Source organism: Lotus japonicus, chromosome 3, assembly GCF_012489685.1.
Source record: "Lotus japonicus ecotype B-129 chromosome 3, LjGifu_v1.2".
Taxonomy (NCBI): domain Eukaryota; kingdom Viridiplantae; phylum Streptophyta; class Magnoliopsida; order Fabales; family Fabaceae; genus Lotus; species Lotus japonicus.
The window spans coordinates 24,584,158-24,640,069 of record NC_080043.1 but is presented as its reverse complement, the minus strand read 5'-3'; the positions used below and the strand labels follow the sequence as shown (position 1 = coordinate 24,640,069).

The 55,912-nt window shown below is 36.0% G+C and overlaps 3 protein-coding genes across 4 annotated transcripts; all 3 read right to left on the bottom strand.

The window, feature by feature from the left end:
* Window positions 1-16,333: 16,333 nt before the first annotated feature.
* LOC130748997 (60S ribosomal protein L10a) lies at window positions 16,334-18,857 on the bottom strand. 2 transcript variants are annotated; one of them, XM_057602248.1, is made up of 6 exons: window positions 18,753-18,857; window positions 18,611-18,653; window positions 18,187-18,406; window positions 17,405-17,570; window positions 16,951-17,156; window positions 16,334-16,589 (listed from the first exon to the last, which is right to left on the bottom strand). In XM_057602248.1, the coding sequence occupies exons 2-6, from the start codon at window positions 18,613-18,615 to the stop codon at window positions 16,536-16,538; spliced, it is 651 nt and encodes a 216-aa protein (XP_057458231.1). In that variant the 5' UTR covers window positions 18,616-18,653; window positions 18,753-18,857; the 3' UTR covers window positions 16,334-16,535. The 2 variants fall into 2 exon arrangements, with proteins under 2 accessions (XP_057458231.1, XP_057458230.1); XM_057602247.1 differs by having other exon boundaries at window positions 18,611-18,768.
* Window positions 18,858-38,423: 19,566 nt separating this feature from the next.
* LOC130748509 (protein BIC2-like) lies at window positions 38,424-39,145 on the bottom strand. Its single transcript, XM_057601739.1, has one exon. It carries the CDS (start codon window positions 39,069-39,071, stop codon window positions 38,646-38,648), a length of 426 nt encoding a protein of 141 aa, XP_057457722.1. The 5' UTR covers window positions 39,072-39,145; the 3' UTR covers window positions 38,424-38,645.
* A 5,318-nt stretch (window positions 39,146-44,463) lies between these two features.
* LOC130748754 (myb-related protein 2) lies at window positions 44,464-47,545 on the bottom strand. Its single transcript, XM_057601997.1, has 7 exons — window positions 47,363-47,545; window positions 47,057-47,272; window positions 46,887-46,963; window positions 46,230-46,287; window positions 46,057-46,135; window positions 45,879-45,948; window positions 44,464-45,424 (listed from the first exon to the last, which is right to left on the bottom strand). Exons 2-7 carry the CDS (start codon window positions 47,265-47,267, stop codon window positions 44,672-44,674), a joined length of 1,248 nt encoding a protein of 415 aa, XP_057457980.1. The 5' UTR covers window positions 47,268-47,272; window positions 47,363-47,545; the 3' UTR covers window positions 44,464-44,671.
* Window positions 47,546-55,912: the final 8,367 nt, after the last annotated feature.

The window sequence follows — 55,912 nt, the reverse complement described above, 5'->3', positions numbered from 1 at the left end:
AATGCCCTCAATTAGATGCATCCTATCAAAGCTTTAAAAAAGATGGTATGCCTACGCACTACAATAATATTATTGGACATTATTGATGATTAATTACCGATGGTCACAAAGCTGTCAATAGTTACCCAAATTATCGCCAATTCGTCGGTAATATGATCTCCCCATAAACAAAATTAACAACTGCTTTGGCTGCTTGTAGTTGGCGGGGAGGGATTTGGGGCATGAAACATTCCGACTGACTATTCCTATGGTTTTGGTTATCAGTATATTCACATGCCAGTTTTGATGGTTATAGTCGTTGGTAATTCTATGGACAATTTTCACGGCCATATTAAAGGTCTCATTTGAAAATTTACAGCACTGTCCATTTAGCGACAATTTTATCAATCATTTAAACAATCAGTAAGTTAGCCTTTTTACAGCTTACTAACGGCTTTAGGCTTTAGCGACAACATAAACTATCAGCAACATTACTCATCACTTTTATTAACACCTTATCTCATCTCTTCTCTCTTTTTTATTTTATTTTATTGTTTATAGTTGTATTTAATATTTAGTTATTTTTTATTGTACCAATAGCACAAAATAATACCACATAATAGCATGAAATGACAAATAACTAAATATCATAAAAATAAATCCAATTACTAAATGGCATGATGCTATCTAAAAAGTTAATTAGTACCAAACTACTATTAGATGAAATTACATCCATAACTTGAACAATGATTCAACCCATCCACCCCGTAATATCGTTTGCCAAACTAGTCAAAATGGGATGGAGTCTCCCCAAAAGCCAAATATAGCTCAAACCAGGAACATATGTGTTAGAGAGGGGAAAGTCCAGAGATCAATCCATGTATGATGTAATTTATCTTTCCAATGTAAACAAAACGTGAGATGAAGTATTTTTTTCTTTTCATCGAGGGAATTGGCTTGATATTTTAAACTAAGGTCTTGATTTTTATTTGAGACATTCTTTACAAAAACATACTATTGAACGTATCACATAAATAATATACATTTTTTACTTAGTAAGTTTTTTTTACCTAAAACTTTGGTTGGGCCGGCGTTGATCGCAATTAGTTACCTCAGTCCCTCCTCCTATATACAAATTAATATTAGTATTAGGGATGAGTAGCTCACCAAAATGAAGGATATTGAAGAATGAAGAATCAGAGTTCAAACCCCGTGAAAAAATTAATTTACTAACAACTAACATTTACCTATAAAAAAACTAATAAATTTATTGTGAATAACATATACTTAGTGATAGAGGTAAAAGTACGTGCAGAGTAAATTTTAACATAGTGCACCTCAAAATTAATAAAAACGCGTACGTGAATCTCAGTATCTAACACGTGTTAAGCACCGCCTATTTGAAAGCCCGATGACACTTCAGCATTGGCGCGTGTTTCCGTCTTCATCTCGTTGGGTTTAGCATAGTTGCATTGCATACTACGCAATATAATTGTCTGAAATTTCGAGCCTCTTTCTAAATTTCTTAGGAGATTTTTTATTTTTTTTTAAATTAAGATGTACTACAAAACAATTAATGGATCAACATACATGATGCGCACACATGATGCAGAATTAGTAGCTCTTTTACAAAGGATAAGTTACTAAGGAGTAGTTCCATATGCTTGAATCAAAACAAAACATATAGTTACAAACAATTAATGGATATGTACACACGCAGTAAGTGTAAAAATTGTATAATCTTCTCTAACAAACAATTACGATATGTAATTGCATCTAATATCAATTTAAAATTTGTAAAATCTTCTCAGTCTGCTGCTGGTAATCATGGGATATTATGATTCTAATGCCTAAAAGTTGCTTTTGATATGATTTAGATAACAAGCATTTGCCTTCGTATATATTTCATGGGATGTTGGTCGGTGGTTCGGTTAGGGAGAGGGGCTGGCAGCTGGGACAAGTCACGGTTCCCTAAGAATTTTAATTTTTCACCAATTGTAGGTATTTTTATGCCAATTTTTTGTGTGGTCCTAATCTGCCCTCCTAAAGTTTTGTTGTTGTTTATTTGAAGTTTGATCCTTCAATTATCATAAAGCTTCATTGTTTAAAAACATTAATGGAAAATCTCAAGTACTTAAAATTGATTAATCTTCTCATAATATAAAAAGTTAATCAGATTTTTTTTATAAAACAAATATTTTTGAAATTTATCTTTAATTTATAATATGAAAAATAGATAAGATAAATTAAATGAGATTAAAATTTGAGATATGGAACAACATTATAGAATAGATGTATTTTATTATGCAATTGATTTGCAGCTATATAACTGAATTAAATAAAAAATTAAGCGTAGAGGTAGTGAAACTTTTTATACTTAGTTCAACTTTTTATAATAATGGGGCAAAAATCCAAAGAATACTTAGTCCAACTTTAAATCTTAAGAAAATTTTTAAACCATTTGATAATGAGAAAATCTATAAACTTGTTAAGAAATCTTATGTAGATTATTTTTCCAAGCTGAAAAAATGGAATTTGTCATTTCAGCTAAGACATTATTATTCAAATGTTTCCCGAGATCTTGATTTAGGAAATTAATTTATTCATGTTTTACAAAAAATTAGCTGAAACTGGAAAAGCAGCAATATTTTCACTTGTTGATAAATCAATACGTCTTGTTTTGACACTTCCTATATCAACAACGTCTATAGAGCAATCTTTTTCTGTAATGAAATTCGGTAAGACTTGACTTCACAACAAGATTGAAGATGATCTTCTTATAAATTTATTAGTCGTATATATTGAGTTACAAATTGTTGAAAAAACATATTGTTGATACAATAATATCTATAACTACTACAAAGGGATAACATTTTTGCCACTATTCACATTAGAGTTTTTCATAAATGTTGCTGAGGTGCACCATAAGGAACTTTTTTTGTTACTTTTTGGGTTTTTATTTGGTTTAAATTGAAGTTTTAAAATTATTAGGTTATGCTTCAAAAGTTATTAGGGTTTTTACTTTGGTTGAGTTTGATGGAAATAATTTCATATTGTTTATTTTTAGCTCTATGTAATAATTCTTTTAATAGATGATATTTGTTAATATTTATTATGTGGATATTAATATTGATAGTATAGAGTATTAAAAAAAATATTGATAGTATAGATTATTGTAGGCCTAAATAATAGAAATAAAAAATTATGAAATTAAGTATTGAGATTATTATTAATTTGATATATGATACGAAATTAATAATTGTGTGTCTAAATAATAGAAATAAAAACTTATGAAATTAAGTATTGAGATTAATAATCATTTGATCTAGGATACATATTTTTTAGTTAGAGAAAATATGTATTTCCCCTTTGTGTGTCTAAACTACTACAAAGGGGAAGCATTTTGGCTACTATTCACATAAGGGTTTTTTGCCCATGTGATGAAGGTGCACCATAAGGGAGTGATTAATTTGTTTTTATTCAGTTTTTTAATAAACTTTTTCATGAATTTTTGGGTTGCATTCCTTTTTCATGTACTTTTTCAGGTTTGAACTTTATAGTTGCAGGAAAAGCAGAATTTACTTTTGATGTAACTTTTCCTATGAAGGTGCACCATAAGGGAGTAATTAATTAGATTTTAATCAGCTTTTTGATCAACTTTTTCATGAATGTTTGAGTTTTATTCCTTTTTCATGTACTTTTTTAGGTTTTTATTTTTTCATCTTCAATTTGCAGTGTAAAGTAAATGGATCACTTTATGACAAAGTTTGCTTTTCCGAAAACTTTTAATGGGATAAAGTGACATAAAATGTGTTGTGTTTGAATTTGGCTTGAAAATTTTGCTATATAAGGGTGTGATATTGGGTTGTTGTTGGACAAAGCTCATTCACATTATCATGTTGTCTATTGTTTGCTATCTGTTATTTGCATTCTTTTTGTATTCTTTGATGAAGAATAATCTTACATTTAATTTTATGTTACTTCACAGGAAGCTGTGCAGCAAAGAGAAGTGGCTCAAAAGAATGGCTATTGCCATAGTGGTAACTGTTGCTGAAATTTTGAAGAATAACGGGCTTGCTGTTGAAAAGAAAGACATCAACAGTTGACATCAAGGATGATTCTAGAGGTAGACCTGTCTAAAAGGCCAAGATTGAAATAGTACTTGGGAAAACAGCAAACTTCGATGAGCTCATGGCTGCTGCAGCTGCTGAAGATGCTGAAAATGGTGATCTTCAAGAGCAGGGCTTATGAAGTTGGTCAAAATTAAACCTGAATCGGTTGAAGATATGTACTCTTATGTGATTTGCAATTTTGTTGTCATTAGAGGACATTTCATTATTTGTAGTGTGACCCTGCTATATTGAACACCAAAATTTGTTTGTTTCTTTTCCCCATATAAAATAGACAGTTATTGTTTTGATCATTAGTGGATTTACTTTATTTTATTAGAGGAGGGTCATGGAATTTCTTAAGTTCTGAAAATTTATGACGAATCTGTGTTTCTTCAAAAAGATTGCCCTTCAAGCATTAAGAGATGCTTCAGCTACTGAGGCAGTAGTCCGTTCCCTCAACTAAGTATTGATATACCTATCTGTTCTATTTTGTTTAAGCTTAGGTACTTTTTATACAAATATTTGTCAGCTTAGAGTAAACTATTTGCACCATTCAAAGCCTAACAAAGTTATATGGATCCCTGATATTAAAGATGGATCATTGATACATGTTATCTGGATCACTAGGTGGTTATATCTAGACTATTCGTTCTTTGAGCATCAGGTGAAAATTAATGCTGCCAGCTTCATATCTTAGATTGAAGTGGTGTTTATCATTGATTACCTGCTATGTATTTAATTTTGTGGCCTTGTCAGTGAAAAAACTTTGCTATTTTGGCTTCTGTAGATTCACTGGTTCTCCATTTTTAACTCTTTCATGATGGTCATCTTTCTAACTGGATTGGTGTCAATGATATTAATGGAACTTTGAGAAATGACTATGAAAAGTATGCTCGGGAAGATGATGATTTGGAAACTTTGGTGAGGCTTTTTGACTTTGTTTGTAAATTTTTATTTATTTGTGGAATATCCATTCCTTTTTCACGGAAAAATGATTTGGTCAATTCTCAAAAAATTTCAGGAAAAAGATATTAGTGAAGAATCTGGCTGGAAATCTGTGCATGTAATGTTTTTTGGCCTCCTCGCTATTTGATTCTTCTTACAGCTGTTGTTGGCATAGGTGCTCAGCTTGCAACGTTGGTGCTTGTTGTCATGTTGTTAGCTATTGTTGGGATGTTGTATGTTGGGTAAGTGCATTACTTATTACTATGTTACTCTGAATAATGGTTTTATTGAGATAGTGTGATTGTGCACAAAAGAGACTTAATGCAATACACATTTGTTATTTTCTTCTCATATATCACAAGTCACAACTATTGTTGTCTAGCTTTCCTATTGACCATATTTTGTTTCCCTTCATTATTATGTGAATTTCCTTAAATGTGCAGACGAGGAACCATTGTCACAACCTTCATTGTATGTTATGCTCTGACATCATTCATTGCTGGTTATGTGAGTTTGGGATCACAGAAACCAGGTGGTGTTCAATGGAAGGAATAGAGAGGACGCATTGGCTCTACTTGAAACTGCACAATTCAGGGCTTGGCAATGGCTTAGTGGAAGGGTGAAAGGGTTTCATTTTTTCAACCTATGAATGGACATCACAACCATTTATCTGCATCAGATCCACTGGTTAATTTCTATGGAATCCAGAGGTGGTTATTGAGGAGATGCCACTGGCTTCTAACACTTCGCTTGAAGGTCCTTTGGTGCATTTCCTGCTGCTGTGACTGTCATTTTAATCACCTCCCTGAGCATCTCTGCGTTGGCTTCCAATTATCACCGATTTTCGAGTTGCTCATGTGCTCATTCACTTAATGTCTGTGCAATTTACTTATTGTATTCTACCTCATCAATTTTGAGATTACGAGGAGGGATATTTAGTCATGTGGATAATATGAAATTCAGTCTGTAATTCACTTGTGTATGGCTTGAGCTCACTTCTGCTCCTTAAAAACCTTGCACTGCTAATCATCAGATTCTATAGCTGTAAGCTGTAAGCTGTAGTGGATAGTTAGCGATCTATGTATTAGTGTTTTATGTTTGTTGTCTTTTATTATATTTTATTGCAGGATATTAGTTTGGGAAAGAAAATTGTATTGGCTTTTCAGACTCTTGGTGTTGTCTTTGGTGATGTTGGAACAAGTCTGTTGAGATATGTAAATAAAATAAATAGGGATAAATATATTTAGTATATTTTATCTTTTATTAGGATACATCGTTTCCTTATTTAGCTATCCCTAAACTCTTGTATATATATATGTACTCAGCTTCATGGAATAATCAATCAGAATATTTCATTCAAGTTGGTACCAGAGCTTTCTGATTCAAGTTGAAATTAATTGTAAAAAATTTAATAATTTATTTGATATGATTGTTATTTATTATATTCTGATAGGATGAGTATTCTATTTATATTTATGAAAAACCAAAGTCAAAATATGGACACTTACTTTTATTGTTAACTTAATATCTCATTGTAATATATTTGGAAAAAAATTAAGATAACATGGTATTTTATAGATATTGTTTTGATACTTTGTTATTTGTTTTTCTTTATATTTTCGTATGAAATTATAATTAAATTAAATTAGAAAAAAATAGGAAAAAATAAGATGTGAGGTACAATTTAATTCATTATATTTTGATTGGATTAAGACATTTGAATCACATCATATTATGTTATAATAACATATTTTGGAAAAAAAATGGCACCGTGCATAGCACGGGTTACTACCTAGTTTAGTACAATGAAAGAATTGACGAAGAAGTGTATTTAAATAATTTTTTATTATTTTAAGTTTATAATATTCAGAGACAATTTTTTTAAATTTTTATTTCAACCCGCAATAAAAAAATCCTAGATGCGCTCCTGATTGAGGATTTTAGTCCTACATATATCAGAGTTTTTAACCTATTTTCCATTGGCAGTTAATTAAATGTTGAATAATGTTTTTTTAGTAAAAATTAGTCGTCAAAAGAAAGGAATATGAATCTGATAGCTATTAGGATTTGATTCCTTTAGATAATTATAATGTTTCCTTCATATATATCGAGCTTAAAATAATAATAAGCAAACAATTGAAACCTGCCTTCTGTGAAAAGCAACACCCTCCTTTCCAGATCAAGTGGCGTCATTTTCAAACTTTGCATGATCACTAAGAACATATATACCATATAAAAATCAATCATCCAATTATGTGCATGATTGACAATTAAAAAAGTTTCTATGATAAATTATTTTAAGGAAAACTATTCAAACTTTCTTTAAACTCATTCTCTTGTTTTATTTCATTATATCAATGCAACTACAAATGATTTTGTCAAGTAACTATAAGGCGTATATTACTGATTTTCCAATTTATTTAATATTTTATTTCAACTGAACTACTTGAGCTTTGAAGTAGGTCAAGAACATTATATTTGGATAAGGTTAAAACAGAATAAAAAGGTTATATTATAGTATTTGTTTTGGGAATGGCAAATCTGTTTTTGCAATTTCCCACCAGATGTTTAGGAAGAGAGAAATGTATTGAGATAATTTTATTTGATTTCAGTGTAGATGAAATGTCATTTTTAGAGTGTGATTTCAAAAGAATGAATTCTCGATCTTAGGATCTAAACAACCACTTTTAATTACTATGAAGTCTGACGCCTATTTGGTTGAAGAAAAAAATGCATTTGATCAACATGTAATAATTAAACATTATATAAAATAAATGCACAAACAAGTGTGAGATCATTAGCATTTGCTAAAAGTCAATGCTAATAAGATAAAAACTGATGCTACAACCGATTTAGCGTCGGTATTGAAACTGACTTTAAAAGACTCGAAACTAATGTGTAATGTTAGCCATGAGGCTGATGCTAACTCTTGTCAGTACATCCGACGATGCACACTTGACACAAAGGCCGGTGTTATCGTCTTTTCCTTAGCGTCGATCGTATAGGTCTACTCTAAGGTTAACGGCATTGCATCGGCCTAAGCTAGCACTAATGAGGGAAAAAAAAATAAAGAATCATACCACATAATGGCATATGTGAAACTTATAAATTGAAAAATATTACTGAAATGGTCTAGATGTATGACAATAAGGAAAAAAACTCTCAAAATGTTTCATGATGGTTATCAAGGTTAGTGTTCTCCACAATTGCATATGAAACCATTTTGATGAGAACTTTCTTGATTCCTATGCATCTTAGACTATTTTAGTAAGTTTTTCATTCTACCGGTACGGTGTTACATTATGTGGTATAGGTATTTGATTTTTGTACAAGTCATAGACTTATAGTCATCTTACAAACAACATGCTTACAACATTTTGACAGCATAAATATCACACTTTAGCATACAATCCATATGTATTCAAAATCAAAACATGAGAATGTTCCTATAATTCCTACATAGTGCTTCCTACTTTTGCATACATTTCATAGGTATTCAACATTAAGACATGAGAATATTGTTATAATCCATATATAGTGCTTCTCACTTTTACATACAAATGATAAAACTTCGGCCTAGAAGAAAGTAAATGAGCAACACATCATTAACCGGTTTCATTATTCTTTACATTTATGCTTGAGATATGCACTTTTCCATGTGTTGTGTTCATCTCTTTCCATATAGTGCGGATACTTCTCTACTGCCAGATCATTTAGAACTCATTGTTGTTGTCTTCATTCCACTTTGGCAAACAAATCTCTAAGTCTATCATAGATAGCCACAACCTTAGCAAAGTTAAACTCACAAAAATCAACATTCATAATCTGTTAAGAAAAATAAATCTAACAAATCAAAGAAACATACCAGAAATACTTGTTCTTGGAGCTCACAGACGAATCCAGTGGAAGGTAGTGGATGTGGTGGCAGCACAACAATGGAGTACGACACACGCCAATGGGGTGGCGACCCAATAGTGGGGTAGGGTGGTAAAGGGAGGAGACCGGTAATCGAGGCTGGGGGAGAGGCCAATGAAGAAGGAGATAGTGAGTGAGGGTGGCAGAGGTGAATGGAGGGGGAAGATCAGTCGGTGGCATCACCGGAAGGAGGGTGATGGCTAACCGTGGAGAGTGAGTGCGTGTAAGGATTTGACCGAATGAGAGGTAAAATGGGCTAATAAGAAAGCTGGGGAGGAGAAATTAATGAAGATTAGCGTCGGCCTACATGGAGAAACCAATGAAGATTAGCGTCGGCTAGGCTAAGCTATATTGGGATTCACGAAATGGGTCGTGCCTAGTTGACAGCAAATTTCGTCACAACCGAAGCTAAGTTTACTGGTGAATGTATTGTCGACTCCATGCTGGCAGAGATACTAAGTTGATCGGTGACTTTAGCGTCGACCGTACCGATATTAATTGTTAGTAAGTTGACTTGAGTCAAATCGGCCCTTCAATTAAGCGAGTTTATTTAACGCTTTGTATCAGCTTTACGTCAGCCTAAAGAGCCAAAATTACCATTAGTGTCGGGGTTGGCGCTAAATATGAACCCTAAAACAATCTTTTCTTTTATTGGTTAATTAAGGAGAATAATCAATATCAAAAAATATATTTAATGTAATCAATACACTAAATAATGTAAGAGTTTAATAGTTGTGCACTGTCAGTGTAAAATATTTTTACACGGACATCTAATAGTTTAATGACACGTATTCAAATGCATTTATAATCATTTTTATTTTAGTTAAATTAAAAGCTTATTTTCTGATTTAGCAACATATCATTGGATGTCCGTGTAAAAAATGTTTACACTTGACAGTGCATCGTCATTAAATTTAATGTAATAACAAAAGTCTTATTTTCCATTTCGTAAGTGTATAATATTATGCATTATACATACATATTTTATAGCATCAGCTTCGCGTGAATGCTTATGTAAGGTTTGGACATTGACACGCAAGAATGGACATAAGGACACACTTCTGATTTGCCTAAAGAAAATGATGACAAGCTAAAATGATAGATAAGACACTGTTTGGCACACAGCTTTGTAGAGAAAGAAGTGGAAGGGCCAATGCTTCAGTTATAGACATGAATAGACCCTCTGTTATCCTTTGACCAAACAGGTAACTAACTTCGCTTCCAAAATTTGATAGCAACAGTCATGGCTGCTAGCAATAACAATTAGCAAATGTGTGTAAAACTGCCGACTCATATTATATACGCCACCGCCTGCTAAATACTAATTGCCAAAGTGTCAATGTCTCTGTTCTGTAACGTCATAAATAAATGAAGAAAATCTCAATTTGTGTCCTATCTCATAGTATCTATTGTCCCACCATGATTTAATTTTTCTATTTTGACCATGATATAAAAGGATAGGATTGGGCTATGTGAACCAATTTTTTGGGATCATTTATTTAAGTGCGCAGACATTGAATTTAGCATGTCAATTCTATACCAAGTATGGTTAGAATTGTTCATCTCTGCGTTACGTTTTGCTTGTTTGGTTAGACAACATTCTCTATTTGAGTTGACGAAAATCATGTTGGGTCTCCACTGAATGAGGTTGAGAAATTGGTACGTGTTTGCTTCAGACAGTTTTATACTCTCTTCATCCCTGATTATAAAATCCTCTTTTAGACAATTAGGCTTATTAAAAAAATGTGTAATAAGGTTAGCTTTTTTTGGTACATGTAATAAGGTTAGCTAATAATTAGTATTTGTGCCCGAATAATTTCTCAAGTGGTAAGAGTGTGAACATATAGGTGGGAATTGAGGTCTATAGATCAAACCTAAATGGTTATAGTTTATCTTTCCGATGAAAAAAAAAGAAAAATATATATTATTTTCTACACTTATCCTGAATTAACGTATTGAGCAGTGTGAAAAATTATTAATTATTAGCTTAATCCAAATTTTAGAATTACAAAAGTATAATAAATACAATCATATACATAGAAAAATATGATAAATATATAAGGAGTATATGTATAAAAGCTTTGTTGAATCTCGGCGACGCGCATGAAAAACCATTTATTGGGAGAGGCCTACCCACTTAATGTGATCTCAGTGCCTCGGAAGATTAGTCTCTTGGCTGCCGATTGTGGGGATACCTTGAAACACACAAAAAATGAATTTCATACTTTTACACGTATGTTATGTTTCGTACAACAAAAATGAGAAGAAATAAGAAAGGTGGAGCAAAGTTTTTGCACATTTACCATATGATAAATGTCCTAGTGAGTTTCGACAGATCTCTTTGATTGGGTGTATCTATAAAGTGGTATCTAAGCTACTGGCTGCACAGCTCAAGCTCATTCTCGGGAAGACTTTTGACGATCGACAATTCGCCTTTTTTTAGGGTGTGGAAAATGAGATTGTGCACGAAGCTCAAATCCGCAAGAAGCCAACTCTTATTCTCAAAGTGGATTACAAGAAGACCTATGACTCTCTTTAGTGAAAATTTCTATTTTACATGATGAGGAGAATGAACTTTGATATGAGATGGGTTGGGTGGATTAAAAGTTGTCTTGAATCTGCGTTTGTCTTAGTACTGGTAAATGACAGCCCCTGCAGTAAGTTCAAAATGGAGAAAGGCCTCACACAAGGGGACCCCCTTGCTCCCTTTCTTTTCCTTATTGTAACTGAAGGACTAAATGGGTTATTCATGAACACGGTAAAGCTGGGAAAAATTCAGTGGAAGTTTCTTTACTCCAATTTGCAGATGATACTATATTTCTAGGGAGGCCAATTTGCAAAATACGGTTGTCACCAAATGCGTCTGGCATTTTTTTTTAGCTAATCTTTGGATTGAAATATAACTTTAATAAGAGAAAATTAGAGGCTATATCAACTGAAGCGGTTGATTATCAACGTTTTGCATCAATTCTGCATTGTAAATTGATGAAAATCCCTTTCATTTATCTAGGACTTCCCGTGGGTGGTCGCTCGCGACTTCAGAAGACTTGGAATCCGGTTATCCTGAAGTTTAAGGCCAAATTGTCTGCATGGAAGCTGAAGTCAATCTCATTCGGTGGAAGAATTTGCTTGATTCATAGCGTGCTTTCAGCATTAGCCCTCTTTTATCTCTCGTTCTTCAAAATGTCTGCTTGTGTGGTAAGAACTTGTACCTGCATCATGAGAGATGTTTTGTGGGGTGGTGGTGGAGATACAAGGAAAATTGCTTTGCTGAGTTGGTCTTCTGTTTGCAAGCCAACGGATATTGGAGGTCTTGGAATCAAGGATTTATCTCTCTTTAACAAATCCTTGCTTGGCAAGTGGAGATGGAGATTTTAATCTAAACCTCATCACTTGTGGTGTCGAGTTATCAAGGCCAAATATTTAGGAAACTCAAACATGCAGGAATCCATGTGGTGGAGGGATGTGAAGGTTTCTTGTTGCGATGTAAATGGGGATTGGTTCGAGCTTGGTATCCAAAAATTTGTGCGCGGAGGGAACGATACAAAATTCTGGCTTGAGAATTGGGTTGGCAATGAGAATCTTTGTGATAAATACGATAGATTATATAATCTGTCCAAATCCAAATATGCTTGCATCCAGAAGTGTGGAGAGTGGATCCAAGGAGCATGGAGGTGGAATTTGAGGTGGAGAAGGCCTCTTGTGGGTAACAACAATGGCTTGATTCTTTGCTAGGTGAAGTAAAGAGAACCCCCCACATTGAAGGAGTGTCTAACAAATGGTGCTGACTCCCAAGCATCGATGGTGTTTTTACTATTAACTCTCTCTACTCTTTTTTGTAGACACCTAAATTGTTAGCCTCGGATCCTATCTTTAATCGTGTGTGGCGGTCTACTGCTCCTTCTAATGTTAAGGCGTTTTCATGGAGGCTCCTCTTGGATAGAATTCCATGGTTGGAGAACTTGTGGAATTGCAAGGTGCTACATTCACGAGATGAAGCCACTTGCAAGTTTTGTCGTTTTGACATTGAGACCAATGTCAATCTCTTGCTCGTTGGTGATGGATGTATGGTGTGGGTGTTATCAATGGATTGGTGTTCTCACAGCGTTGTCAATGAATCTCCGCGACGGCCTTCTTCAATTTAATTTTGGCTAGAATAAGAATCAATAGAGGGGCAGGTTCTCAATCTAGTTATCTCTTCTGAGGTCAATTTGTTAATGCGAAATGAAGTTATTTTCATAAATGGGGTGGCGGATATTCCTTCGGTTTTGGAGCTGATTAAATGGAGATCGTGGCAATGGATCAATGCTAAGTTGGGGGGATTTAGTTGCTCATTATTCGAATGGTCCTCTCAACCATATTAGAATTAGGGAGGCTTAACTCAACTCAAAAGCTAGATCAAGAGTTGAAGGTTGCTCTGCCTTTATAAGCACTTGTTTGGCAACATCTCTAGTCAATGTGAGACTTCTAACACACCCATTCACGTCCAGAGCTTGGCATCTGGAGCGTAGAATTAACATCAATAGGCCATGTGGAGGCCTTTTTGCTGGCTTCGGCTGGAATTAGGGACATTACTAGCGAGAGATGAATTCCTGGGTCATGTGGTGGAAGTTAAAGAAGCTAATACAACCTTAAAACTAGGCCATGTTGTTGCTCTGAAAAGGAGAGAGAAAGTAAAGATGTGATATGATTTTATTGATAAAAAAAGAAAAATAGATAAAAAATGAAAGTAAAAAATGAATAGAGGTGTGTATGAATTATAGTTCTTTTTGTCAATACCTTTGCTGTTCGGCTCGTTCGGTGCGTGTAGGATGCAATTGGGCTTATCCCACTTATTTTTTCTTCCATAGTCCTTGGTTACATTTTTTTCTTTCCTTTTCCTTATTTTTATATTCAAGATTGGAGTACCCTTGTACTTTTAATGCATTCATTTAGCTTATAAAAAAAACTATATGATAAATGATAGCAACATATTTTTCTAAACATTTTTCAACCTTCTTCATCTAATTAGTTTATTTTTAAACAAATCAACATTATTATCAAACTGACTCTTATGATTCGCTCATTATCGAAGTTCTCAAACAACAATATGAAGCATGTTGTTGTTTTCTCATGTACGATTGATGTTAGGAATTAGGAATTTGACCCTGCCAATTAATTCTCAAGCTAGGATTAGGAATCTCACCTTGAACTACGACCCTACGGCGGCTCTTCCATATAGAACAAAAGGTATGGGCTAAGATACCAAAACTATTCTGGTAAGGTACTGATTTATTTGAGAGACCTCTCTTTACCAACCAACCAAACATGCATCCCTGCAACCCTTTCAACATTGGGCAACCACTGCGATTGAGACCCAAACCACAAAGCAATGGTGCATTCACATGCTAATAAGGCATGTTCCATAATTTTGCTTCTTTCTTAGAAATTGGATGTCCAAACTTATGGCTCATAATTCTCCCCACTAAGTTTGCCTTAACTACTAGAGCATGTTTCCACAATTTTTTTGAATATGTGTTGAAGAGGAGGGGGGGTAATTTTGGGAATCAACGGTTCTCTTTGCTAAATAGTACCCTGCGTTAATGATGTATTGTCCCTCCCTAGTATGGGGCAAGCTAGAATTCATCATGTTCCATAATGGAATTCACTCTGTCCCTCCTAGTGTTGGGCAAGTTGGAATTCATCATGTTCACTTAGCCATGAGAGGAGAGTTTTAAGGACATATAGCACTTTATGAGGAGGTATAATTTCTCTCCTTGCTTAGATATTCCAACTTCTTCTATTTGTTCCATAATGGAATTCAATTTGCACCCCCTCCCTCTTTCTCCCTTTTATTTTTGATCTAAGATAACATACTTAGATAGTTAGATTAGACCGTTGTCAAACAACACTTACATCACATATAACCATCACATATAACCGGGAAAAATACTCCCCCAATGAGTGATATGGAAAAGCTAAGAAGATAAATAAATACATGACTGCTCACTAAAACTGATATAATAATAGACCAAACAAACAAAAAAAGCAATGAATGTATAAACATAGCCTAAACTGACAGAAGAATGACAGTACCCCCAGAATTTGTGGGAAACGAGTATTTCTCCGAGAACAACAATAGACCTCGACCATAACTCCTCCGTCTACACTCTACACTGAGGTTTGAGAAAAAATACTTCACTGTATTTAGCTCATTCCAATTTGTGAAAAAAAAAAAGTGCTTTAACATTCATTTTCCAACACCTCTATTATCGGTTGATATTTATCAATGTGTGACGTTGATTATTGCATAACAAGTTACAAATCATTCCTGAAGGGTAGCAGCAAGAGTTCCCAATAGGATTCTTAAGTGAGTGATGTTCTTTGAAGATAAAGTACAGAATCAGAACTACTAATTCATCACATGCATATTTTAGCAAAAATCATCCAACTAAACTATGTAAATCTCACATAATAAGTAAGGTCTGACACCAACTATAAGGAATTCAGACTAAGATAAATTTCTCCTTAAAAAGGATTATTTCTCATTTAAAAGGTTTATATGTAATGGGGTTGTCTAAATGACCTATGATAAAGTTTAGGTTAAATAACTCATCATCCAATCACATTGGAGATAAATGAGTTAGAAATAAATTAATAAATAAAATATAGATATTCCAACTCACTTATCTCCGATATGATTAGATGATGAGTTATTTAACTCAAACTTTATCATGGGTCATTTAGACAAGCCCGACATGTCAACATTCATTTAAGTCCTCAACACATTTATCCATCCAATCCTTTAAAAATAAATTTTATGGTGTTTGTTTTATGACATCAAATCCCCTATACAAATTCTAATTCAAAATCAGACATTCCTATGTGAACTTGAAACTTATTTACCTTCGTGAAATTTAATATACCCAACTTTTTAATACCACTACTAATTTAATATTACTAACTTAAACGAAGATGATTAACTAAAAATTGAGCATACCAATCTTTAAGAAGTTCATAGATAAAAAAATGTTTCCAAAAGACTAGGACAAAATTGACTTATGTTATGATTAGTTAGGGGCTAAAATTAAAGTTTTTAAACTAGTTACAAGACCATTCATTACATTTAAAAAGGCATTCAATAACCAATTCACACTATGCCAGTACTAACAAGTGAAATATTGTTAATAGCTCTAAACGACCAACAGTATTAATTAACAAGATATATCAACCGTGCTGATTCAGTGAGTTTAGGATCACTTCAGCATGCACATCAAGGCACAGTCAAGAACCCACAATAGGGTGCAACGTAATTGCGCAGCACAGATCCAAACACACTATCGATTCCCAAATAAGACACCCTTACGGAATACATATGGTAAGGTAGAGCAGAAGGCAAGTGGTTGGATATGAAAAACATGGGATTATAAAAAGCACCCCTAACATGATCCAATTGTTGCAAAGCACTTAAACAAAACAAGCAGGAATATGAAATTCTAATGTTAAAAAAAACATCCAACAAAACTGTAGAGAGATTGAAACTCCTATCCAAGTAATAAGAGGAAACAAATGAGATCGGAAATTCACTGCAATTACAACAGCTCCTTAGAAGACACGGTATGATTTCCCCATAGTGCTCTTCAGGTACAAGCACCTAACCTGGAAACAAACAAGAGTTCACATAAGATAATGGCAGGACAGGCCAGATCAAAAACAGTCAAATTCAACAGGCGGAAGCCCATAAAAATAAAAATCATTCCAGATCAGGAACTGCCACATCTGAGGCAAATGGTACACCAAATAGCATTTAAGGTTAAACTAGGTCACATCTATGCAGTGATATTACAACTAAACTAGGGATGGGATTTGAGGGCATAATGGACATCATTTAATTTAACAAAAGAATACGCCTACGCTAGATGAGTTTTTTTATTACACAATAAATATGACTCTAAGAAAACAACAGTAAACAGAAAGTAAGAAACCAGTGATTTTACTGAATAGAGAGTGAGCTACTCACATTTTGCCAGTTTTTCTTCAAGAGGGAGACGAGGAAGTTGACACTCAATTGTACGTTTTGGAAGATTTGCTTTTCCTCCATACTAACGTTGCCAACAGCTACACCCATGCAGAGCACCTTCTTCAGCTGGAACTTCACCATAGCCTTGGTCTCATTGACCTTTGACTCTAGAGATTCCTGGTGAGTAACAAGTGTAGGGAACTTCCCTGCAAAGTATCAAAACAAGTAAAGCATAATCAAAATGCGGCAGAAGCACAATGTAACAACTATTTCAAAAAAAATCAGCAGTAGTCATTCAGATGATTTTAAGCAAATGGCACTGAAAAATGAGATGAATAGTGCAAATGTGAAGAGTGCCAAATTTAAAATGATCAAAACAAAAGTAAATCAAAACATGCTCTCAGAATTTCCAAAAACAGTTTAAAATACTAAACCAATAGAATAATGAACTTGCCTGCCTTGTTAAGACCAGGACCCAGAAGACGAGGGATCTGCTTGATCACAGCTTCAGAAGCCAAAAAGGCATGGTACTTCTTAGCCAGCTTCTTCACCAGCTTCTTATTCTTGTTGAGCTTCTTCAAAGCTTCAACATCCATGGACTCAAGACCTATCTTCTCAGCCTGCAGAGTGCAGATTAAAGTGATAGACGTTAACACAAGGGCAACACTCAAATGGTGGATATTCAAAAATTATCCAAATCACGCAGACAAAATCAACGCCATAAACCGAAATGAAAGACATACAAGGGCGTTTGTTTCAGCGTATTGTTAGAAAACGTCACTTTTTTTAATTCAAAACTCATTTTTATTGATTTTAAGATGTTTTATCAGCTATTTCAATAATCATTGTTTCAGTAAAAAATGAAATCAGATTATTTGGAAAAGCTACAAAAGACAATAAGAAAATGATTTTAGATAGTGTAACCGAACATAAATCAGCTAATGTTACATTTGACAGCTAAAATCATTATGCTTTATCTGAAACAAACGCATTACTAATCTCTTAAACTAGGATAATCAATAACCACAGCAGCATGTCATTTCAAGCTTATTCAAGAGATGCAACACAACTACATAGCAAGAACACAAGGAAAAAAATACTTCAAAGCAACATATCATGTTATAATACTTTAAAAAAAAGAGCAGAATAATGAATCCAATCCAGTATTCAAAGCCAACAGTATATCACATATTGCACCTATTTGAAAATCCCACAGAGCAGATTGATGATTATTACCTCCTCCACATGCTGGGCATCTCCAAGCATGCAGATTTTCATCTTGGGCCTAGGAATGTGAGGCAACTTGACAGAGCCACTGAAACGTTTGTCCTTCTGTGGGTCGTAGTTCTTCAACCCAATTTGGAGCTCAATGGTCTCCACAAATTTCCGGTTCTTCTCCTTGGAATCAGTCATGATTCCAGAGATAGCTTCCCTAACAGCATCATTCTGCAGCTTGCTGCACAATCACCACCCAAAACAGATCAAAAACCACGCAAACTCAACACCACAAAAATAATTAGGGTTTCAAAATTCTACATTTTCTGGAATAATTTCCATTGACCCAGTTAACAAAATACAAACTTTAAACAGAAAAACGCATGAGGAAACCAAAATAAATCGATTAACAGAGAAAAGTAGAAGAGCAGAGTGTAAACTATACCTCATATTTTGAGAATTGGGGTTTTTCGAATTGGATCTTACACCTGTGAAGAGAAAGAAGGAGAAAACGAAAATGGGGTGTTAGATCTTAGCGCAGCAGCAGAAGAAAAGGTGAGAGAATCGGATAGAGGAAGAGGAGATACCGGAGGCAAAAATACTAGCTGGTGTCTCGTGTGGGTGGAATCGAGGGTTAATGTAGCAAAGAGTTGAGCTTGGAGATGGGTTGGACTTAGGCCCAATAACATGTCATTTTGTGGAGAATACTAAATGGGCTGAAGTTGAATGGGTAAATTGGTTTTTCTAGGCTGAGTGAAAAAGGGAAAGTTTCAATTAACAAAAAGGGGGAATTTATAAATAAATAACAAAAAAAAAATAAGAGTGTGGGGGGGGGGGGGGGGGTTCAATTATCGTGCACAAAACACGCTAGTGGTTTATGGTTCGTGCTCACATCCTTCTTCTGCAATCACACTAGAGGTACGCTTCGGTTCGGTTTCCCTTCCCTCATGGCTCTTTCCCACCGAAAGTAGAGTTTGTCACCCTCTTTCAAGTACACGTTCGATACACTACCCTTAATTCCTGTGTTGTTTCCATTTTACCCCTGAATGTAGACTAGGTCTCGTTGTTCCCCTCTTTCCCACAATGTTTTGTTTGTGTATAGGGAGTTTGTTGTGTAGTTAAGGGTTTTGGGGTGATTGTTCGTTGATACCTCAGGCGCATTGACATGGGGTGGAGTATCCTTGAAAGACGGAGTTATTGGATGTTGGATCATGACATTTGTCGATGAGGTTTTCTAAAGGGTGTACATGATGATGCTTGTGGTTCCTTCCTCACTACCCTAAATATTGTTAGGTAAACATTATATTTTCCCCTCCTTGTCTTTGCCCTAAATTAAAAATTGTGATTTAGGTGCTTAGTCTGAAGTAAATATTATTACAATTCTTGTGCTGAAATTTAGGGTTTGAGTTTATTAATTTGTGGATGATTATTGTTATGGAATTAAAGTTGTAGGACTAGACGGAATGAGTTTATTATAGTTTCCTTCATTGCTAATTTTGCCGATCTCTTTCATAGTTTTATCGTCCTACTTGACCCTTAGGTGCCAACATGAATCATGTATATGTTGTTAGGGATTGGCACTGCATGATTTGGTAATTGACTTATGGTACTCATGATTGTCAACCTAGTAGACACTGTGGAAACTATGGTAGCTGTGTTTAGATGATGTATCATATGAGAATGATGTTTTTATGTGAGAGTAAGAGGAGTCATTATGATCCATTAGATCTAATCATGAACGGTCAAGATTAAAACAAGATCACATGTGACTTTATTTTTAATTGACCGTGTGACAATCACATAATAATTAAATTCTTTTAATCTTAAATGTTCATAATTAGATCTAATGAATCATAATGACTCATCTCACTTTCACATAAAAGTTTCATTCTCATATAATACATCCTCGTCGTGTTTATTATTTATGCCAACCAAATTCATCCTATGCAGGTGTTGTGCCTATTTCTTTTGTGAAATGAGAGCAATCTAGATCTAGCAACATATGTGTTCTTTTGCAATCCTGGAGTTTGGACAATCTTTTATTCCTGGAATGATTTCCTTTCCACTTTTATTAAAAAAGCTTTTTGTTACCAATAAAATGTCATTAGAAAATGATAAAATTGGTTGCATACATGACAAGGGTGCCTTGGGTCATGAACGGGACAAGGTTGATCATTTCATCACAAAACCTAGCTTTGTGGTTTTTTGCAGTGACTAACTGGATGATTTTTGTTGGGAATAACATGAGATCAGAGAAATTAAAATTGCAAAAGTTGAATCTGATTAATTCGGATGCTATGACTTGACTCATAAATATTCACAAGGCATACTTGGTCGTGGTCCCTTGTTGACAGTGGATGAAGTTTGACACCCCCCCGTCTTTAGGGCTGCTCCAAAGTCATGAGGTACGAGTGGGGTTTTACTTAATTTTTAAAATAGTTAAATAAAAATAAATATTTGATTTTATATCAAGTGGACTAAAATTTACAAATTAATCAAAATCGTTTATCTATCAAATAGTTTAACAATAAAAATTATTTATCATTTATCATAGTGGAATGAAAAGCGTAATTTGAAATTACTAGTAAAAGAAGATATAAAATTTTAAAAATGTTATAAAAAAATTTCGCAGCCGGGATTCGAACCCGGAATTTCAACTATAGAAATTTCCAAGGTGTCCTACTGCGAATGTTTTGATAATTATTTCGAAATTATTAGTTATATAGAAAACCAAAGCTGATGCCAACTATTATATTGACAAGTTCTATATTATTTGCTAAGAGGCTAAGAGTTTTTGCCATTTTCTTAATTTCATGTATTCTTTGTTCATACCTTCAAAAAAAATGTATTCTTTGTTCATGATTTTTTTTTTGTTACAATGCATGATTCCTTATTTTACCTTTTCGAAAGAAAAAAAAAACTATCTAATTCTTTATTAACTAATTTCTCTTGAAATGAAAAAGTTTGGTGGCACAAGTATATAGAATCTAGTTGTTCTGTATGATTGGATCTCTCAAATCTCTCTTTTCATTAACTATTTTATTTTGTGAATTGGAAAATAAAAGCCTTAATTGCACTTTCCGTCCCTGATCTATACCCCTTGTGCAATTTTAGTCCCCTTTATTTAAAACGAGCAATTTTGGTACACCAAATATCAATTTGTGCCAATTGAGTCCTGCCGTTAAATTACTAACAGAGTTAGCCTATGTGGAGATGTGGACCTAACAAAATTTGCCACTTGGATTGCCACTTCACTTAATAGAAAAACAAACAAATAATTAAAATAATTGCTTAATCTAATTCACAATTAATTGACTTAATTCATTTAGATTTAACTAAACAGTATAAAAAAACTTAATTAAAACTAACTAAACATTACCCTAAAATTAAAAATTATCAAATTTAACTCTAATTCCTCATCTTCTCCCTTTTCTTCATCTTCTTCCCTCTTTGTCACATGAATCTCTATCTCTCCTAAACAACAACAACTTGTCCCTCTCTATCTGAACTCCCTGTGAATCTCATTTTATGTTTGGCTTCACCGCTTCTTCTTCCCTCCCTCTCACCTGAATCTCGCTCTGTCTCAGCCTCCTTCTTTCTCTCGATTAAACCTCCATCGTCGTCGTCAAGAAGAAGCGGTGGTCGGCGCGGAAGAGCTCGTCGTCTTGTGGTTGTCGGTGGATCGTCTTCTTCTTCTCCTTCAATAAAAGTCCTCATCGATTCAGATCTCCACGATCTGCTATCGTTGACACCCAAGTCGACGTCATTGTCATCACCGTCGGCGTAGGCGACGCTGCTAGGTTCACCTCCGCTGAACAAACCCCGATCTACCATCACATTTCCCATATCTACACCTTCAAACCCAGATACCTTGAAACTCACTAGATATACTCATCTACACTGTGGACCATTATTGTTTTGAGGGAGGAGGGTTTTGAGGTTGAGAGGAGGAGGGAGGAGAGGACGAGCGAGCAGAGGGTGGAGTGCGTGTGTGGGGGTAGGTGGGGCCAAAGGAAGGATTCGTCATGGTGGTGCGTCCGGTGGTGGCGAAGAATTGGGTTTGCCGCCCCATCTATGGGGCTCGGCACCCTACCCTTTTTTTTAACCTAGAACTACCCTACGGAGTTTTATATTCCGTATTCAATATATACCATACAAAATTTTATATTCTGTATTCAATATATACAATGCGGAATATTATTGTATCTGATCTGCTGACCACATTTTCCACCATTACTCCTCCCTCCACCAACCTCTCCACCATTACTCCTCCATGAACAACCCCCCACCAGCCCCCATAACTCGACCACACAACCATTAACCTCCAGACTACCCTATCCTCCCTCACATTTCTTCTTCCCACCACCACCACCACCTCCACATTTATTCTTCCCATCACCACCACCACCATCTACTGGTAAGTGTTGTTAGTTTTTAGTAGTGTATTTATTAGATAGTTAATTTAAGTAGTTAGTAGTTAGTAGTTAGGTTAAGTGGTTAAGTTGTTAGTTTAAGCTTCTGCATCGCGAACAAATACGGAAAATAAATTTTCGTACTGAATATGAACTTTTATTTTCCGTATTAGAAACGAAAACTTAAACTTCCGTATTAGAAACTTAAACTTCCGTATTTAATATGAATATTAAAATACCGTATTTAATATGAAACTTAAACTTCCGTATTCACTTCCAGGGATGACTGATTCATTTTTCTTTGGTAAATCACAATTGATTAAAGCTGAATTGGACAATGCTCATGCTAAAGAGGTCATTAAAGAGGAGCAACCACCACAATTCATACCCCTGTGTATAAGTATAGATGTCTCGCACTTATTTGCAACTGATCAGGTATTCATTGAACAGATTTTCATATCCATTTAAAAGTATTATATATCATGCCTCATGTCTTGTTTATGCCTTATGCCTTGTTTATCATTAAACAACTTTTCCCTACACGTGTTAATCTTCTCAATTGGGTTCACGAAATTGCGATTAGAAATAGATATGTTGTGGTGATCACAAGTCAGATAGTGGTGCGATGGGAGGAAAAGAATATGTTATGTTGGGGTGCGAGAAGCATGGTATGTATGTTCCCTACAGAGACCCTGATCTTGTTGAAGGAACGGGAACACAAAAGATAGGTTGTCCTTTTAGACTAAAAGGACGACCTAGGAAAAATGGTAGAGATTGGTGGCTGAAGGTGATGGATGGTATACACAACCATGAACCAGCTAGTTCACTACTTGCCACAATTATGTTGGTCGACTAACTAGAGACGAGAAGGGGGAAGTGATAAAAATGGCTAAGGGTTGGGTTGCACTGAGAAAGATGTTGTTGTCTTTGAAGGAAAACAATCCTTCAAACTTGTCTACCATCTCTCAAATTTATGGTGTTTGCAAGAGGTTTATAAAATCCCTTCGCGGGTCATTGACAGAAATGCAACACTTGCTGAAGAAGTTGGACGGTGACAAGTATGTTCACTTTGAAAGACATGAACCTGGATCATAAGTCATTAGAGATGTATTTTGGGCTCATTCGAATGTTGTCAAACTGTTCAACACATTCTCTTATGTAGTGATCATGGATTGCACTTACAAGACAAACAAATATAAAATCCCCTTGCTCGAGATTGTTGGCCTGACTTCCACAGATAAGACATACTCCATAGCATTTTGCTACATTGTTAATGAGGGCACACATGACTACATTTGGGCATTGGAGTGTATGAAGTCTCTTATTGCCGACCAAGCCAGGTTGCCTAAAGTGATTGTGACTGACCGAGATCTGACCTTATTGAGTGCTGCTAAACAAAGCCTTCCCACCGCTACCCATTTATTATGCTTGTGGCACATTAACAAGTGTGTTTTGACAAAGTGCAAATTGTATGTTGGCACAGATAATTTTGCTGATTTGGTTATGGAGAAGTGGGCCGACTTGGTAGATGCTGCAACAGTTGAAGAATTTGAAGGTCAATGGATGGAATTGTTTAATATGTGCAAGGAGAAATACAACAACTTTACCACTTATTGTTCTACTACATGGTTGGTCCACAAGGAGAAATTTTCCAAGGCATGGACAAATCATGTGATGCATTTTGGAACGACAACAAGTAATAAGTACAAAAACTACATGAGTTTAATTTATTGCTTGTTATATGTTTTTCATTTGATAGATTATTACAGTATTAATTCTTATTTGTTTTAAAGTAGAAAGTAATAAGGCGCGTTGTTTGTTTGCAGGGCCGAAGGTGCACATGCCAGCTTGAAGAAAATGTTGCGGGACAACAAGGGTGACCTGGCCACTTCATGGGATGCGTCGCATAGTTTGACCATGAATCGACACACTGAAATAGTAGCATCATTTCAGCGCAGTATTCACAGAATTGATCACATTTTCATGTCCCCATTTTACATAAATATTAGAGGATTTGTGTCAAACAAATGCCTGCAACTCATTGATGCTGAACAGACAAGAATGAAGTCCTAAGGCGGATGCGATTGCTTATTTAGAGAGACTCATGGACTACCTTGCGGTTGTCAACTTGCAGGTTACCGGTCAACCACTTTCTTGTCAATTAATTCTATTTGTTATTGAATGTGACACGTTTGTGAACTTGCAGGTTACGGAAGAATTTCATATGAGGCAATTCATCCATTCTGGAAGAGCCTAAGTTGGGAGCATGTACCTGTTGCAGATACTAGCAGCTCAAATATTTGCGGCATAAACCATGGAGAAATGCAACCAGAAGTTGAGGTATTGACACTTTATTTCAATTCTTTGGATACTAGAGGCCAGAGTATGGTAAGGAGGAAGCTTCGGGCGATCTATTGTCCTGAAAGAAGTTCACTGTGTACTCCTGAGGTTCGGATAAAGTCCAAGCGCACTCTTAAGGCGAATGAGAGCTAACCACCCAAGGGTCAAGCAATAGGATCCTTGACTCGTGATCCTTCAGGGTTTGAACATGTTGACAGGAAGATCGAAGCGGCAAAGAAGGCTTCACAACCACAAAAAAGGAAGAAGTGTGTGAAGAAGTCTGATACAAGCTATTTCATGGGTCATTTTCCATCATTTTTCCACCCATATATGCACACAGTCACAAATGTTGATGATGATGGTAACTGTGGCTATAGAGCCATTGCTGCATTAGTGGGGCATCCCTCCGGTGAGGACGCTTGGCCTTGGGTTAGGGCACTTTTGATAGAAGAACTTGAACAACAGATAGTGCTGTATGAGAACATGTGATCCAGCCAGGTTGTTTATGCCTTACATGACCGACTCACTTTTCCTCCTGGTGATCCGGCCACCCCTGATAAATGGATGCAACTACTAGAGATGGGATACCTTGTAGCAACAACGTTCCAATTAGTTCTGATATCCATCTCTTCTAAGGGTTGTTACACATACCTTCCACTCAGAGGAGCCGTTCACCATATGTACATCCTGTTATAGCTATTGGTCATGTGATAACTCACTTTGTACATGTATATTTTGATTAAGCACACTAATATTTTGGTTAACTACTCGCTTGTCAATTAATTTTTGTATTTGGAAGTTATCTAATTTTATTGTTATTCTCTATAATGTAGCTTCATTTAACTCCTAGACATCCTATGCCGCCAATTGCTCCCCAATGGGAATGACATGTTGATACTACCTCCGAAAGCTGGCGCCCCCCATATGGTCCACGTTTAGACATGTTCACGACAGAATTTCAAGCTTGGTTTGCTACTTTTGGTGTTCCTCTTGGTCCTAGTCAGGATAACTATGTGGACATCACAACGGATTGACTGTTGGCTATCGTGTAATATTCATTTGTAAACGTTTTGTAATATTGATTTGATGACCCTTATCCTTAGGTTGTTAAGGATAACTATGTAGACATCACCATAGATGTTATGTTCATTTGCTGTTTTTGGTAATAATTACCAAGGACATTGTTATTTTGATGGGCCTTGTTAATTTGATGGGTCTTGCATAGTAAACAGCAGTTGATTGAAACACATCACGAAGAATAGACAAAGACAAAGCCTTGTCATTTCCAACTACTCCATCATCAAAGACTTGTCATTTCCGTCATCAAAGTATTGTCATTTCCATCCACTACACGACGAACTTGAAACCTGACATTACTCTCAACCACCAACCCCAACCACACTTCTACTATCCACCAATACACCATAAATCTTATGACCATTATGCTATAAATCTCTATGGTGTCTCTCTTCTTCTTCTTCATCCTCTTCTTCCTGTCTTGTAACCAAGATAAAAAAACATACAATGGAACAAGACCCGAATGCATTCGTCCGCCATTGCAAACGTCAAGGCAACACTTCTAGCAGCTCTCGTCCTCTCATTCCTGGCTCGGCTGGCGTCGTCTAGGCTGCCATGTATGCCCGTAGATCCACCACTAACACACCACTCATTCCGACCCAAGAAATCGTGAGGCGTGTGCTCGAAGGCGGATCAACCAAAACCGATCTTGATTTTAATTCAAATGCTTGGCTTTCAGCCCTGCAATTGGGGGGATCTGCCACTCCGTTGGACACAATCACAACGAATGTTGAGAGAGTGGAGAATGTTGTTGTTGTTATCAAATCATGCACTCCCAATGGTTTCGGAGATGCAAAAGTTACCCTCAAGGTATTTCCTTGCTTTTGTCCCCCTTCTCTAACCGTACATCGTTCCAAATTTTTTCTCTCATGATTGCATCAATTTAGGACCCTACGGGCACCGTTGATGCTAGCATCCATTGCAAGGCCTTCACTCACAGCGAATTTGCGAATGCCATAACTGTTGGATCTGTTCTCGTTCTCCAAAAGGTCTATCCTCTAGAACCTAAACATTAATCTTGCTTCCTTTGGACAACGATGCATGGTTGGATTAAAGTTTGCAATTTACTTGCAGGTTGCTCTGTTTGCACTGAGAAAATATGTTTGTTATCTGAATATAACACTGCCCAACGTAGTCAAGGTATAAAAATCATCTGAACAAGTCTAAAATCAAGCTTTGTCAATGTTTTGGGTTTTCAAATGACTTTTATGTTATCATACAGGTATTTTCAAAGGATTGCGGACCCCACAACTTAATCGATATCACCGAGGATTGATTTTGTTTTTCTTGTTGCTTCTGGATAATTTCGTGTAACCTTTGAACTGTTTGTCATGGATTATTTATGTTATTTTTCCTGCCTTGGATTATTTATGTTGTAGTTATTCATGTTTTTTTCATTATAAGAGTCTTAATATAAAGAGTCAAAATAGAAAGCATGTAAATATAAAGAGTCATAATATAAAGAGTCACATGTCCTACGACATAAAAAAATACAACCAAATCACTCTCCTCGACTCCGACCCCTACCGCCCCCCTACGACCTCCTCTAGGTCCACGAGCTCTACCTCCACGAGCACCCTCTCCATGGGCTCTGCCTCCACGACCTCTGCCTCCCGCAGCTCCGGCTCCTCGAACAGCAGCAAAGGCAACTCCCTGGGTACCAATGAAGGCACTCGATCTAAAAAGTTCGAGCGCCCTCTTAGTGAGGGATCGGGCATGTGAACCTACTACGAGAGCATCTGGCACCTCCAGTGACTGCTCCAACAGATCTACACCCCGACGCATAGCAGACTGCAAAAAATAATATACATGTTTAGGTACAAAGAAAATATCATGAACAAAAATCACAATTGAATGGAAAATAGAATTCAAACTTACCACATCACTGAACTCCTCCCTCCTATCATCAGGGATGATGAACCGATGGGACACAAGGCTATACCACCTCATGTAACCCTCAACCGCCTCTCCCGGATATGTAGCAAGGATCCCCTGAGGGTGCAGGTGCGGCTCAAAGTCAGCATATGCGGTCTTAGCAAGGGACCTAGTCGTTTGGATCTCAGAGGGGTGTCGAGGGATATCCTGTATGTAGCCAAACTGGCGCAGAACACTCTCTGGTAGATGTCGTCGAACAACCCGACTGAATGGCGTCCGGATGTAGCCAGAATACAGGGCCCTCGGATCCCGCGGTCGATGAGCTCGATGGTCCTCAAATGGGGTCCATAAAATGTCATCCACAGTAAGCTCATCGAGCATGACTCGTGTCTCATCGAGTCTGGCATGCCCGACCCGGGACGTAACCCACCGACGCGCCCTAGGTTGGTCCTCAGAGTAGTCTGGATCCGCCCTCCGGATAATGACGCGGTTTGAAAGGTACTCATAAGCCCAGCCTAGTAGGAGCGAGGTGAACCCTCCCATCTGGGTCGTCCTCCTGCGGGACGCTCGACCAAGATGGTCATACAACGTAGCCAGCGCAATCGCGCCCCACCCGTACTCCGACACTCGCCCAAGGTCGTGCATCATCCCAATCCAGTACACAGTCGTGTGATAAGCCCCACTCTTGCTAACAAAGAGCGTCGCGCCAAGCTGGTTCACCAGCCAAATCCGGGCAGCATCCTCGCACTGGAGACCTATAATGAAATGAATTAAGTTAACAATTTATAATAATACGCTAAAAATAGATACAAATTATTCAAGTAACAATTAAGACATACCCTCCAACGCAGACAGATACAACGTATGCAAGACCCCAAACTGAATAGTCTGGCTCCTATTGTAATCAAACTCCTCAAGATAAGTAGCAGCGGATCCTCCCATAAGCTGGACGCAGTTCGTTGCGGCCTCATCCTTCTCCGCCTCTGCCAGACGTATAGAACCTCGACCCCATGGGGAGATGGAGAAGAACCGACACGTCGTCCAAGGTGATAGTCATCTCCCCGAACGGTATGTGGAAGCTACTGGTCTCCTCATGTCACCTCTCAACAAGGGCCAATATGAGGCTTGAGTCTATCTCCGGGTAGCCGCACCAGGGTAGGTGATGAAGACCCGTCTGCTGGAGCAGCTCTCGAACCCGTCTATGACCGTCTGAATCGCCATCACAAGGGAGGTTCCATACCTTCCCCCTAACCATGGCCATCCTCAAGTGTCGTCGGTCCTCGTACCGCGGGTCAGTGCGTAGGAGTGCATGCCACGTCCATGGAGCCTTGTGATTGGCATAATGCGTGAGAAGCGACAACTCAACAGGGCCCCCCGGAAACAGCGGCAACCTCTGGATCAGGTCATCTTCGCCACCCTGTGCCCTTTCCTCTGGCACGACATCAACCTCAGGAATAATATCCTCCTCCTCCTCACTAGTCTCCTCATGCTCATGGCCAGATATCTCCTCGTCGGATGTCTCCTCGCTGGAACACTAATGAGGAATGGCATGGGGAGATAACTCAACCACGGGAGACGGCGGAGTAGGAACCAGATCGGAAGGGTCAACCACGAGAGCCAGCACAGTAGCATCCGGAGCTGAAGACTCACCCATGGTAGACGACACAGTAGCAGCCGGAGCTAAAGACTCTACCATGGGCGACGACACAATAGCAGTCGGAGCTGAAGACTCGACCGCGTGAGTGGCTGCACCATGATCCCAGCGCCGGCTAGAAGCATGTAAGCGCCTATGTCGATCCTCTGTACCCCCTACATCCTCACTGGTAGTTCGAGACCTCTTTCTGTTCTTCATTCTCGCTATCTATTCAAATCAAACAAATTTAATAGCATTAACATCAATTATGAATGACTTATTAATCAATTATCTCAACATGAACTATTCAATATTCCACTATCTAATTTATCTCAATTATCTAAGTAATTTCAATTATCTAAATTATCTAAATATTAAATAATTCACTAAATAAATTATCTATATTCCACTAATTAAGTGATATTCCACTAATTAATTATGCATTTTAAATATTTTGTAAATAAATTATCTATTTTCACTAAATACGGTTTTTAAAGTTTCATCTTAAATATGGTTAATAAAGTTTCATTTTGAATACGGTTAATAAAGTTTCGTTTTGAATATGAACAATGATATTCTGTATTCAGTATGTTGAATACGGAAAATGATATTTCATATTCGATACGGAAAATGATATTTCGTATTCACAGGGAACCTCCATTAAAGACCTACGTTGAACCAACTCATACCAATACTCAATTCATACCATTTCAGCAGACATAACCTCTAATTAATCATCAATCGACTACCCTATGGCTGAATAATTCTCCAAATTTAAACTAAAATGGTGAGAATCAGTGAAAATCAAAACTTACCTTTTGAATGTAATGAATGAGAGTTCTGGTTCTTTGATAGAGCTTTGGTGATGATGAGAACAGAGCTTTGAGGGAGTTCTGGTTCAGGAACGAACGTTTGAGAGCGATTTGGGGAGGGAAAGTGGGAAAGTTGAAAATGGGTTTGAAAATGGTTCTGCTTCTTATTATATGTTTTAATAGAATATGGTATATTATATTCCGTTTTGAAGACGGAATATTATAGGTTTGAAAACGGATTATAATATACCGTATTCTAGTAAGGGGGACTTTACGGTAATTTCCCCACTTTAAGTGGGGTGCAAAGCCTAAGAGGTGGGGCTCCAAACCCAATACCCGTGGTGGCGGAGGAGTATTGCAGCCATTCGCTCCTCACTCTTTCCTCTTGAAGATTGTTATTTCTTTGATATGGGGTTATTTGGGTGTAATTGGAGATAGGGGAGGAGAATGAAAGAGTGAAGAGAAGGATTTTGAATCTGGTTGGGAAAGTGATTTTGAATTTGGTTGGGAAGATGAATCTGAGTGGAAGAAGGAAAGAGTGAAGAATATGATTTTTTATTGTGGTTTTGAAGAAGTTTGTATCTGCTGATTGTGCTCTGTCTATGCTTTTCCCATGTGTTTATGATTTTTTCAAAGGCTTAATAGCTCCATAGGCCCCTGAAATTGTACCCCGTATGAAAATAAGTCCCTAAATTTTTTTTTTCCGATTCCCGGTCCCTAGAAAAATTTGTTTGATCAAAATAAGTCCCTGAGCGTGTATACGCCGGAGAAGACGGTGGTTGACGACGGCGGTCATGGCGGCGCTGCGACCGGGGTGTTGGGCCGGCTTCGTCTCGTCCTCAGGAACTCAGTGGTGGTGGTCTCGTGGGCTGGGTCGTCACAGTTGAAGAGAAAAGGTCAGTTGCAAGTTGATTTCTTCTCGCCGGAATTTATGGAGCTTCTCGGTTTCTTCGTTTTAGCTTTGTTTCTTGCGATTTCTTCGCCCAGATCAGATATATGAAGGTCTAGGAGTGTTTTAAACATGTTATTTCATGGTTTGTGGAAACAATGAGGAGGCAACCACCGTCTTCTCCGGCGTATACACGCTCAAGGACTTATTTTGATCAAACAAATTTTTCTAGGGACCCGGAATCGGAAAAAAAAAATTCAGGGACTTATTTTCATACGGGGTACAATTTCAGGGACCTCCAGAGTATTTAAGCCTTTTTCAAACCCAAATGTTCAAGGTTCTGGCTTTATTTTTGAAGAAGAGGAGGAATGAAGGTTGAAGAAGGTGATATGGTAAAAAAAAATTAAAGGAACAAAAAAAAATTAAAACTTAAGTGGCAATAATACTAAAAAAATATTAATGGATATGCCACCTCAGCGATTTTCGTTAACAATTGACGGAGAACAAACGGAAGGACGCAATTGTCACGTTCAAATCTTTAGTGTACCAAAATTGCCCGTTTTAAACAAAAGAGACCAAAATTGCACATGGGGTATAGATCAGAGACGAAAAGTGCAATTAATCCAAAATAAAAACACTACTACTCTCTTTTTATGAGGTTTACTTATAACTTTAGATATCGCTTCACTCAACTTTTTTCTCTCTTAGAGTTATTTTTAAGTTAAGGTTTAAAATAAGAGCTTTGAGAAAAAAAAGTAAAAATTGTTTGTCAGTTTTTTATTTTTTATAGCTTAAAAACTACTTTTAATTTAAAAGAGCTTTGTTTTTTTTAATTCACTACACTAGGTAGTCGCGATGACACAATGGTCGAGGGTCAGATAGCAGTGCTCGTGGAAATCAGTGGTACCTAGTAGCTGCGACAACTGCGGAGGTGGTTGTTAGTTGTTACCTAGTGGTAGGGTGGTGATGGTTGAGGGTAAAGGCGGTAGTGCTGGTGGAAGTGGAGGTGGTGGTGCGACGATAGCGGTGATGGTGGTGGTGGTGGCGACATCGACGATGGTAGCAATGGAGCTAGTGGCGTTGGCTTAGGTGGGTGTTACTTGGTTGTGACAATGGTCGAGCTAGTGACAGAAACAATGGTGGCGGCGGTGATGGTCGAGGTGATGGTGGTGGTGACAGTGGAAAAAATGACAACGAAGAGGGTGGTGTTGGATGGTGGTTGCGGTAGAAGGTGGTGGAGGCCATGGTGGAGGCGGTGGCAGTAGCAAAGGGTTGTGGTGGCGGTGGAGATGTGGGTGGTGGTGGTGGTGGCAGCTACGGTGATTGTGGTGGTGGTAGCAACGGTGGTGGTGGTGGGTGGTGTAGGCCGTGGTGGTAGTAAAAGTGGTGGAGGTGAAGGGCGGTGGTGACTGTGTTGGTAGAGATGGTAGTAGTGGAGGGTGGAGGTGGCAGTGGCAACGATGACAGTGGTAAAAGGTGGTGGTGGCAGCGGCAGCAGTGGAGGTGGTGGCAACAATGAAGGTTATTTTAGAGAGACAACATAATTAATGGCATGACACACTGGTCTTAGGCAATCATGGCACGCTCTCTACAACTTAAAAATGTCATGTTAAGTGATCATGTGACGGTCACATGATCATTAAATTCTTTTAATTTTGATCATTGATGGTTAAATGATAAATCTAACGGTCGTGATTTATTCATATGTACTCGTATAAAATTTATCATTCTTATAAAATACATCTTTTATATATATATATATATATATATATATATATATTAGAAAATGAGTAGTGTTTTAAGAAAAAGAAAGAGACATTAAACTAAAATGATCTAATGATATAAACATCATCTACTACGAGGGTCAATATCAAGTAATGTAAAAAATTAAAATTAAATTTCATTGTCTTCTTCTTGATTAAATTCATGCCTTTTTATGGTGGTTTTTCTTGCTGAAAATAACGTGAGGCTAGAGAATCTAATATTGTGAAGGTCGAGCTTAATTAATTAGGGTGTTGCGACATGGCTCGTAACTTTTTGCATGTCATACTTCATCGTGGTCCCTTCACCCTTATTGGCAGTGGGTATTAACCCCTCTTTAGTTTGCATTTAGGGGTTCCAAACACATGAGGTACACGTGGGGTTTTAAAATGACTAATCTTATAAATAAACACATAACACATTTTTTAATGAAAAAATATCTATAAACATACTTTTTATAGGCACAAATTTTAAGCATGAAATCACACTTTTACTTATGACAAGATAATATGTGTTATAATGTAGGTTAACAAGGTTATTTTTTTGATGTGGATACAATCCAAGTTTTCCTAACCGTTAGTATTATATATGGGAGAAGAGAAATAGAATATGCATCATGATCTCGGCGGAACAAGTGATCAACAAAGTTGTTGCAATGTGGTGTCCTTACGACCTCTGTGCCCTTCACAGACTTGTTGTTTCCCTCCATGTTTTGTGGTGCAGGCATGTTTCATGTGTGATATAAAAAAAGTTTGGATAAACCAGTTTCTTCTTCTTGTATGTTGGCTTCAACTTGGTCATGCTTATCACTTAGTTGTCTTTTGGCCGCAACTTCTGCAGCTCCGTTTGATGTCTTATCACCTGTGGTGGCTGAGGCGCTTTGTTTTCACTGGGCTTCTATTTTTTTTTTGATAGGCAACAAGAATTATATTGAATGGAAGTACAAGGGGTACTTCAACCCAATACAAAAAAGAAGAAGAAGAGAAAAAAAGAGCAAGCTAAGGACTAGCAAGATAAAAAAAAACAAAGGTCCAAAAAAGACACAACTACCCCACCTAGTACCACCTTGAAAATAGACTTAACAAAACAAGCCTCATTAAAACCATACTAGGATAAAACCCCCTTGGGAAAACCTAGCAGGGAAAAAGAGTACTAGTTTTAAGAAGTCAAGAGGAAATTTTCAAGGAAGCTTACAAAGATTCTAATAAATAATAACCCTCCCCCAAAACAAGCAGCCTAGTCCAATTCAGTTCCACATCCAGTGCATAATGGTTATTAATACTTTCCAAAGATTACTCCAGCAGATAGTTATAAAACACCTAATAGTCTTCATTACTGTAATGCACCAAAGCCAAAATAAGCAGAATACCATTATCTCCCCCAGCGAAATTCCACAGCCGAACACACATACACGAAAACAGGGAGGAAGTCCTCAACACCAATAAACCAGTAAGGTAATCAACACCATAAGTAAAATTGCATAAAGATCACTATACTCCCCAAAAGAGAAGCCCAATATTGATGGCAGCTCTCCAATATAATGCAGCAAACACACCAAAGCACCAACCTATCCTCCAAACCCTTCACTGGGCTTCTATTGACCTTTTGTTTTCGTTTGGTGTGCTTCGAAACTGATTGCTTACAACTTTGTAAGCTTTGGGTTAAGGCCTTGTATGCAGTTTATACCTTAGCACAATTGTTAGGGACTTCCATGAGATCTTTCTCTATACTTTAATTTTGTTGATCTTTTCTTTGTTCCTAAAAGTGCCAATGTTATCTCTAATTTTTTTCTAGACTTTTATTATGTAGACCTTTCTTAATTTTATTGATATGCTCTTTCCCAATTTTGTATGGATTGAGGAGGTACTTGATTTGTTCATCTTATTAAGTGTGATATTTCTTCTTCTTAATTAGTGAATTTTCCTTAATTTTCTAATTAAATAATTGAAAATGTAGGATAGATGAGGCAACAGATAATTTGAACATATATGAATAAGAAAATCAATATATATTAGAAAATAAGAACTTCTCTAAGGCTAATTTGATGAGGTGTCGCTCCCAGGTTAATTCTCAGGCCAAATTAATGATGTGTCGCTCCCAGATTAATTCTGACCAATTTGATGAGGTGTCACTCACAGATTTGCCTTAATTATTCAAGATTTACCTAGATTAAATAAAAAACTAAAAATTCAAGAAAAAAATATCATAAAAATTAATTAATAAAAACTACCAAATCACAATAAAAACTCATAAAATGCTTAATTAAATAAAAATCCAAAAATTCAATAAAAATATCATAAAATTTAATTAATACTCTAAAAATAAACTTTTTCTTCACCTAAAATTTATTTCCATAACAAATCTTGAAACGATTTTTTAAAGGTAATTTTAAATCTGAGAATTTTTTTCATAAAATTTTAAAAGATTTGCCCTAATTATCTAAGATTGAGAAAGCATATAGAAGTTGCATATATATTAAGCCACTAATGGGTTACCAAAGGTTGCCATGGAGACTTTGGGTTTGGAGGCTTTGTCAGTAATTGCAATAATGAGATAAATGGTTTTTATTTAGTATCTTGGGGGTGGGTTTTGCTTTTGAAACAGAGGTGATGGCGATTCATGAAGCTTTGAAATTTTGCTCACTACATATGATGTCCAGTCGAATCTAATGGTGCTGTAGGCTCGGGTCCATTTCTTTTTTGCCTCTATTTATCTTTCTTGCATTATTTCTTAAAGCAACAGGTCATGGAAAGTGGAATGTCATGCTTATTTTTGGAGGTGGAGATTTACTGGCTATTATAATCAAGATTGAGACTTCGTGCAGTTTTGTCAGCTAACAGGAACTACATGTCAATGAAGCTGATCTTTCTATCAGCTGGTCTAGATGTCCGCTAGATGTGGTAGAAACTCGAATGCAACAGTTGTTTGTTTTTGTAGATTTGGTGGGATCTGTTTTGTCCAAGTTTTTTTACTTCTACGGATATCTAAAATCTCCTCATACTTTCTATCTTTTAGAACTTGCTCATCTTAAGAGCAAACATTAAGAGTATTTATTGCTTTGAAGAAGGTCAAAGGACAAAGTAGAAGAAGCATAAGAGAAAACTTGCATTAATCAAAGGAGAACCACACCATTCCTCCGTGCTAGCGAGGAGTTGGACGTATTGCATTCTATCTTACATCTGGTAGTAAAGAAGCATGTTGAGGTGAAAGAGAGCAAGTGGAGCTATGATTGAGATGAGACAAGAAGTGGGAAGGTTGTGGGGAAATATTTCTTTTATTAATATAAGTGGAAGTGAAATTTAGCATCTCAGATGATAGATTTTGGCCAATTTTGGTTTGTCATTGTCTGTAGATTTGGTAAATGTACAAACATTGACTTGGCTGAGATTTGTCGATAATTATGATTCACTGGATTTTTTAGGCATTCTTTGTAATGAAAATATGTTGAATTATAGGCGTAGGGAAAATATGTTGGCTTTTACTTTCTAAGTATTTGATACTAGATTCTATTTTTTTTTACTTCTTTTTTGTCCCTCCATTTTTCTCTTTTGTTAGAGAGTTTGTATTTTCAGTGTTTAGCCTCCATGATGTTTTATTCTACTCCATGATTTGCTATAAATTTAATTAGTTAATTGATATGGTTTGCAATTAAAATTAACACTAAAAATGGTATGGCAGTGATATTGTTGATGTGTCTGATGAAGTTTATGGGTGGTCAGGGCTATGTGACCTAATTGAGTTTGTCTGAGCAAGACCAAAACAATGACCGAGTGAGTATTAATTATCATGATTTTATAAAGATATCAAGTTGTGTTATTATTTGGTTCTGTAGGTACCCTGCAATATTGACTCAAACTTGGATGACTTGGAATAAACACAATAATGTCATATTTTATGATTTATCTTTCACAATCATGATTTGTGCTACTAGCACATTTATTTTTTATTAAGATTAATATGTTGGTAATCCTTATATCTATGATTTGTGTTATTGTCTTCATGTTCATGAAGAATGTGAAAGAAGTTCATGTTGATCTAGATCAGGCTTAGAAGATAAGTCTTTTTGTCCACTTTGCTTATCATTTCAGACTCTTCTATTTCATCTGTTGTTTAATATATTTTTAATAATCAAGGGATTGATTGATGTATCAAATACAATAGACATATTCCCCGTGCAATGCGCGGGTAAATAAACACTAGTTTGTGTAAATTAAATTAAATTTGAGAGTTCATATGAATGCATGGTAGAATTTTTAAAATGAAGAAATTTTAAGCACTTAATATTTTATGTTAAAATAATATGTTTTCATTATTAATTTTAAAGCCGGTTTCAAAAAAAAAATTAAGTGAATTAATTTTAAAAATATTTAAGTAAAATAATATTTGAAAATTTTAAAATAATGAAATTAGATAAGAAAAATTCATTCGTTTTATATCAAGTGGGCAATTTTTTTTATCATTAAAAGCGTTTATCTATCAAATTACAAATAGTTAAACGATCAAAATTATTTATCAATAACTACAAATGTAAAGACTTGTAAAAGTAAATCTAAATTTTGTTAAAAAGTTTCAAACAGAGTTACCGCAGCCGGGATTTGAACCCGGAATTTCTAACCGCGAAATTTCCAAGGTGTGCTACTGCGGATGATGTGTTTATATTTGCAAAATTATTTATTATATAGAAAATTAAAATTGATGCCAGATATAACGACAAGATTCTATATTTATTCACCAAGAGGCTTAGACATTTTCTTAATTTCTTGTATTCTTCCTTCATGGTTATTTATCTTGTATCCTTTTCCAAAAAAAACTATTGAATTCAGAATTAACTAATATAATTTTTCTTGAAATGTAAAAGTCTGGTGGTACAAGTATATGATTGGATCTCTCAAACATCTTTTTATCAGGTTTATTTATAATTTTAGTCCATGTACGTATCATAACTGTTTTTAGTACATAAGGTTATTTTTTTTAATATTCTAAATCCGCCTATATATATCTAGATTAGAAAATATGATGAGTGGTGTGTATTAAGAAAAGAGATAAAAAAAAATGATTTAAGGCATCATCTATGTGGTTAATATCAAGTAATGCATAAAATGAAAAGTTAATTTTCTTCTTCTTCTTGAATAATTATATTCAATTTATAACTAAGGCACATGAGAAGAAGAAATCTTAATATATATAACCTACTATAAACATATATGTTTGATTTAAAAAAAAAAATCAAAGATTTGAGTCATTTTTATGACAAAAATGATATGAGGACTAACCCATAAGAATGTATGTGAGTATATATATATATATATATATATATATATATATATATATAGAGCTTCAACATAATGTCTGGCATAGAGTTCAGATAAAAAAATTACTAGTAAAGTGGACTAATAGTCTAATACCAATATTTTCTTTAGATAATCAAAATTGTATATATATACTAATAAAAATTATGGTGGTGTGAATCAATAATATTAGAAAAGATTGAAACAAAATTCCTGTAGTATGCTTGTTATTATTTTCCCTTTGTTCTTCCATTTATCAATCACAAAATGAGAAATTAAAGCATGAATTGAATTCAGTATTTCGGTGACCCATTATTCCTACAATCCTACTAAATATATAATAGCTAGTAAGGCCATGGGAAAAGAATAACAATGCATGAAAGTAATTAACAACTATAGATGGATCCTTAATCTTTGTGACCTTGCTTTACGTCCATCTGCAATAAGCGCATCACGAGCAGCAACAATCAAACTATGTGGAGCCAAAATTAATGCATCAAACGTAGTGTAGTCGACCCATTTCTTCAGCTGCTTCTCCTCGCTCCAATTTTCCGGTATGTTAACTCGACCCATCACCTCTTCCCTGTGCCTCTTCAGCTTCTCACGCCCAGTAACTTCTTCAAACGACTCATCCACTTTAACATTCTCCTTTTTTTCTTGTGTCTCCGGATCCAACACCAACTTGCCCTTGCCAATATCATTGCCTTTACTGCATTCCCGGGTGCTATTATATGATGGTGAAGCAGGACTTGATTGTGAAGAAGTGTCTTTTCTTGTGTTCATCATGTTGTGGCTCAATTTCAATCTACTTTCTTCCATTGAACTAAATATATTTGTAAGAAGCTGTGGAGATAGAAACTTGCTAGCTATATGAGATGATTTATGCAATTAGATCTATTACTAATTACTAAATATATATAAAAGTAGGTTATGAGGAGAATGGGCAATGAGTGGGGGTTTAGAGAACACGTCACATATGTGTTTTTTTGTATGGCATGTGTCGTTTCTACGTTAAGAAATAGATTGTGTGGTTTAGTTGTCATTTACGTAGCGAAAATAAGAAGAAGAGATTTTATGTATTTTTCATAGCTTTGTTATTACCTTAGGGTTTTGTGAGGTGGACGTGCTTTGTGGAAACGTATGAAGTTGTTAGCTCTTTAATTTTTTAGCCGTCGTGGAATTGATTGTGATGAGAAAGATGTGGACGTGGGTGAGGGCAGCCCAACTAACTGGTAGAGAGTTTTCTCTAGCAAGCAGAATCAAAGAAATAAAATTAAAGGAAATTAAGAAAATAAAATAAAAGAGGCTTTTGCCAATATTCTTGTTATCATTTCATAAGGAAAGCAATACAACTTATACTAATTGTCTACTCTAAGGAATTAATAGTGACCTTACATGTGACACAATCCTAAGTAATAGAATATTCTAGAACATAGATCTAAATGACAAACTAGAAATAGTAATAAAACATTATAATTAACTAGTTACTTGAGGCCCATAAGAAATGCAACTTTAGAAGCTTACGAAGGATGCAACCTTCTACCACTAACCAAGCTAGATATTTTTGGTCTTTTAGTGACCAAAAAAAAAGTGGGTTAGGTTAGTCACAAAAGTGATTCCCGATTAGGCATGTCATGAATAAACACCAACAAATTTGTAATTAGACGACATCGTTTGTTCATAGGGACTTGTCCTAACCTACATCACACAAAGCCAAAACTACTAAATATATGTGTATGGATTTACATTTTCTCAAACTCACATCAAATTAAAGCAATAAATAGTTATTTTTAGAATGCCCCAGACTTGAAATCAAACATACTTTAAAAGCTTAGTATAAAAAAAACTTGACTTATGTCACTCCAAAATATTTATAAACCACTAAAAATTAATCTATTTAAAAAATATATAATTAATATAAATTTATTTTAGTATTTATACTCCTTTTATATAATATCCTAAAATTTACACTGGTTGATTTATTTATTGGTAAATATTCACACTATATAACGATTTACCCATTTAAACTGCTTTAGAAATGGACTTAGGAGTTAAGACTTATTTATCACTGTGCAATAGAATTTTAAATAGGAAAATGCTAAAGTGCACGAGATTTAGAAGCACAACTAGGCACGAGTATTTTTTTTTTCAAAAAATCAATTTTTAAAAAAAATAAAACATCGGTTTGCTGCTACATATCACTGAAACTCCATGTTTGCTGCTACATTTGCAACCTGCCTTCTGCAATTCTGCGCCGGCAACAGCTCCATGTTTCCTTTGGATGTGCGAGCAAGCACTTGTCTCCCTTTGCGTCAGTGCCCCCGACATCAATTCCGCCAAACCCTCTCGCGCACCGCCACGAATCATCTTCCAATGTTCTGAAAAATAGCAGAGCAAGCCTTGGAGAAGCCACCATATGCGTTGCAGGCATGGTAGCTGGGGAGGCTGCGGCGCTAGCCTCCAGATCTGTACGGATCCGAAAGGGAAGGTGTATGCGATGGTGTTTTCCGGCAGTGATGGCTTGCGGTAAGAAAGTGGAGAGAAGGAGGGTGACGTAGAGGAAGAACCGATGATAGATCCACTGCATAATTGAGTTCCATTCTTCATTCATTCAACAAATGATTGATTTTAGATGATGATGATGATTGATTTCAAAAGTTGCAACTGTGAAGTAGAAGAATTGAAATCTCTCTTACTCGATCGATCGATGGGTTAGGGAAGAGGAATATTCGAAGGCACGGTGGTGTTGGGATGCCTATGCCACTCAGTTGGGTGGTGAAGTAGACAGGTTGGTAATGGAGAAGTCGCATGTGTGGTGTTTTTTTTAAACAGCCTGTGGTGGTGAGGTGAGAGGAGATGATGGGTGGGGCTATTTCTGTAATAATATAATGATAATGAGGATATTTCTGGAACAATATCCACTGTCGTCACTCTCGTGCCTTATAATGCTCGTGCTATATAGCAGAGCTATTTTAAATAAGCTTTCGGACTATTGGAAGTCCAAAACAACCATATGTCTATTTTCACTATACTATTAACCTATAATCGTGTTGACATACTTATAGATAGATTTATTTTAGTAAATTTTAGCTTGTTAAACTATAAGTTTGTTACTTTTAAAAAAAAACCTATAAGTTTGTTGACCGATTTGTACATTAATTTGTTGGTCAACTCGAGCATCTTATTATATGTAACAGACCTTTAAATGGCTATTAAACGACGTCAGACTTTCAAAAAGACTAGACAACTTAGACCTAAAAAATCTATGACAAGTAACATGTCAAACTCAGATCTTTGATTTTTAAAGTAATACTTATTCAAGCAAAGTATAGCCTAAGCGTCCAACCTATTTCCACCCCTACCCAAGATTGGCCCGTACATCGGGTAGGTTATTTTGGAACATTTGTCGTTTATGTACGCCCGGAAGCCCAGGAAGATGCATTATGATTTACAATTTTTTCTATACTTTTTATCTCTCACTATTCATGGGATTATTAAGAGTGAATATTCACTTTAGTCACTTAAAGATATATAGTTTCTCACTTTCATCACCATACTAAGAAAATAATAAATCCATTCCACAAAGATTGTTGTTTTAGCATTTTTTCATATTTTTTAAAATGTTTGTTGTTTTATAAAATCAAGATATTTTTTTCTAATTTTTTCCAACTATACCCTCATTTATTAAATTTTCTTTCACTTATCCCATTTCATATTAAGTATTAACCAAATACAAATTTTCTCTATCAACATTCTTCTCTACCAAGTAGGGTTGTACGTTCATAATCAACCGAACCTGATCCTATAAAATTGAGTCAATTTTTGTATTGGGTCTGGTCGGGCTGGTTAGCGGGTCCAACGGGTGGAATAAACCATTTTTTATGGTTTGCTTCTATCAGTTTCGGTTTGGGCTTGAGCTCGACCGAACCGACCAAAGTAACTTTAATAGAAAAACAGCCCAGCCCAATCACTAGTTATCACACTTCTAAAGCAAATATTAAAAAAAAACTCAACCCATGGCGACTTTCTCAACCTTCAACCCTAGATTAAAACCCCTCACTACTATCAAACCCTAGCAAACCTAGCAGTCACACTTTTCTTCTCTTCTGCCCCACCGCGAGCCGCCACAACCTCTTTCCCACCGCGAGCCACCACCACTCCTTCTCTGAGCAGCACAAATCTTGACTGCATCTCCTCCCCAATCTGGAAAGTCTAACGAATAGCCACCATCCACCATTCCTTCTCTTCCTCTCTAATCATCGTGTTCCATCACGCCGCACCACCACCTCCTTCTCCTTCTTTGAGGTCCTACGACGTCACCACGACCCATGGAGATCTAGTGACACCACAACCTTTTTCTTTGAGGTCTAGCGCCGCGACAACAACATGAAGATCCAACACCGCCACAACCGGAGTCCCACCGTCGCACTATTGCCACCAATAGTCGCTGCACCACCGCCTCAAGTTTCTCAGTTTCTCTATTGAAGATGAAGATGCACCCTTCTAGATCTGGTCTTTCACGTTCCAAATCTGCTCTTCCATTTTTTTTATGCTTTTCTTCACCATCTTCATTTTTTACATTTTTTCTGAATGTTGAACCCACTCGAGCCTACCCGCTGAAATTGTGAACTGTCAAAACCGAACATGAACAACCCGTGGCAGCTAGACAATCGATGGCAGACCTGGTGGTTGGGTGATTTTCACCTGACATAACCGATGTTTTCGGCAGAATCCGCCTGAACTCGTCTAGTGGACATGTCTAGCTACCACAAAGGTAGAATTTAATAGTTGCACATAGTACTGGACTACTAGTAAAACTAAATAAGAGTATTTGAATAATATTATTACTATAAATAATTCTCATCTTACTCTATTTGTGCTATAAACATAGAACTAAATCAACAATGGGGAGTAGTTTCTAAAAGTGGATTAGTGTAATGCCTTGCGCCTTTTGTGGGTTAGAGCATCTCCAATGAGAGTATGTAATATTAAATACATACTCCCACCAATATTTATTATCATTGGAGCATATTTTTAATTCCAACATGACTAGTGAGAGTAGATACTCAATTTAGTCATGAAAAGTGTGTTTGCATTTATCATTGCTTAATGTAAAAGGTTTAAATGAAACTTGCAATTAATAAAATAATTTTTTTATAAAAACTTTTAAGAGTTGTTGGGTTGATGTAGATGATGTGACATTATTGAGAGTTGTAAAAAATAAAATGTAAATACTTTAGTGAATATCATGGCTAAAGATGCTCTTACGAGCCAACTTGGTCCTCTTGCAATTGTATGGTGCAACCTTTGGAAATGAAAATCCCGCCCTCGCTGTGACCAATCTTAACCACTTTCATAGAATTAATCACTGAAAAATATAATGGAGGCTTCCCGGAGAGGGATGTGCATGAGAGAAGGATCCAGGTCAATCCTTTTTTTTTTTCATCATACATAAATTTTGCGTATTTTTGTTCTTCCATAACTAACTATGTCTATGTGCCTTTTAAATTTGTAATGTAGGTTATATTCTTGATGGATAATTCCATGAACATGGTCATGGATCAATTCTTTCCGCCATTACAGTTTTTGTGCCTCCATTTCGAATCACCCACCTTTCCAAACCCCATGTGCCTTCACAAATTCCATTGGCATCTTGTTTCTACGTCAGGATTACGATTGATTCACGTACATGCAAGCAACCTGAAATTTGAATAATCTTTGGTTGCTTGCTACATTCACACTACCGCTGCGGTTGGATACCCGTTGGCACTGGCACCAATGTAATTAGACGTTAGCATTCACTTCAAGAGAAAAAGTAAGCATAATTTTTCTTATGGATTGAGACGAATGTCTGTTGCAGGCAATTGATATCCAAACACCCCAATGTGAATTAAGTGTTTGGATTGAAACTAGCTCCACTTCATTTTTTTGTTTCCCAAGCTATCTCGATAGCTAGAAGCCATTAGACTAATCCGTTCGAGGTTCTGAGATTACATTAAGTGTGGGTAGGTTTCTCCCGACAAATATTTCTCCATTTTTATTTTTCACATTTGGTTGAAAGTTGGGGTCAATTATGATGTATTATGCATATTACATTGTTACATACATACATTCTGTTTTGCTTGATTTCTTGATCTTTGAATGAGCTAGAATGAAACTGTGTATGTTGCTGGAGCTATCTCCTTTTTAATGATTGATTACAAAATGATCATTGGTCTTTGTTGCTGCAACTTATTTCATTCACCTAAAAATTACATATTATCTGGATGCGTGTTGATTTGAAAGAATTAGCAGCTGATATTACACTTTATCCAAGTCCAACTAACTACCCTCCTCTTGATTATTCAGAATCAAATTTTGGAGAAGCATTGTTTTCTGTATCTCTTCTTCACTCAGTGTGAAGTTTTAAGCTTCTCAACTCAGTTCCAACTGAATCTGTTCAAGTCCAGTTGCTTACCACAACTGGTTGCAGCTTCAGTGTTTAAGTCCAATCTTGCTGCTGCAAAGTAAGAAGGCAACCTCTCATCCACTGGTTTCAATTTTTCTGTCATGTTGCTGTTCCTGTGCTGGAATTCATGACCATCTGAGTTGCCTTCCCTGATTACTCTTTCAGGATACATGCTGATGCCATTCTGTGTTTCTCTTTCAAGTCCAATTGTCATAGATAAGTTGTTAGAACTGCTTTCTACAGCATAAGTAATTCTTTCTTCGTTCTTCCCCAATGGGGTGAGAAAGGTGTTCTTTTTCACTTCATCATGCCACTTGAGTTCTGCGTTTCGAAGGTGAGGAAGTTCTGTTGTCGCGGTTTCCTTTCGTTGTTCCATGAACACATGACCATTGAAGGGTCTCATGCCAAGGCCTCCATTTTGAATCTCTTGCTCCTTCTGTGATCTCTCAGAGGATGTGAGGCAACTGCTGTCCATGGAGCAGTCGTTTGGTTGATTGGTTTGGTTTTGCTGCGGGCAAAATCCTTGTAGTTCCTTCAGCTCTGAAAATGCCGAGTTCAGGCACTGAGAAGATACTTTAGACACGAGCTCCGAGAGTTGAACTTTGGCAGCTTCTAGTCCTACTATTCCCAAATTCTGTCTTCCAAGAGTTTCCTGAGCTTTCTCCAGCACAGACTGAAGGTACTTCCCTTGTGCCTCTATACGAAGCTGCAAGTGTCTCTGTACCTGGAGAGGTTCAGAATGATTTGTTAGAGTTTAAGAAGTCAAAAAACAAGAAGCTAGGGGTACTGGTTTTAGTATAAGGAAATGTGTAATTGTTCTAGAAGTAACTGTTAAAATAACTTTTTTTTCTCTTATGTGATTTGTGTTTCCCAACCTCTCTTTTCTCTCAAAGATATCATTGATACTCTTCATCACATATCAAATAGAAAAACTGTTAATATAGTTATAAGAAAAGTGATTGTCAGTACTAAGAGATTTTGGTGAAGTTGTATGAAAGAATATGATTGTTTGAGTGTAGAAAATTTGGGGTATAGAGTCATTTTCAAAACAACTTTTATATGGATATGCTTTTCTATTTTTTTACCCTCTTTGGCAGCAAATTTCAATGAACTAAATAGCACAGGTGATATAATGATGGGATGGATAATGCATGTATAGTAGGTTTGCTAAGACTCACCTCTAGTTGTTCATTGAGCCTTCTCTGAACTTCAATCTGCATCTGCAGTGCCTCGCCAATATGTAGATCTCTGGGGGCACAAAGGCTTTTGCACGTTAGTGTAAAATCTTAAAGCTGTAGAATGTTCATGTCAAGTAAGATTACATGAAGCATGTGAAAAAGGTTCTGTTTATATTACTTGTTAGGCTGCGGTGCAAGGCTTAATTTGTTCATGTGAGTTCCACTGGGTTCAGCAAGTCTCTCCGCAGTTCCTGCACCTGCATTTGTTGCTGGTAAGATCAGTTTGTTCTTCAAAAACAACTACCCGGTTCATAAGTAGATTATAAAAAAATGAAGGGATTGTTCTCTTACTTATTTTTTGTGTCACGTTGGTGCTTTGTCCATGCAGATTCTTGCTCAATCTGTACTTCTGGTAACGAAAAGAAAAGGATGATCAGTGATTGCACCATACAAGTTAAGGTGAAAAAGTGATTCAGGGTTTGTGATTTTGTGCATAACATGTATATGACAATTGTTTCATCAAATTACAATTTTTCAGATTTATATGATGTATGAGACAGTAAAAGTTTCCAAACATATGATATAGAATTCAGGAGAAGTATGGACATCCGTTATAAGGTCTGAAACCAAGAGACTAGTAATTTCAATATTATTTTGAAGAAATTTTAAGAATATTATCAACCATGGTGAAGGAATAATCATAATTTGTACATAACTTCTATATACACAATATATGAATTTGTTTACATGAAAGAGTGTAGGAAAACATTTATGCCAGTTCCAAAAGAACATTTAGCAAAAGAGGAAACAAAAACTTTGGTGAGCAACTTGCTTAAGGTGTGTGGAAGTCTTAAATGAAGAAGAATTTACTATTCATTGAAACGAAAATTCAGGTATCCTATGGTAGAGATTTTGATTAGCAAAATCTATATTTGATTAGCATAAAATGAATGGAATCTAACCATTAAAAGGTTGTAAATTTGTAATACAGTTCACTAATGTTCTTACCTGAAGATGGCTCTTTAGATGGTATAAGGTCAGCCCAGGAATCCCCATGAGTTTCATTACCGTTTTCGGAGTAGCCTCTGCAATAGAAAGATTGTACTTCACATTAGTGAATTCAAATTCTATGTTCCTCAAGATTTGATGATCCACAAACAGATGTGTTTAATACTCACTGTCAGCTCCACCTAACTGATTGACTGCTTCTATAAACCTGGTATGAAGATCAGGTGTCCATTTCAATCTAGGCTTAGCATCAGTTGAGAGCACAAGTCCTGAATCACCAGACCCATTTCCTGTTTGAAGGAACATGTGTCTCTCTGATGGGATCGGCATTCGGGAAGAAGAATGGATATTTTTTCCTTGGTGTTGGTGATGATGGTACATGCCACCTACATAAGCCATGTGTTAGCACCCTGACATATAAAAACTCACAACTTAACAGTTAACCCCCAATGCTGAAAACCAGTTGTGTATACTACCTGATGACTTTTATTCTCTGAATCACTTTTCTTCCTATGTGGAAGGTGAAAACTAGATAGAACTCTATTTTCAGGTATTGTTGAAGGCCCTTAAACTAACAAACAAGAGAATTTCTGAATGCTTGTTGCTCTTGTCTTGTTTCTTCTCTACACACTTTCTCTTCAGCTGAAAGCTTGCTAAGGACTTGTATTTATACTGAGAATTGGAGGGGAGCTAGTACTCCCCTGGAATCTTGGATAGAACCAATAGAAAACCACACTCAATTCTTGAGTGCGGTGACTTGAAAAACAGATATTATTCCTTCCTACTTTGGTTCACTCGTGGACCCCGTTTTCTGCATCCACTTTCCATTCTCAGTGCTGTCCATTTGAGCTCCTTTGCAATGCAAAGAAGGAAATCATTTCAATGAGTAATGATTCATGGACATCTGCATTGTGTGCAGACACCCGACTGATATCCAAAGTGAGAAAGAAATAGAAGAGACAAAAGTAATGAGTTATGAGTGTGATATATGATTTGATGTGATAAAAAAAGAGATAAACAAAGAAAAATGAAGTGTATATGGGGGGTGTCTATACTGTTTGAGTGTCTAAGTATTATTACTGAATTTTAATTTTCACATGTCCTTTATCCATATACAATATGGTTTCCTTTGCAGGAATTGCATATAAACCAAAATATCTTAAATTTTTATATTAAAAAAAAGTTTATGTGCAAATATGCAAATATCAATTACCCATCTGCATTAGGTTCCAGAATTGATCCTTCAAATTTTAACCCAATACACATTCTTATTCGTTTGCCAGATAAAAGTGGGAATCATATGCTCAAATTTGAAATATATAGTATATATGTATCTTTATATTTTTTTCTGACTTGGTTCTGGGGAATCTGATATCCCTCTCACTTGGAACTGCCAAAGCCCATCCTTTATTTTGTTTAAGATTCTAAGAAATTAGAAACTTAAATATTTTGTTCCACACCATGATATTGGTGTCATTTTACAAGTCCTAAATGTACACACTATGCACTTCTTAAATGGAGTTTGGCTGAATGTAATCTATGGAAAAATTTGCAGACAGAGACATGCAGGAACAAGTTAATTGGTTGTATATGGAGAACTGAGATAAAAGATTCCATTGACTAAAGCACCATGAAAGCTTAAAAAAATTGTAGGAAGATGCTTCCCATTGGAGGTAAAGAATAGAATAAGAATACGTTCTGTTTTGTCTCCTTCAATAAGTTTGGTACTTATTCAGCCAGCACCATTTAAAAAATAGGAAGATGGACCCTGAACTTTTCCTTCTTTCTTTGGCACAAAAACGCAGGCCCCATCCTATAGAATCCTAAGCAAGAGGGACTTCATAATAAAGGAAAAGCCAGAGTTGTACTTGCTTTTTTACTTGCATTTGGTTAAATACAGTACTACTTCATAGGACCATTTGGTTAATGTAGCTGATTCTAGAGTTAGAATCAGGTACATATGTCATTCCTTGTTTAAGACTTTTGATTTTTCTGTACGCAGTACGCTTGTTCTTACTTCTTATACGTGGATAACTTCCACTAGGTGGCATATACCATGCTAAACCATTATGTATACAATTAAAGAATGTATTAGAATCTGATTCAGTTTTATTTAAAACCATGCATTTCAGAGGCAATGCATGTGTCAACTGCATGCAAATCTGCACTATTCAAATGGAAAAATGTACAGTGTGTTTGTATCCAGAGTTAAATCACACATAACCCCTTCCCCTGATTAAAGCTATATCCCCTGTAGTTTCTTCTCCTAATGTGTAAACCTATTGAGCTTCCAAACATATAAGTAGTTGTTGTATTGTATATTGCAGTGTTAGGACGCACTGATACTTCAAAACAGTACCTATTTCTTGTTGCATCACAAACTTCATAAACACTTTTTTTCGTCTAATACATATATCCACCACTGGAGGTAACCCTTTCGAGCTGGGAACATCCACATTTTTGTGGGATTAGCTCTCCCATGGAATTACACAAGACTCAAGTCCGAAACTTTGTTTAAAGGGAATCAAACATGCACCACTTAAGTCAACAAGTTGTTGGTACTTCATGAACACTTCTAGTTGTACTTTACAATATTTTTCTTCATAATTGTAAACTATAAATGGAAACATCAAAATAATTATGTCTAAAATGATATAGGCTATTATCCAAAATATTGATTTTTCTTTTGATTTAACATTTACATTTCTCTATTAATGTTATACTAATTTTGTCGTATCCTATGTCTGTGTCGTATCATGTTAGTGTCTACATGCTTCTTAGTTATATCCAAGGTTGTCAATAGCGCGCGATTATGGTGCAATCGCAGCGGTGCGTGGCGGCACGGCGATTGGGCGTGACGCAAGAGGCTGTAGCGCGTGGAAATCGCGTCGCGGTGGTAGCAGGGGCGATCGCGGCCGAAGTCGTGCTTGGTAGAGCGCAATGGCGGCGCGAGGAAGAAAGAGTGAAAAAAACCCTACTTTGAGAGCGAAAACCCAAAATTGCTCCAAGTTTTAAACATTAGGTTAAAATTTTTAAGGGCATTTTTGGGATTTTCTTGTCTCTAATGAAACATTGTGTTTCATCATGTGCGGTGAAAAACCCTACGCTGTGAGCGAAAACCCCAAATTGCCCCCATATATAAACATTCCTTTGAAATATTAATGGCAGTTTGGGGTTTTCGCACCATTAAAATTGAAACGTGAAACCTTCAGCCTCTGCAATCTCCTCCTTTTTTTTCACGATGAAACTTGCGATTTCTAGCCTCCTTCTTCCTTCTTCCTTCTTCGTCCTCCTTCGAGCCTCCTTCCTCCTCCACATTTTTCCTCCTCCTTCTTCAGCGTAGCGGCCATAGCGCTACACGCTATAGCGCTATAGCATTTCTTGGCCTTGCCGCTACGTAATGCTATCCGCCATTAACAACATATACCTAAATATTTTAGTGTTGGATGGTTAAAGTTCTAAGAATAACTTTTGAATGATTAATAGCTAATACATAATAAATTAGTGTATATTAAGTCATAAAACACTAATATCAGACACAAACAGAAGTAGAGGGCTAGTTAAACACCATATCTGATATTCTGATTTGCTGATACCCACTCATCAGGTGCTGAAGAGATCACTAAGATAAACATTTTATAGACAACTTATAGTAACCATAAAAATAAATAAGGCCAAAGATTCCTTGAGAAGTATCTTCAAATCACTTCTCCTTGTTCTTGTTCTTGATTCTGATTTTTGAGAATATTTAATGCGGCCAGGAGAGGAATCCTGAGAGACTTTAGGCAAAGTTAAAGCTGAGTTCCTAAGTAGTTTTCTTGCATGTGGACTGGAATAATATGGGCAAGAGGATATTGATTTGGTGCTCCTTAGATGGACTTGGTAAAACCACTTGGCAAGAGCATTGATTTGAAGTTGTTAACTTGGACACTTCTAGCATTCCTTCAAGATTTTAAAATTCAAGAGACAGATTTATAACTCTTAGTGTAACTCAAGAGGTCCACTATAGAGGAGGTTTTCTTAGATTTTGCTCCCAAGAGACAATTGCAAACAACATCAGCATTAAATTATTCAAAACGAGGATGTTATATATGGGAAAAAAGAATAAGCAAAACAACTAACCTTTATGTCAGTCGTAGTTTTTTGCATTGCCTGTTCAATTTTATATTATTGTTGACCATGCAATCTGATTTCTATTTGGATGTGTCAATGACTCCTGAGTACTTTTGGTGTAATCAGAATTAACCATACAGGGAAAAATATGTTGCTACAACTTTCAGGTCATTTATTTTAGCTCTGCTTTGATTCTGTTTTAGTTTATAGATTGTTAGGATCCAATTGCACCCATCAGACTTGGGTTTCAAATCGGAAATATGAGAGATTCTACTGTGAGGTGAGGTTTATAATGCCTTGGCCTTTCAAACTCCAACGCTCATTTTTTGGTATGTTTTCTTCTAGTGTTCTTATTAATTGGTATCAGAGTCTTTCACCATGTCGCGCAGCCGCAAACGAGCGGCGCGAATGGTGACGCCGACATTGCAGTGTTTGCCTAAGACTAGTCAAAGTTGCTAGTGCATAGCACCGGGATTGCAAGTGTGGTGAGAAGTTAAGATCCAATTGCAATAATTGTGGTATGGTTCTCTTGGTGCTCTTATCAATTGGTATCAGAGTCTTTCACATTGTCACTCAGCCGCAAATGAGCGGCGCAAATGGTGACGCCAATATTGCAGCGTTCGCTCGAGACTAGTCAAAGGTGCTAGCTAGTGCACAACACACAGGGGCTGTAGGCGTCGTGAAATATTAAGATCCAATTGTAAAGTGTGAGACTTGAGCTTTTGCGGTGTGGTTCTCTCAATCTTATTATCATATATAATCAGAGAAGGTCTTCAAAACCATAAATAGAATAATTTTGTTTGTGTAGCTTTGATATCATAATGTTCATGCTTCTAAGGAACCCTTTTTCCTATATTGGTAGTCATCTTTACTTGATGCTTCCATACTGTCCTTATTACTTTCAAGTCTTTGGCATCTTTAAAGAGTAAGTGTTTGTACAGAATAGAGGGTTACTTATCTCTTTCAAGGAGTATCCAATTGGCTTTACCTTTCAATATAGTGCATGGATGTCCCACATTGGGTAGGGGACATAAATTTTTATTCTTCTTTGTACTTTTTGTCAATTATTTTTACTTGTTACATTAACATTAAGATAGATTCACTTTTGAGTGCAAGAAGAAACTTTGAAGTGAGAAGCACAGGACATAATGAGAATCAAGTTGTAGTCAATCATGAGCAAAACCATTTGTTGAGAAGGGTTTGTGATTATTTGGGTTGAGCACACATGATGGCATTGGTTGAAATGTAAAGCGAGAAATGACCACGGAATGCTATTCCTCACGGGGAAAAGGAAAAAAAAAATAAAGTAGGGAAAAGGAAAGTTTCAAAGATTCTTTGGAATGAGAATATGAGAATCTTAACTCAGATTAAAGCCCATATATCATATTCTCAAGGAAAGAATTTAGTTGTTCTACTTCTCCCAAGGCCACCAAAAATGGATTCTCACTTCCCCACCTATCTTTTTACTAATTGTAATCAGATGCTTTTTCAGCATTGATTATGACTATCAAGTTCTCAATAGTATTGTTATCAATTCTGAGAATTGCTATGTTTAGATGTAGTTTATGTTTTAATAAGTTTTGGGGTTCCTACAACTTTTCTTCCATCTTAGGAAGCAACCTGGCTGGTTGACATTTGGACTGTTCTCCTAGCTGATTGGTGTGTAGTTGTTCCCTTTGGATAATTCCGGTACCTTTTCCACTTCCTTTTTTTCCCTCTCTTCCCACTTTCTTTTGATGGGATTGGCTACAAAACTTCAATTCTGATGATCAGCTTTATGCATTAGCAAATTATATTCAGTTTGATCTTCGAACTCTATTTTTATCTTCTGAACATTGTTATCTATCATTATATAGTGTATGACCTTGTTAGATTTGATTTGACAACTTATTTAAATGTTATGATATACACAGATATACCCTTGAGAGTAGAATATGGTTCTATATAAAAGGACAAGTTACAGTGCCCGGACTATGCCATGAGTTTATTTTTCGTGAGAGTTTATGTACATTGTTTATGACTTATCGATAAACTATTTTGAACTTATTTTCATAAACTGATTTAAGTAATTTATGAATAAGCATTTGTTCCTACTTAAATTATTTTGGGCTTATTTCAACAAGCATTTCAAAGTAGCTTATGATAAGAGCTTATAAATAACAAACACTAATTTGATTGATGATTTTAGCATTGGCCTAGAACCGCCAGTAATGGACGGTGGCCGGACGCAAATTTTGCCAATGAATTTACCCTCGGCTAAACAATGCTAATGGTTGGTGAGTTGCCGCCAATTAGCAACCAGCACTATCTTTAAGTGAAACAAAATTTAAAATCAACACTTTACACGAGTTTGACTGACGCAAATGAGCAAACTTTAGCGTTGACGTCAAGGTCAATGTTAAATTTGCTTTTTGTTGTAGTGTTCAATTTTCTTATCTAAGACATGAAATCAAGCAATAATGAAGATCAAGATTTTTATGTATGATGGAGTCAATCTCCCCCTATCTGGAGTTGAGTTATGAGGGTCACGATTAGGGGATTGGAAAATGGATAATTATATACTTGATAAGAGCGAATGCAAGGGGGACATGGTCATGCCATGGTCACCCCTAATATCTTGATTTTCTTTACTAATATCATGTAAAGTTTTGTGTGGCACCACCCTAAGTATTATAAAAATATTATATATGTAAATTGTTATTACCTTGTCTTCTACTCTTATTTGTAGTCATATGAACTCATTTTCACTTAGTCATTTACAAGATCAACATTTATATTATCTTTTTCTGGTGTTAAATCAGGTATCACACTAAGTGCTAGGAGGTTGGGGAAAAATGTTTTTTTTTTTTCAATTCGCAAGAGTTGAGAATTGAACCCCAACTAATTGCTTAAGGAACGAAGTGTTAAACAACTACTCTAACTCACTTGATTACATTGAAATTATCTATCATATCGAGGATCTAACTCTTTTTGTACGAGCATGTGAGATAAATATATATCACCAATACTATTGAGAGGGGTGGAAATAACTAATAAGTTAGGTCGAGCTGAGTTTTGCATAAATAAATCTGACCTGTTTGAATGATCCGGACTCAGCCTTTTTAACAAAATGATTTTTTTCTTTGAAAGGCCTTAGCCTTGTCTACTTATTAATTTAGTCTGACCTAGCCTAAACTTGATATAAACTAGCTATAGCCCTTATCAAGTGAAACATCAATCATTCTCTCACTGAAGAGTTTACACTACGAAAAAAGTTATGATACATAGACAAAAAAATCTAAGTAAACCTATATGAAAGGAAATGTTTGAGATATTCAATCATATATAACAAGTTTTTATATACCTGTGCCACAAAATATTTACGAAATTAGTTAATTTTAAATTTTAAAAAATTAGGAGAAGTTATAAAATAAAAAATATGAACAAATATTGAGTTTGTTATCTTTGGCATCGACTTTGGCAGTCTATATAGGTTTTATTTTCGCACAAACTATCAGAACATCCGCAGTAGCACTCCTTGGAAATTTCTATGTTTGAAATTCCGGGTTCGAATCCCGGCTGCGGTATTTTTTAAAATTTTGTTCGTTCTTTCTTCTTTTAACGACAAAAGAACAACTGTCTGCTTAGTAGTAAGGATATAAATATATAATGGCAGCCATAAAAAATAATATAATGGCAAAATTTAATATACAGACCCAAAAAACTTGGGTACTATGCCCAAAGTGAACATGGACCATTGAATAAATAATATAACAGTTAAAATAAAAGGTATATTATACTCCATCCGTTCCAGAAAGTTTGTTGTTTTGCACCATTTTTCAATATTCCAAAATGTTTGTTGTTTTAGAAAACCAATGCGTTTTTTGCTAATTTTTTCCACCTATACCCTCATTTAATACATTTTCTCTCACTTATCACCTTTCATATTAACCAACCACAAGTCTTCTCTATTAATTACATTATTCGCTATCTAAGTATAATTTAATAGTTGCATATCATACAAGTAAAATAAAATAAGGGCAATCTAGTCAAATTATATTATCAATAATTGTTTTCTTACTTTTTGTGCCACAACCTTAAACTACAAACTTTTTGGAACGGATGGAGTAACTGGTTTTTTTTGGTCCTTACTACTTTTTTTTCCCACAGAACCCTAATATTTTTCAAACCTACATAATGAGTGATCACAAACAAGATATTTGTGTTGAAATAAACTATAACAATCACATTCAACTAACTTAGCATACATATTAGCATTAATGAAGTAAGACGAGAATGTGTTTGATTGAGATATGTAATTTAATTTAGAGAAAAGGTTTGATGCATCGACGGTGTAAAGATTTATTTTACACCGTCAACCAATCAGATTTCTTGAATGCGAGTAAGATGGATTTTTAATTTAATTAAATTGAGTGACATGACAAATCTTTGAAATATGATTGGTTGACGGTGAAAAAAAAATTAACATCGTCGGTGCATCAAAATTAAACTCTTTAATTTATGACTAAGATTTGTAGTTTGTCCTTAGAAAAATTGTTGGCAACAACCATATATAAAGATATCGGTGCATGTGTTGTTAAAATAAAAAAATATACATCAAGAAAAATAGAACAACGCACATATCAGTGAAACTCTTCTTCACTCACTGTCTACAAAATAATAATGGCATAAACATCTAACAAATCGGGTCAAGTGATAATTTGGCTGATTTATTTACGAAATATTCGGAAGAAAACATTTGAAAATATTGTACATAATATCAAGGTTTGTCGGTTCAAATATCTCAAATAAAATGCATTGTAGTCTTTATTTTCTTTACCATCTTTTTTTTTCATTGTGTTTTTGGTGGTAAAGTTTTTAATGAAGTAGTGCTTAAATACACACTACATAATTTTGTACTATTTTTTCTTCAC

Bases quoted from the DNA above. Each gene is read 5' to 3' on its own strand.
- LOC130748997 (XM_057602248.1), bottom strand. The intron at 17,571-18,186 runs GTAATAATCATC...TGCACTCTGCAG, and splicing joins ATGCCCAGCATGTGGAGGAG to GCTGAGAAGATAGGTCTTGA. The intron at 17,157-17,404 runs GCAAGTTCATTA...GATACTTTGCAG, and splicing joins TCCTGGTCTTAACAAGGCAG to GGAAGTTCCCTACACTTGTT.
- LOC130748509 (XM_057601739.1), bottom strand. From the start codon at position 39,071: ATGGAAGAAAGTAGATTGAAATTGAGCCACAACATGATGAACACAAGA.
- LOC130748754 (XM_057601997.1), bottom strand. From the start codon at position 47,267: ATGTACCATCATCACCAACACCAAGGAAAAAATATCCATTCTTCTTCC. The intron at 46,136-46,229 runs GTAAGAGAACAA...CAACAAATGCAG, and splicing joins CAACGTGACACAAAAAATAA to GTGCAGGAACTGCGGAGAGA. The intron at 45,425-45,878 runs GTGAGTCTTAGC...GAACCTCTCCAG, and splicing joins GGCTCAATGAACAACTAGAG to GTACAGAGACACTTGCAGCT.